The sequence below is a fragment of the Hemiscyllium ocellatum genome, chromosome 1, assembly GCF_020745735.1.
Source record: "Hemiscyllium ocellatum isolate sHemOce1 chromosome 1, sHemOce1.pat.X.cur, whole genome shotgun sequence".
NCBI classification, from domain to species: Eukaryota; Metazoa; Chordata; class Chondrichthyes; order Orectolobiformes; family Hemiscylliidae; genus Hemiscyllium; species Hemiscyllium ocellatum.
In genome coordinates, this window is record NC_083401.1 from 149,985,450 (window position 1) to 150,057,538 (window position 72,089).

At 45.2% G+C, this 72,089-nt stretch overlaps 1 protein-coding gene across 2 annotated transcripts; it reads right to left on the bottom strand.

The window, feature by feature from the left end:
- Window positions 1-3,688: 3,688 nt before the first annotated feature.
- Window positions 3,689-30,277, bottom strand: LOC132820571 (uncharacterized). Of its 2 annotated transcripts, XR_009645225.1 has the most exons (4): window positions 30,153-30,277; window positions 13,210-13,368; window positions 6,806-8,677; window positions 3,689-6,271 (listed from the first exon to the last, which is right to left on the bottom strand). XR_009645225.1 is itself a non-coding variant. In XM_060832782.1 (3 exons), the coding sequence occupies exons 1-3, from the start codon at window positions 30,213-30,215 to the stop codon at window positions 7,676-7,678; spliced, it is 1,224 nt and encodes a 407-aa protein (XP_060688765.1). In that variant the 5' UTR covers window positions 30,216-30,277; the 3' UTR covers window positions 3,689-7,675. The 2 variants fall into 2 exon arrangements, 1 of the variants encoding a protein (XP_060688765.1); XM_060832782.1 differs by having other exon boundaries at window positions 3,689-8,677.
- Between the last annotated feature and the right edge of the window lie 41,812 nt (window positions 30,278-72,089).

Genomic DNA, 72,089 nt, shown 5'->3' on the forward strand with positions numbered 1-72,089 from the left:
AGTGCAAGGTCACATGATATTGCATCATTTCCTCTGATGATACATACTGTATCTCATTAGCATATCTCACAGTCAGACTTCAGTCATATAGTATTACTGATTTGGAGATGCCGGTGTTGGACTGGGGTGTACAAAGTTAAAAATCAGGTTATAGTCCAACAGGTTTAGTTGGAAATACACTAGTTTTCAGAGCGACACTCCTTCTTCAGGTGATCGTGGAGGGCTCAATCATAACAGACAGAATTTATAGCAAAATTTACAGTGTGATGTAACTGAAATTATACATTGTCTGTTAAGCCTTTCATCTGTTAGAATACAGTGATAGTTTCACTTCTTTCATGTGTAATCACAAAACCTTTTTTTTAAAAGTTGCATACTCGGGTTAGCTGTTAACAATGGTGATAGCTAGACAATATATTGAAGATGTTAGCCACCTGTGTTCTCTGTCTATGCCATGATATTTATATTGATTCTAATCTAAAAAGTGAGATAACGGAGTTTTACATAAATTCATGCAGTTTTTGAGCTCAGAGTTCTACATGAATACATGCAGTTTTTGAGCAAAGTACAATGTAACCCTGCAAGTACAAATTAACCCCACAAAATATATGTGTGCATGTGGGTCTTTGTCTGTGTGTGTGTGTGTGTGTGTCTGTCTGTCTGTCTGGGTTGGGGATTGTGAGTGTGAGAAAGTATATATGCGTGTGTAGTGAGTGCAGAGTGTCTTAAGTCATGGTGTGAGTGGGGGAGTGTGTGTGTCTGTAAGGGTGTGTGTGGGTGTCTGTGTGTGCATCTGTGTGTATGTGTGTCCGTGTGTATGTGTGTATAGAAGTGCCTGTGTGTGTGTGAGAGTGTGTGTGTGTAGGAGTATCTGTGTGTGTGTATAGTGCAATGGTGGACACCTGTGGTGTGACATGAACCCAAGGTCCTGGTTGAGGCCCTCCCTATGGGTACCGAACTTAGCTATCAGCCTCTGCTCAGCCACTTTTCTCTGTTGCCTGTCCCGAAGTCCACCTTGGAGGATGGTCACCCAAAGGTTCTAGGCTGAATGTCCTGGACCACTGAAGTGTTCCCCAACTGAGAGGGAACCCTCCTGTCTGTTGATTGTTGTGCGGTGCCCATTCATCCGTTGTCGGATATCCACTATATCCACTACAGCTCTACCATAATATCTAGCCCTTGTATTCAATGCCTTGACTAATAAAGGCCATTAGCCTTCTTAACCACCCTATCCACCTGTCCTATTGTCTTTAAGGATTTATGCCCATGCAAACCAAGGTCCCAGTGATTCTCAGTACTACCTCAGATCCTATCATTCATCATGTACTCCCATACTCTACCGATCCCCCTCCCAAATCTCTGATTCTACTTTTAATTTAAATCTTTCCTGACACTTTGATGTGGATTTTGAATTAAAGCGACAACAGATGTGGAGACTCGTGTTCACCTGAATGTATTCTCAGCTGTTTTGGAGGAGATTAAAATTCAATCCTCTGTGTCTCAGCTTCTGTTGGGCCAAGAAGAATTGACTGAATCAGTAAACAGGGAGCTCTAGCAGCTCTGGTGTGTCAGAGGTGCAAGGTGAATGTCATATTTCTTTTTCAGCAATACTTTCCTTGCACACTCTCCATCTCCACTTCATCACCTGGTTTTTGGATAGCTTGATGAGGTAGTAATATGAGTATATCCAGATAACATTGTGAACGTTTTAAAGTTACAAGCTGTTTGGCAAGCTGTTATCCATTTTCTGAGATGAACTTCTTGGAATTCAATGTGCTCTGAATATCCTCTTCAGCAATCTTCAGACATCTGACCCTGTAGTTGCAACACATCTATACATCTGGAGCAGTAGTCAACTATTATTAAGAAACGATTTGGAGATGCCGGTGTAGGACTGGGATGTACAAAGTTAAAAATCACACAACACCAGGTTATAGTCTAACAGGTTTAATTGGAAGCACACTAGCTTTCAGAGCGACGCTCCACTATCACCTGATGAAGGAGCATCACTCCGAAAGCTAGTGTGCTTCCAATTAAACCTGTTAGACTATAACCTGGTGTTGTGTGATTTTTAACATTATTAAGAACATTGGACTCTGTTCAAAGAGGTCTACCCTGCAAGGTTTCTCTGGTCTTTATGGAAACAATGATGTTTTTCTCGTCTCCTGGTGAATAATACAAAGAGTACAGCTTGATTCAGCTCTTCCAATGATTTTGAGAGACCTGATCATCAAACCTTGTTCTGGCTCAACATTTTATACCCAGAAATCTTTGTTGGAATTGTTGCAGTATGTTGAGTCTCAGGATGCTTCAGAATGAGACATCTCTCATTATAAATGTAAATCATTCACTCTCTGTTAATAGTATTGTCTGAGAATCCGATTGTGTGGTAGGTGTATTGATCATCATTTCCTGCCCCTCCACCCCACCCCCTTTGACCTGAGCACACTTTTGCCAGGTTTCTATGGTTCATTGATTTCACTCAGCTATTGATGGTGGAGTTGTCTGTGTAAAGGAATCAACTTTTTCATGAATACTATGTCAACTTGCTCAGGACTTCTCAAAGGAATATGGGATAAAGGGTGCACTTGTCCCAGAAAATGTTTTATCTCTCTACCAAGTATGATGTCCTCTGTCTGAATTGCTACAGTTGTGGAGACATTTGCTCGCATCTTAGAATTTAAGACTGTTAAGAAAGGTTTCTGTTCTGACTCTATCATAAGAAAATAATCTGCAGACTTTTCATAAGCTCGTGTCGTAGCTAATGCATGTAGATATCTGCAATTTTGATTGTGCTTTCCACATGTTGTATACGTTTATTACATTTAATCTGCTCAATAATGGTATTTTTGCAGATTGAAGTTGTCACCAAGTGTTTTCATTATTTCCTAACTGCTGCTTATTTTTCAATCCCTTGCCTGGCTACAAAAAGGTAGACTACAGAAACTGATTTTGCTGGAGAAACTCAGCAGATCTGGCAGCATCTGCAGAGAGAAAGTAGAGTCAACATTTCAGGTCCAATGGCCATTCTCCAGAAGTTCTGGTAAAGGTCACTGGATCCAAAAAGTAGACTCTGCCACAAATGCTGCTAGCCGTGCTGAGTTTCTCCAGCGATATCAGTTTCTGATTCAGATTTCCAGTATCTGCAGTTCTTTGTTTTTGATTAATAAGGTGGACTAGATTGAAAAAGTACAAGTAAAACACTGCTACATCTGAAGGGGTGTTTGGGGCCTTAAACTAATTAACAGGGGACGTGATGGCCTAGTGGCATTATTACCGGAATGTTAATCCAGAGATGCAGGCAATGTTCTGGGAGCCTGTGTTTGAATCCTGCCATGGCAGATGGTGGAATTTAAATTCAATAAAAACAAGTTCTGGAACCAGCACTGGCTTTGAATTGATTGTCGGAGGGATAAAATTTGGGTCATTAATGACCTTTAGGGAAAAAAACTGCCATCCTTACCTGGTCTGGCCTACATGTGACTCCAGACCCACAGCAATGTGGTTGACTGTGAACTGCCTTCTGGGTAATAAATGCTGGCCCAGCCAGTGAAACCCACATCCCATCAATTAAGCTAAACAAAAAAGAAATGGCTGGAAATGCTGTGAACAACAAAAAAAATTAAGGAAAAGATTTTTTAATTGGATTTTTATACTAAGTTACAATTATTTACAGTAACCAAGCCATCTTTTACATTTATATGTTTCACAATGTCAGTCTGCAGTAAATGAAGGAACACAATGTGTACCGGGACGTTGCAGACAGAGGGATTAACATAGAGAAACAATTAAAAACATATATATGTCGAACTGGGAGCAGGATGTCTAAATACAAACAAAATGACATTAATGCAGAGTTATAAAAACAACAATATACACATCTTCAATAAATCAACATGAATGAATAATATTCAAATTTTTACACAGTAAAAATTAATGTTAATAACCCATCAAAGAAAGAAAGCACTTAGAATAATTCAGAGCATTGCACAACTTCAGGACATCCTAAACCACTTTACAGTCATTGTTGTAATGTAGGCAATGCATCTTGAACCTGTACTCTGCAGGGTTCTACAAACAACTAGGTATTCTATGTTTAGCCATGTTGCATGAGGGTTACATATATGTTAAGATACCATTCTCTTTTGCATTCACCTAACAGAGCAAGTTTGGCATCTCATCTTTAAGACGGCATGCCCAACACAATGCATGGAAGTTGCAGCCTAGAATATGTAGTCAGGTTCTGATCCAGCCTCTGATACAGAGGCAAGTATATGATCACTGAAGCAAAGCTGAAACCTGTCTCTGCTGCATTGTGGTAAAAATCGGCCAGGTTTCCATATAAAAGTAATGGCACTCACCATTGTCAATGTGCAGATGTCCTGGCAAAATTCAGCAGGGAAGCAAATGTAATGTTAACCTAAAAATGCAAACCTTGCTGTTTGTGTTGTGCTGCTGTTCCGTTTGCCTCCTAAAAATGAGACCTTCGCTACCTGATCCTCAATTAAATCTATGGAACATGGAAATTTCTTGTGTTTCTTACGTAGATGCAAATTAAATTCAACACAAAGCTACATTTTATACATTCCATTCTAAGTACCTTTCAACCATGTGGTAAGTGTAAGTTGATGCTATCAGCCTCTGGAAGTGAAAATTAACTTTTATTACTGTGGAAACTGATAAATTTGCGGATTGAGATTTCAAAAATGGAGCATTGGAAATGCTATTTCAAAACTTTTCTTCCATATGTCTTCGTCCTGCTCTGTTGTTGTTCTCTCTCTTTGTTTCTATTTCTGTACCTAATTTGGCATTGAACTTACCTATTGGCATTGAACTTATCTTCAGATTCCTGAAGAAGGGCTCATGCCCGAAACGTCGATTCTCCTGCTCCTTGGATACTGCCTGACTCGCTGCGCTTTTCCAGCAACACATTTTTCAGCTCTGATCTCCAGCATCTGCAGTCCTCACTTTCTCCATTGAACGTACCTACTCTAATTTACACTTCCTTCTCAGTTTGAAATAAAACCAAAAGAAAATGCTGACAATTTCATGGCTTCCTTCTCTGTCCATTGAAGTCAAACAGACTGCTCTAGTTAATTATGCAAGAGAACCGAGTGAAAAATCTCTGAGTGCGCTGAGAGCTCAGATTGCTGGTCAGTGTGCCAATGACTACAGATTACAACTTTGCCAGAATATCCTGACGTTCTTTGGAATAGAGAATTCTAGAGGTATGTATAAAAGTATCAAAAAGGTAATAGATCCATTGGCAATGAAAACTGCTCTATTGACAACAAAGGTGGGGTGGTCATCACTGGAGAGATGGATAGAGTACCATCTTGGATTGTACTCAAAGGAGAACACTGTGATGAGGAAATTCTTGACATTACAGAAAGTCTATCTGGACAAGCAATCCACAGTATAAGAACTTAACCAAATCATTAACTTGCTTGTCAAGCATCACGTCCCTAAACTCAGTCAGCACAGGAGACCAGCACTCCTGTAACATTTCCACAGAACATCTCTGTTTCTACAGGATGGAGGTGGTAATGCTTCTGACCCTGTCATATTGGAGATCCTGGTTGAACATAAGTATGATTTCAGAATTGAGAGATCTACAACTGACAATTGATCAGTTCTTCAACTGTTAATTTTACAATCCCTCAATTTGATTAGGTAATGAACCTATGAAATTGCTTGCTCTGTTCAGACTCTTGTTCTGGATGGACTGGGGAATTTTAAACACAATTGAATGCAGTATGACAGAGATATACTTAGTAAAATTGGTATTTGAGTCAGAAATAATGGTAACCAATTGGAGGAGGATAAAGGAAAATTGTAAGAGGTAATTGGTGGTGGAAAAAAACACATTCAATGGTGCATAAAAGCATCCTTGGATATAATTTTTTTTTTAAAATCCATATCTTTAGACAGCTAAAGTGGGTTTGTGGAGGAAAAAGTATCCTAGATTGCACCTGTTGGTATTTTTGCATTTCTTCTAGCAGTTGGTTAACTCTGTTGGTTGGCCAGATGGTTTTTTTACAGTAGAGTAAAGCTGGCAGCAAGGGTTCAGTTCCGACACCTACCTGAGGTTATTGTAAAGGTCCCAACTTCTCAACCTTACCCCTCAGGTTAAGTGACTTTACGGCCTTACCTTTTTTTTAAATACCCCTTCCTCCAAACTTTGCTAGCAGACGTCCTTCAGTTTTCATTTGAACCATTTTTTCATCAGTTTTGGAAATGATAATGTGCTCTTCATCAGATGACTTGGAGACTTTTAGGGATGAATGATGTACAAAGATATGAAGGTAAGTATTCAGGATACCTATGTCTATACTGTGCATAATCTACAGGAAATATATTTAGATACCAATTGTTTAATGAACTCGGCAAGAACGATTTAAACTTTGGTAGAAAGAGCAGTAGGGTGTGTTGAGATCAAGCAATTAACATTGACAGTTTTGTTGACTGGTCAAAGCCCTCTCCATTCCCACTACCTTTTGGTGTAGCCTGTTTTTATCAACATGTGGCAAGGATGCGTACAAGTCATTCCAGACCTTCTTTAAATATGAAAATCAGGGCCTGGTGATCCTTGACTTCGACCTTAACTGGTGACTGGTGGAGAAGGCATTGCAGCTTTCTCATCAGGTGAAACTCACAGGAGGAGGAGAAAGGTCCTTGGGACCTCCAAAAAAGTTTAAATGTCCCTGTCCTGGACCAACCATTCTCAGATCATAAGACTGTCCTATGTGACTTAGCTGGGTGCCAGAACTGTAACTTGATTTCCCTGTGGTAGATTCCTACTCACCCAAAATAATGTCCCTCTGAGCACCTTTGCAGCTACCACTTGCTGTCTGAGGTGAGTGGAAGGCTGAAAATACGAAGCCTGCAGGTCTGGTACTGGTGTTCCAACCCCTTCTCCAGGCAGTATGTCCCTCACCGCCATGATGTGTGAAAAGAGGTTCTCCCCACTGATTATTTTCTTAATTATCCTAAATCCCTTGTACACCTCCTGCCAGTGGGGGCAGTTTCTAGCTTTCTATTCTATCAGAATCCATCATCATTTTGAACTTTATGAATTTTCCAGATTTTCTGTTCTAGATAGAACGACTTCAACCTCTTTTGTCTCCTTGGAGAACTGAAACTCCCAATTTTTGTTCCTGTAATTTGTTTCTTTGTCATGGCTTTAGTATCCTTCCAAAAGGTGATGTTTAGAACCAGACATCACAATGTCACAAAATGCCTTGTAACATAATCTTTGGATCAATGATGTATAATCAATTTTTGTGCATGATTAATGCTATAGTAAAAATATGCTGAGTCTTTCTTTTGTTCTAAAGGAAATTCTTTGCTGCTTGAGTGTTCTAGACTCTTGTCTTTTCATAAATACTTCCATTGATTTAACAATTTGTCTCTCAGTCTTGTGCCATTCAATCTTGTACACCGAAGCAAGATGGTATTTGCTGCAGATGCATGGTTTATCGAGCTCTTAAAAGTTGGTAAATTAGCATACTTTCACTTAATGAACACTGGTTGGCTGAACTTATTGCCAACAATAAATTAGATGAACAACTTAAATTCAACACGTGGTATCATTTGTGTCTTAAGAAAGTGCACAGGCTAATTTCTTCTTTCTCATTTTATGTTTTTTTTGTGGACTCCTAATTTTACAGTTTTATTAAATAAATAAACTCGTGTCTCTGGGCGATTCCTTGTCAGCTGCTTGTCTTTGTTTGTTTTCCAGATTACTTTTGGTTTCAAGATGAGGTTCATTTCCCTCAGGGATCAAATCTAGCAACTGGGAATCCACATACGACAGGACACCAGAGTCCTTGGATGGACACTTCTCCAGATTCTTAAAATCAGTTTCATAATTCACATTGCTTGGGAAGGTCACTGGTCTGGGCACAGCGTACTTGTTATCCTGAAGCATTTCAAATGGTAGTTCAAAGGCTGTGGGACCTATTTCACTTAAGGAACGCTTTAGAGTATTGTGTTGAAAAGTTGATGCGTGCCAGACGACACCATGGCACATTGAGGAGCATAGGCAAGGCCGAGGCACATCATAAATTGCATAAATGCTGGAATCAGGAGAAGATCCCTCTGGGGGGTTTGTCGCCAAGTGTCCTGTTTCAGGCTTCGGCTTTTTTGTAGTTTTTTGAATGGTTTGAGCGACGGCACAGCCATTGTTTGAAGTCGGGCTGAACGTTCTCAATCCCGTTGATTGCTGAAACACATTGCTCTGGGAATTATTCAACTCTCTCTGAGTTACACTTTCATGGTTCCCCTTTGGTTTTTCCACTTGTGTCACAGTATTTCGTGAACCGTTCCTGATAGCGTTGCTGTAAGAAGGTGGGGAGGCATATTTTGGGATATTGTCTGCTAACCGACTGTCACCTCTGACCCCATTTACACTGGAATCTTTCGATGAATCCAGTGCTTTGTCAGGAGACTTAGCTGAAGTGATTCCATCAGGGAGCTTGAGGTAGGAAGACCTGGTCGACCTCCCTTCTGTATCATGTTCTTTGCCAATTTCCACTTGGCCAATGCAATTGTTCCCTTTCACATTCCCATTCATATTGATCAAGTCCTGATCTTTTCTCATTTGTGTAATGTGAGCCAGGTTTGCGCCAATCTGTGCGTATGTCTCGTCATCTTTTTCTGACAACATTTTTCTGATCTGAAACAAAAAGTGTAATTGCTTGCACTCTATAATGGGAGGAATTGGCTTATTTAGACATTAAAAAATAGAAAAGGGCTTAAATTGTGACAACAGCACATGTTTTTGGACAGTATTTTGTTTTAAAAACTCTAAGTCCCCAAGCTCCTTGACCTTGACAATTCTCCTGCTCATTTCTCCCCCTTTTATTTATCTCGCCATCAAAGCCCTTCTGATTTTTAGCAGTAGGAACCTATCTCTGGTAACATATATCCCCTTTTGGAAACTAAGCAGTGTGTGCTGATTATAGGAAATATCATAACGGAGCTCAAACCTCTCTTCTTCCACTGTAACCAAGTGTAGTATTTCTACCACAGAAATCAGCAGTCAGCAGAATCTAGGGATTGAACCAAGGGTCATCCTAATCTCAGTGCAACACCTTTAGCAGAATTTACCCAGAAATTTCTGGAATATTTTCACTTGCTTTGAACTGGCTGAATAGTAGATATAGACAGAAGTAGTGAGGAACAGAAATGTTAGATTCAGTCTACTATTAAATTCACTGCACATTTGGAGGCAAATAATATGTGTCTTTTTTTGTAAGGTCTATATGCCTTGTTGATACATTATTTGAAGAATCCATCACTGAGTCTCATTTTGCTTGATCTGTTCAGGTAATATATGCAGGTAATTTTCCACTTAAATCTAGTGGAAGGGATAACTTGGCACGTTTTATGGAAACTCTTCAGTTTTCACCCCAATTAAGTCAATGGAATGAAAAATCAAGTGGAGTTTGTACTGAGCAGACAATCGAATGTATCATGACCACCATCCCAATAATAAAAACAAAACTGACCCGCACAGTTCCTGGCTCAATGGAGGAACTCAAAGTTGAGAAAGCTGTACCAATATGTAACAGACATGTTCAAACAGATGGGACATCCTCTGTGGGCAAACAACATGGCTCTGCCACTCCACAGGCTGTAGGGTCCTACAGCACTGAACTCTGACAGCTCTACATTGACATGGCTCAACAAGTGGATGCTGTTTTGCTGCCTAGTCAGTGGCAATTTTAATTGTCCTTCAAATGGTTGTGCCTCCTCCCACATCTCATGTCCAAACCTTCATTCTTGCACCCTTATGCAAAAGAACTAAATTTGCAATTTTGATTTTAAAGAGAAAAGAAGCCCCTGGTTTCAGGACACTTACATGGCCTATATCCTACAAGATGCTTCCAAGTGCATTCTGGGTGAGACTGGCATGTCTCATCTCAATTGTGCTGTTCACCACAAACAACCTGGGTCCTAGCCTACTGCCAGGATTGCGACGTCCAATCATTTATGTGTAGGGGGCACTGGTGCCACACACAACCTGTGAAATGACTGGATCGTCCATTTAAGTGGGTTTTGTCTGTTTCTTGGGTGCTTTACCGATGTTTTAGTGGGAGTGGATCCCATGAAATTTTAGGGCCACATAATTAGAACTCTGATTAAACCTTGTTTTGGAAATGTTGGATTAAATTAACAAATATTTTGCGTCTGTTTTGACTATAGAGGAGACAAAAACACAGAGTGTGGAAGGGAGAGAGGAACTTGTGAAATTACAAACACCAGACAAGAGATGCGAAGAGAGCTGCAGGGTGACAAGTCCTCAGGTCCATGTGGACTTCATCTTGGGGTTTGAGAAGAGATGGCTGATGAGGCAGTCAAATCATTTGTATTAAGCTTCCAAAATTAACTACATCCTGGGAACAGTCTATCCAACTAAAAAGTAGCAAATATTCAATGACCTCCACCTCTGTCCATTTCCTGAGGCAGAGACTTTCAAAGTCACACAAACCTCCAGGAGAAGATAAAACTCTTCTCATCATTTGTCTTAAAAGGTCAACTCTTAAATTTAAAACACTGCCCCCTCATTCTCAACTCACCACAAAATGGAACATGCTTTCTATGTCCATTTTGTCAAAATCAATAATGATCTTATCCACTCAATCCAACCACTCTTTTGTCTTCTAAGTGTCAGTGGAAGGACACTTAGCTTATGCAACATTTCTTCATTTAGACAGCCCCTTCAATCCAGATATCAATCTAGTAAACCTCCTCCAACCCATTTCCAATGCATTTACATCCATCCTAAAATAAAGAGATCAAGCTTGCTCATAGTGTTTCAGATTTAGTCTCACCAATGCCCTGTATAATTGAAGCATAGCATCCTTACTTCTATGCTCAATTACTATTATTGCAAGGAATAGCATTCCATTAGCCTACTTAATTACAGCTATTCCTACATACTGTCTTTTTGTGATCTATGTGCTAGAACAGTTAAGTCTTTCCATGCTTCAGAATTTGGCAGTCATTTCCCATTAAGTGAAATTCTATATTTTTTAAAATTCTTCTTGTCAAAGTGAAGAGTTCCACATTTTCCCATATAATAGTCTTGCCAGATTTTTGCCAACTTACTCACTCTACCTTTATCTGTCTGCAATCTGCTCTCTTTTCCATAGCATGCTTTCCGACATGTTTTGTGCCATCTGCAAAATTAGCTCATTTCCATCCTTCACTCCTTTCATCTAAGTCAATGATGTTAATTGTAAAAAGCTGAGGCCACAGTACAATCCCATTCATCAAATGCTGCCAACCAGAAAAAAAGAGTAATTTATACAAACTGTTTTCTATCAGCCAGCCAATCTTCTATCTGTGCTCATACGTTATCCTTACACCATGAGCTCAGACTTTGCACGATGACCTTTATGGCACCTTATTCAATACCTAATGGAAGTCTGAGTACAGTACATCTGTGTCCATTACTTGATCCATGTGTTACTCTTTAAAGAATACCAATACATTGGCTAAACATGATTTCTCTTTCACAAAACAATGCTGACTCTTCCTGATTAACTTTTCTAAGTTCCCAGCCCTAACCTCTCCAAAAATCAATTCTAATATCTTCCCCATGACAGACATCAAGCTAACTGGCCCAAGGTTTCCTGCTTTCTGCCTCTGGAATAGAATAAATACAAGGGTTGGAGGAGGTTTATTAGATTGATATCTGGATTGAATGGGCTGTCTAAATGAAGAAATGTTGCATAAGCTAAGTGTCCTTCCACTGATGCTTAGAAGACAAAAGAGTGGTTGGATTGAATGGATAAGGTAATGATTGATTTTGACAAAATGGACATAGAAAGCATGTTCCCTTTTGTGGTGAGTTGAGAATGAGGGGGCAGTGTTTTAAATTTAAGAGTTGACCTTTCAAGACAAATGATGAGAAGAATTTTATCTTCTCCTGGAGGTTTGTGTGACTTTGAAAGTCTCTGCATCAGAAAATGGACAGAGGTGGAGGTCATTGAATAATTTAAGGTGGAGAAGGACAGATCCTTGTTCGGCAATGGAATAGGTGGGAATGTGGAATCCCAAACAAACTGATCAGCTCCTAATTGCTAAGTCCATAAGTTTTAGTTTGGGACATTTTGCAATGGAGGAGTTTAACAGCTCCTGGAGCACTCAATCTGGCTGTTTGAAAATTTTAAGGTAGTCTGAGAAAAGATTTTGTAAAAATTTACAAACTTACTGATGCTGCCACCTTTACCAGCTGAATCTGTTGGTACCTTTAGTGTTTGTCCCAGTGTCAGGTCTTCCCTTCTGCCCCTGTGCCACTCACCATAGCTGCTGGCAAACATTCCCAAACTTTCTCCCATACCCAAAATGGTGATGGACAATGACAAAATGCAGGTGAGTGGGTTGTTAATAAACTCAATGGCTTGTTAATTGTTTCAAATCGTGAGCAGGCCTCCAACATCCACGCCCACTCAGATTTTGTAGAGCAGCACGGACACCCCATTTTATATTTCCTGTGGCAATTTACAGATGTGAAATTAGCCCATTTTCAGATTAACAATGCCTTGTTAAATTGTATAACTCACAAACATGCATATTGAAGACCTTTTATACTCATTGTAGCATAAGCAAGGGATAAAATTTGGAAGTTTTTTTTACACAAAATCGCAGAAAACTGGAAGTTTTTCCTCCAAATGTTGTGAACCCTGGTTCAATTGACACTTTCAAACTACAGATCAACTGATCTTTTGTTAGGGAAGCATATGGAGGGACATGGAACTGAGGTGTGTCAATGAATTTGTAATGCAGTTCAGCCTTGAATCATAGAATGTCTATAGGGTAGAAGTAAGCCATTCAGCCCATCCCAATCCTCCAAAGAGCATCCTGCATTACCCATGGCTAATCTATACATTTCAGGGCAATTTCGCCTAGCCAATCCACCCAACATGCACACCTTTGGACTGTGGGAAGAAACCCACGCAGATACAGAGAGAATGTGCAAACTCCACACAGACAGTTGCTTGAGGTTGGAATTGAACCCAGGTCTGTGGCACTGTGAGATAGCCATGCTGACCATTGAGCCACTGTGCTGTCCTTGCTCTGACTGAATGGCAGAACAGGCCCATGAGGTTGAATGATTCTGCCATGTCTTGCAACTGTAGAACAGTTGAGAAAATTTGATTTTACTTTGTGCATGTTTTTAAAGTAAATGTAAAATACCTGAAGGAGTTTAAGGTAGATGAGGGATACTCCAAAGATTGTCGCAGCACACGCTAACAAAACTATAACCAGCAAGACAAGAACAGCTACTAAATACTTCTGAAGGGAATTTGATTCTTGCTGTCCATCACCAACAGTTGACTGCCCAGTAACTGGTACCTATAATAAGAAAAATAGACAAAACAAGAAAATGATAAACAGACTTCAATTTAAAAGCAAAGAAGGTTGTTTATAAGTTTAATTTCCAAAGTGCTTTTACCACTTTTACTTTTGTAGCTATATTAAAAATTAGCATTGGCAAATCCAAAACAAAGTAACTCAGGGGAGGAGAACTTTTGGGACAGAGAACAACTTTCTGGAATTTATTGTGAACTGAACTTAAGCCAAGACAGGAACGCCCTAAAAGCTCTCTGGAGGTATTTCTCTATGTCAGACTACTACTCCAGCTAGTGGACATTCAGCTCTGTATGCCTGTAGTGGGGGATGGTTAATGCAGTTGCCAGTCACTCCTGTGCCACCCTGACCAAGAAGCAATCAAATGCTTCAGTCTATAAATATATATGAGAAAGGGGCAAGATTAGACTAGATGACTTCTCAAAGCTGGGAGAAAGTGAGGACTGCAGATCAGAGTCGAGAGTGGGGTGTTGGGGAAGCACAGTAGGTCAGGCAGCATCCGAGGAGCAGGAGAATCAACATTTTAGGCAAGAGCCCTTCATCAGGAGTGAGGCACTCCTCAAAGCTGTGCCGCTGCTCAGTAGAATCATGGCTGATCTGCCTTAACTCGACTTTCTCAACAGTTCCCTTTGATTATTTGGTTCGCTGAGTGACCCAAGATCTACCGATATCAACCTTGAATCTAATCAATGATAAAGCATCTGCAATACCTGAGAGTACAAAATTCCAAACATTCACCAACCTCTGAGTGAAGGAAAATCTCTTCATCTCAGTCTTAAATGACCATCCTTCCATAATGAGTCGGAACCACCATGTTCTGGGTTCCCCAGCAAGGGGGAAAGGAACATTCAGTATCTATCCTGCTAGAGTCTCACATGTTTCAATGAGATCAACTCTTACTTTTCTAAACTCACAATTTACTCAGTGTCTCATCACAGAACAGCTCTCTCAGCCGAGGGATTAATGAATCTTCACTTTACTGCTGCTAAAGTAGATATATCTGTCGTAAATATGGAGACCAAAAGTGTGCACAGTGCACCAAGCATGGTCTCACCTGGTATCATGTCAAATATGGGCAAGGAAATCTCTTGTTGATTACCATGTACTGCCCCTCCTTGGCTGAAGAATCAGTACTCCTCCATATTGAGAACCACTTGGAGGAAGCACTGAGAGTGGCAAAGATACAAAATATCTTTGGGGATGGGGGAATTTCAATGTCCATCAATAACAGTGGTTCACTACTGACCAAGCTGATCAAGTCTGAAAGTACATAATTGCTAAACTTCATCCTTCCCAATCTATCTACTGCAGATGCATTTTCCATGGCAGTGCTGATATGAGTGACCATTGCACAGTTCTTGTGGAGACAAAGTCCCGTATTCACTTTAAGGATACTGTCCATCATATTGTGTGACCGTATCATAATGGGATAGACTTTGAACAGGCATACAATGGAGCATCTGTGAGGTACCATGGGCTATCACCATTAGCAGAAACATACTCCAGTACAATCCACAACCTCATGGCCTGATATGTCCTCCATTCTATAATCACAATTAAGCCAGAAGATCAACACTGGTTCAATGAAGAGTGCAAGAGGACATGCCTGGGATAACACCAGGTATACCTAAAAATAAGATGTTAACCTAATGAAGCTACCAAATGGGACTACTTATGTGACAAACTCAAGAGCAGCAGGTGATAGACAGAGCTAAGAAATTCTATAGCCAATGGATCAGACCTCAGCTCTGCAGTCCTGCTAAATCACGTGTTTAGAACCTGTGCTCCCATGGCTAACTTGTTTCAATACAGCTATAACGCTAGTATTTACCAGATAATGGTGAAAATTGCCTAAGTATGTTCTGTACACAAAAAACGGGACAAATCCAACCCAGCCAATCACCTCCCTATCAGTCTACCTTCAATCATCAGTAAAGTGATGGAAGGTGTCATCAAGCGGCACCTTCTCAGTAATAACCTGCTCAGTGACGGCCAGTTTGGGTTCTGCCAGGGCCATTCAGCTCCTGACTTCATTACAACCTTGGTTCAAACATGGTTAAATGAACTGAATTTCAGAGGTGAGAAAAGAGCGATAGTCCTTGATATCAAGACTGCATTCAACCGAGTGTGGTATCAAGGAGCCTAAGCAAAACCAAATCAATGGTTAATTGGGGGAAATTTTGTTGCTTGGTTGGAGTCATACCTGGCCCAAAGGAAGGTGGATGTGGTGTTGGAGGTCAGTCATCTTAGCTTCAGGACGTCTCTGCAGGATTTCCTCATGGTAGTGTACCAATGGTACATTTCTTCATGGTAGGCCCAACCATCTTCAGCTGCTTCAAGAAATGACCTTTCCTCTACCCTACGGTCAAAACTAGGATATTTGCTGATAATTGAGCAATGTTTAGCACCAATTGTGACCTTTCAGATACTGAAGCAGTCAATGTCCAATTGTAAGAAGACCTGGACACTTCCCAGGCTTAGGCTGATAAGTGACAAGTAACAATTGACACATTTGTCAGGCAATGACAATGTCCAATAAGAGAGAATCTAGCCATCATTTTTGCCATTCAATGACATTAACATCATTGAATGCCTCTTTATCAACATCTTGGGAGTTGAAAACATTAATCTTTATTCAACAGCAGAAGGAAAAGGGAAAACCAAACCAATGAAAGCTGCATATATTTCTGACTACTTATAGGGACTGCTTGCCTGTTGCTCAACAGTAAACTTACAGTCAATTAATAATCACTGTAGCCAACTCCATTGACTGGGACGGGCTGTTATGTAAGCCCTGTCTAGCTTGTAATACCCGATGCTGTATAGCTCTATCACGCTGAAGGTGATGTTCATCCTTTTCAATGTCCTTATATCTTCCTTCTGCTTTCAGAGCTCTTCAGCCTTCATCACATCCCTCTCTGCCTGATTCCGTTGTGCAGACCACAGCATGCTAGGATTAGTGAGGCACATTGTGGCTGCATTGAACTACAAAGACCATCCAGACTGATATTGGCATCAGAATCTAATCTTCAGGAGAATTGTTGTCTGGTGTCCAAAGGTCTCAGTTGAAGACTGGACTGCATTGTACCTGTGCTCGGCTTCATTCATGGGGTTTCATGATGGAGTCATTAGCAATGGCTGCATTGTCGCTCAGTAACCATCTTTGTAAGGTACCTAGTTGGTGAAACAATACAGGAGGATTAGAGTTCTCACGGCAGCTTACACGGTACCAAGTGCAGATCTCTCAGGTGCGGTACCAATAGTCATAGATGATTTGTATGATGATTGAATGGAATCCTTTTCCATTGAAGTGTTATGGTAATGCCCTCTCAGTGTAATGTGCAGTGCCCTGCACCCAGAGGAAGACGGTGATGTGGACAAAGCCGATTGCCCCATCTGCAGCACTGTCCTTATCATGGGGGAGAAAAGGTAAAGTGTTGTGACCTGACACAGATTATATCAGTAACAGCCTTGATATATTTATGAATTGAAGGTTGTGTGATCCCCACATGGGTCCCCATTGGATCTATGAAAGTATCCAGTTATATAGCAGTTGAGTGCCTTGACAGCTGCAGGGTAGAATAACCACCTTCCCCTTCAGGTCACAGGTCCCACTCTGGCAGTTGGCACAATGCTGTGAAATTGGACTGGGACATCTTTAGTCTGTGGCAGCACTCTACCTTGTTAATCTGGAAGAAATGGCATCAAGGACAGTAGATTCTGGCTCTCCTGTCCCTCCTCACATCCTGAGGGAACCTTCATTGATTAATTCTTTACATAGAGGCATTTTACCATTTACAGGCGATTGCTGGTGGCCCTTGGCTTGGGGTCACAAGAGTTCCTCCTCCATTTCTCTGCACCTTTGAAGCACTGTACCCTACAGCGATGATAGCTCCTGCTGTGACTGAATCCTATGCTAACAATACCAATGAACCTATGTGGGGAGTATCAGAAACAGAACAGATTTTCACTCATGACAGCAGTCGCCATTTGCATCACTGATAAATGATTGGTGAGTATAGTCCTTTATTCGGTGGAACATTGAGCACTCCAACAAGGAGAGCCATGGAATGCCTTTATCAGGACCTTTGGCAGACCAGCCTCATTCCAACCAATACAGCTTATGTCACATCACACAATGACAGAAGGAGATTTTAATCATTGTATGACTACTGATACCTCATTCCCCAACCCACACCCCACCCTCACAGACAGAATTGCATAACGTATGTTGGTGAATAGTTAAGGTTCATGGTGTGAGGAAATCAGCTTCATACCCTTGTGCAGTCTATGTGGCCTTGGATTGGCTTTGGGAATTATGACCTGCGGATGCCATATTTAAGGTCGCTGTGATTACTTCTGCTTTGCAAGATGTCAATCTTCAATCTGCAATGACCAATGACATGGTCAAGATTGATTGTGATCAGGATTTGTATCCTGCACAGTTTGACTTTGCATATATTTCACATGCAGGCACCCGCACTGCAGATATCTTTATCCTGTGCCGTGTAAGGGCCTCATTAATACAATTGGCCCTTGACTGGCCTCACATTGCTCACAGGTACAGCCCATGTGCTCAGGCAGAAAAAGAAACACTCATCCCCCTCAACACCTGGAGTGGCTGCAGTTATTTTCTACTTCCAGAGTACAATTACAATTCACACTACGATGGAAGATAACACAAGTCTTGCTTGGTTGAGTTGGTCACAGGCTCAGCCTGGTAACCATGTGAATCCCCCATAGTCCTTCCTTCCTTGCACTCCCTGTTGAGCCCATCAATGTTGAGATTCCAGTTGTTCTTATACACCTTTTAAAATTATGACTTACTCTCCAACATTACCCCTGGCCCTGCAACTGATTCTCATCATGCCGCACTGTACCCCAGGGTGGTATGACCATCGATTTCAACCTCTCCTATAGTACCCCATACCCTCTAGAGAACTGTTGTCTCATCCCCAGTTTATATGTTGAGTTTTCCCTGCTCAGAATTATTGTCCCCACTGCAACCCAGAAAGCTGCCTCCAGTCTCTAGAATTGAGTTCCTCAGTGACCCCTGATAACTCCTCTTGACTTTTGAATCAGCTGACCCCCAGGACTGACCATGGACCACTCCTTGACTGACTTGGATGGGCAGTCCTGACAGATGAGTGACCTTGAGTGATCTTTGAGCGGCTTCTTAATCGATTTATCTTGAATTCCTGGACTGATTGAACTGGACTTGCAGGACTGACCATAGTCTACTCCCTGGTCTGTAGTAATGCAGAGCCCCTGACCCTAACAACTTCAAGGGTCTGATTGACCTTGTCCAAGCCCCTGGACTGTTATTGGACATTGCCCCTGACTGAATGTGCTGGTACCTCCTGACTGAAGACTGTTTCTTTTGACTTGACTAAAGACTATTCTGTCTAGTCTTTGAGACTTGCCATTTGGTTGAAGTACATTCAGTGAATTTGGCAAGTAAACTGCTGGCACATGCTGCAGTTGTGATATCGACATTATAAGGTACTGTACAGTGATAGCTCCACCCTATTGAGGTGCTCTCACTGCTGACAATCATGAGAAGTTCCCTCACTTTGTGTAGAGAATAAATGGCAAGGCTAGACAGAAGTCATTGAGTCAGAGAGTTATACAGCATGGAAACACACCCTTCAGTCCAACCAGTCCATGCCGAACATAAACCTAAACTAAACTATTACCACCTCTCTGGTCTTGCCCCATATCCCTCGAAACCTTTGCTATTCATGTTCTATCTAAGTGTCTTTTAAATGTTGTAACTGTGCCCACACCCACCACTTCCCCAGGAAGTTCATTCTACATGTGAACCACCCTCTATATAAATTCTCTCTCCTCTCATCTTAAAAATATGCCCCCTTGTCTTGAATATCCCCCCCATGAAAAAGACACCTATCATTAACTTTATCTGTATCCCCTCATAATTTATAAACCTCTATAAGGTCATCTCTCAATCACCTAGCTCCAGTGAAAAATGTCCCAGCCTATTCAACCTTTCTTTATCACTTAAACCTTCCATAACAGGCAATATCCTGGTAAGTCTTGTGAGTCTTGAAGTTCTGAATGAGAAGGCAGATTGCAAACAGGAAAGGCAGAGATGATGTCCATATCCAAATAGGCTCAAAGGTACTGAGAGAGCAAGCGAAGAGCTCTGAGATACACCCTGGTTTAATCTTTAAGATGGTTGCCTGCCGCTGTGTGTAAAATGGCTGCAGTATTAAAATAAAAGGTGCCTGTAGTGGAGAACTGTACTGGGAGTGGGTCAAAGTTATATTATGAGGATGTGGAGAGGCTGGAACATGTCCGATATTCTGTGAATTGAGTGCACAGGCAATCTCTGTCCATAGAATCTGCTCCAAGATGCTGGGGTCTGCGTTGTAAAATTGAAGTTCCGAGGAGCAAGCCACCAGCTGCTTTGACCCTCATGTCAGGAATTGTGGTTACTCTTTTAATTACTAATTAAATCTGCCTCATTTCACACTGTCCCAGTGATCTACTTAAAAGCATGTTCTCTGCTCATTACATCATAGTTCATGGTCTTGCGCATTCATTTTTAGTTGGTCATAAGAATTTCCCATTTTCAATTTCAATGAGCAATGAACAATATGATGAGGAAAAAGAATAAATGAGTGGATTTCTCATTGCCATTCAAAAGAGAACAATTACATATAATCATCATCGTAGAATCCCTACAGTGAGGAAACAGGCCCTTTAGCCCAACAACTCCCCACCGACCCTCCGAAGAGTAACCCCCTCAGACCCACTCCACCTACCCTGTATTTATCCCTGACCAATGCACCTTACCTACATATTCCTGAACACTATGGACAATTTAACATGGCCAATCCACCCTAACCTGCACATCTTTGGACTGTAGGAGGAATCTGGAGCACCCAAAGGAAACCTACGCAGACACAGGGAGAATGTGCAAACTCCACACAGACAATTGCCTGAGGCTGGAATCAAACCTGGGTCCCTGGCTCTGTGAGGCAGCAGTGCTAACCACTGAGCTGTCATGGTTGAGATCCCAGCTGGTGTTATTACTGGACAAGTCAGATTCCAGATTGAAATCTAGCTTGACTGATTTTTTTTTGGACTTTAACAAGGAGGTCTTTCACTGAAACATAAACATGCAGTTCTGAATAATTTGTTTTGACAAGAAAACAAAAGTCCATTATGCACTAGAATGATGATAAAAAAGAATAAACCAAGCTATTTACATTTAACACAAATTTAAATATTTCAAAGCTAATGAAAAACTTCTTTACAGTACTCACACCAGAGAGAACTCCCTTCTCTAACACATCTATAAGGCTAAAACTGAGGCTTTAATCTCAATCCTGTGAATCTAATAGCCTATTCTACTTTTCTTCATAAAACTGACCTTAAATCAAACACTTCTGGTCTGGAACTCTCAAACTAAACTCCTTACACAATTGCAATCTGTTTGTTAGCAGTTCTAAACTTGCTCCTTTCTTCAGGAGAAATAGTTTTTTACAAGCAGCTTCAATTAAGATTTCTGAAAACCTGAGCTGAAAATCTTCTTTCCTCTGATATTTCCTCTGAGCCAAACACCCCAAAATTGCAGATCCTTCTAACGGAAGGTTAGTTTGTATGTTTGTTTAAAACTGTCCAGATATAAATAAGTTTCCAATTAGTCTCCAAAAACTAACTTTCTCGCAGATTAAAAAAGAAATGGCTTCAGAAAGCTTTACTAGTTACAATATTAGATCTTCAATAGCTTTATCCTGAGATCTATTGATAATATCTTCGAGTAAAAAGTGAGGTCTGCAGATGCTGGAGATCAGAGCTGAGAATGTGTTGCTGGTTGAAGCACAGCAGGTTAGGCAGCATCCAAGGAACAGGAAATTCAACGTTTCGGGCCAGAGCCCTTCATCAGGAATTTGATTCCTGATGAAGGGCTCTGGCCCGAAACGTCGAATTTCCTGTTCCTTGGATGCTGCCTAACCTGCTGTGCTTCAACCAGCAACACATTTTCAGATCTATTGATAATACATTGTCTCAGCAAGCTGCTACCAAAGCATTTTATAAACTTATGTTTAAGATACATTTACCAATTTGAATTGCCCAGTTTATATTAATATTCCTGTCTCCCAGCATTATTGCATTGCCTTTGTTACAAGTGCCAATCATTTCCTACATAACACTCTGCCCAATAGCATAACAATATTTGGGGGCTGGATTATAAACTACTCACACAGTGTTTTCTGACTCTTGCTATTTCTCATCCAAAGGGTGTTCAAATACATTAAGGGCAAAAGGGTAACTAGGGAGAGAACAGGGCCTCTCAAAGACCAGCAAGGTGGCCTTTGTGAGGAGCCGCAGGAGATGGGGCAGATACGAAACAAGTATTTTGCATCGGTAACAAGATTTTGCATCGGTATTTACTGTGGGGAAGGACATGGAAGATATAGAATGTAGGAAATAGATGGTGACATCTTGAAAAATATCCATATTGCAGAGGAGGAAGTGTTGGATGTCTTGAAACGCATAATAGTGGATAAATCCCCAGGACCTGATCAGGTGTACCCTAGAACTCTGTGGGAAGCTAGAGAGGTGATTGTTGGGCCTCTTACTGAGATATTTGTAACATCAATAGTCACAGGTGAGGTGCCGGAAGACTGGAAGTTGGCTAATGTGGTGCCATTGCTTAAGAAAGATGGTAAGGACAAGCCAAGGAACTATAGACCAGTGAGCCTGACATCGGTGGTGGGCAAGTTGTAGGAGGGAATCCTGAGGGACAGGATGTACATGTATTTAGAAAGGCAAGGACTAATTAGGGGATTGTCAACATGGCTTTGTGGGTGGGAAATCATGTCTCACAAACTTGATTGAGTTTTTTGAAGAAATAACAAAGAAGATTGATGAGGGCAGAGCAGTAGATGTGATCTATATGGACTTCAGTAAGGCATTTCGACAAGGCTCCCCATGGGAGACTGATTAGCAAGGTTAGATCTCATGGAATACAGGGAGAACTCATCATTTGGATACAGAACTGGCTCAAAGGTAGGAGACAGAGAGTGGTGGTGGAGGGTTGTTTTTCAGACTGGAGGCCTGTGACCAGTGGAGTGCCACAAGGATCGGTGCTGGGTCCTCCACTTTTCATCATTTATACAAATGATTTGGATGTGAGCATAAGAGGTATAGTTAGTAAGTTTGCAGATGACACCAAAATTGGAGGTGTAGTGGACAGCGAAGAGGGTTACCTCAGATTACAACAGGATCTTGACCAGATGGGCCAGTGGGCTAAGAAGTGGCAGATGGAGTTTAATTCAGATAAATGTGAGGTGCTGCATTTTGGAAAAGCAAATCTTAGCAGGACTTATACATTTAATGGTAAGGTCCTAGAGAGTGTTGCTGAACAAAGAGACTTTGGAGTGCAGGTTCATAGCTCCTTGAAAGTGGAGTCACCGGTAGATAGGATAGTGAAGAAGGAGTTTGGTATGCTTTCCTTTAATGGTCAGAGTATTGCGTACAGGAGTTGGGAGGTCATGTTGTGGCTGTACAGGACATTGGTTAGGCCATTGTTGGAATATTGCGTGCAATTTCGGTCTTCTTCTTATCGGAAAGATGTTGTGAAACCTGAAAGGGTTCAGAAAAGATTTACAAGGATATTGCCAGGGTTGGAGGATTTGAGCTATAAGAAGAAGTTGAATAGACTGGGACTGTTTTCCCTGAAATGTCGGAGGTGGAGGGGTGGCCTTATAGAGATTTATAAGATCATGGGGGGCATGGATAGGATAAATAGACAAAGTCTTTTCCCTGGGCTGGAGGAGTCCAGAACTAAAGGGCATGGGTTTAGGGTGAGAAGGGAAAGATATAAAAGGGTTTAGATCAGAGTGGTGCTGGAAAAGCACAGCAGTTCAGGCAGCATCCGAGGAGCAGTAAGATCGATGTTTCAGGCAAAAGCCGTCCATCAGGAATACAGGAATACAGCTGTATGAAGGGCTTTTGCCCGAAACGTCGATTTTCCTGCTCCTCGGATGCTGCCTGAGCTGCTGTGCTTTTCCAGCACCACTCTAATCTAAACTCTGGTTTCCAGCATCTGCAGTCATTGTTATTACCTAAAGATATAAAAGAGACCTAAGGGGCAACTTTTTCACTCAGAGGGTGGTACGTGTATGGAATGAGCTGCCAGAGGATGTGGTGGAGGCTGGTACAGTTGCAACATTTAAGCGGCATTTGGATGGGTATATGAATAGGAAGGTTTGGAGGGATATGGGCCAGGTGCTGGCAGGTGGGACTAGATTGGGTTGGGATATCTGGTCGGCATGATGAGTTGGACCGAAAGGTCTGTTACTGTGCTGTACATCTCTATGACTCTATCTGCATGCAAACTGGTTCTACTCCTGATTCTTCTGAGCAAACTCCATTCGTACTAAGGTCCTTACATCATCCTCATTTCCATGCTGCTTTTTTGAAATATAGTGCACTTTGGAATATTGATACCACAATTCTGGTTCCCTGGAAAGTGAGGGCTGAAGTTTCACTGCTATGTGATGACAGGTAAGCAGGCAAGATTTGTGGTACCATCCTGCACCCAGGCGATTTTTCCAGAGGTGACTTGGTGGTCAAACGGATCTGCTTTCGCAATAGTAGCTCAGCTCATTTTTCATGTAAATGCTAATAAATTTGCAGAGAGACTGCTTTGTAACAGTGATGCCAACCTCCCAGTTCGAATCTGCAGTTTCTTCCAAACTGGATGACTTCTATCATGACTAATTGACCAATTTGGGGGGAGAAAAAAAGTTTTTGCTTGACTATTTCCCACAGGTTTATGATTCCAATTTGACCCCGATATCGAGGTCTTGATCAAAACTGAAAGTCTTGCTCCACGACTCTGAAATGGTGATTAAATCCGGATACTTTGTGTTGATATTTTATTGATTTTGTTATGAATGCCTTGTGTATTGAGATAAGCAGTCTCTAATTTTAACTTTGGTTTTGCCACAAGTTTTGCTTGGATCTTAACATAAGACACACTGCCAACTCCTGCTCCCCTACTCTGTTCTCTTTATCCATATGATGACACAAATCTCTTGCATCTTTAAATTTCAATTTTCTTTTCGCCAGGCTCCACACTTCCTGAAGCCCTTTTAGTTTCAAGTGTGCTATTGGCTTCTATTTATACAATTCACCAGAATGTTGATCCCAATCCAGCTGTTGTGGCGCCCATCCCCTCCCTCCCAAGTAGCAGTGTCAGTGTCATGTGTTTTGCTATATTCCTTGAGCAATGTGTTTAATTTTGTCGTCGATTTGACTCCATGACAATTTGAGTTTGGCTCAGGTAATAATCCAGAAATTATTACTGTTGACCTTCAGCTTTTTAAGTTAGAGCTCAATTTCTCAAACTTCTTCCATAGAACCTCATTCTTAGTCCTGCCTTTGTTATTGCTGGGTGGCATGGTGGCTCAGTGGTTAGCACTGCAGCTCCACAGCACTAGCGTCCCAGGTTTGATCCCAACCTCGGGTGACTGTCTGTGTGGAGTTTGCACATTCTCCCCGTGTCTGCGTGGGTTTGCTCTGGTTTCCTCCCACAGTCCAAAGATGTGCAGGTTAGGTGAATTGGCCATGCTAAATTGCCCATAGTGTTAGGTGCATTAGTCAGAGGGAAATGGGTCTGGGTGGGTTGCTCTTTGGAGGGTCAGTGTGGACTGGTTGGGCTGAAGGGCTTGTTTCCACACTGTAGGGAATCTAATCTAATCTAATCTAAATGGACCTCAAAACTGGATTCTCATCCTTCCAGTCAAACTAATGATATCTATGGTGCAGTTAGAATCGGCTGTGCTATGGGTCAGTTTGTAAGTGCACTCTCTCATGTGTCTATTAACCATGTCATGATCTTAGATGATGGTGCTATTGGACAAATCAGATTCCAGAATGAAATTTGGCTTGATAGATAATTTGTAAAAGAAATGTGGTGGCCATTCACAGAAACCTCAGACAAGCTTGCAGAAGCGCAGACCAAAACTTGTTCTGAACTTTTTATTTCTCGATTTTCTAATTTATTCCTACAACCTGCAATGCTGGACTATTTATTTCTTTATTTTCTGATTTTTTTTCGCTAAGAAGTTGCACTGAAGATTCTGTACCTTTGTCCCTAAGATGGCATCACAAGTGACGACTTGTAAACTTTTCACTGTCCTCATCTGAGTACTTGTGACAGTAACGTTAATGCAATTCACAACGTCTTATGACATACAGCAAAACAAAGTATCATCTTTTCCCTAATGTAGAACTACAGAATTTCAGTAAGTCTTTGGAACTCCTTGCCACAGAGAACTATGGGGCAGAGTTCTTGTGTAAACTTAAGAGTGAGATAGCTAGTTTCTTGATCAGTAGAGGAATCAAAGATTACAGGAAACTTGCAGATTAATGAACGTGAGGCACGTCAGCTCAGGCATGATCCTCTTGAATGACAGAGCAGGTTTGACAAGCCAAATAGCTTACTGCTGCTCCTATTTCTAATGGTGTTAAATCCAGAGAATTTACCCTTCTATATCAAATCTTTAATTTTGACTTAACAGCTTCTCCCCAGTTGTATTGTGAATTGTGAAGTCCTCGTAGATTCATACTCAAGAAACTAAAACCTTAGACTTTCTCAGCTTTTTAATAATCTACAGGTTTCTAACCAAGTACTTTTGGCCTCGAAGTTTCACAAGGTAAACATTTATACCAGGTCAACTGTGCTTTCCCTGTACGGTTTTATGCTGATTACTGTATAAATAAAATTACATACCTTCCTAACTGGTCAGCTCAGGTCTCTTCCTAAATTGCCTGAGAAACAATCAGTCTTTAGATTTCTAAACTAAAAGCCATCCTTGATTACTCTTAATACAAAACATGCCTTTCAATGTTTACTCCCTTATTGTAAATCCCACAGTATCAACAACGTTACATTAACATTCCAAGAGTTTGCAGTCACCTGCTTTCTGACATATACTAGATTGGGTCTTGGTTCCAGGAGGACACTGCAGCCTCTTACTTAACCTTTCACAAAAGTAACTACATTGGTATGCCACTAGTTTGAAATCCAATGGGCTCAGTGGTTAGCACTGCTGCCTCACAGCACCAGAGACCCGGGTTCAATTCCCGCCTCAGGCAACTGTCTGTATGGAGTTGACACATTCTCTCCGTGTCTGCTTGGGTTTCCTCCGGGTGCTCCGGTTTCCTCCCACAGTCCAAAAATGTGCAGGTTAAGTGAATTGGCCATGCTAAATTGCCCATAGTGTTAGGTGTAGGTGAATGGATCTGGGTGGATTGCTCTTTGGAGGGTCGGTGTGGACTTGTTGGGTCAAAGGGCCTGTTTCCACATTGTAAGTAATCTAATCTAATCATAAAATTGCAGACATTTCAGCACGGTTGGTCAAACTGGGTCTGCTGTGAGAGGTTTGTACAAATAACCTCAGTGTTCTTTGATTGCAATGGTCAGTAACCATCTGGAGTGAGGTAGGTTGGAGGCGATGTGGAATAGGGAAGGCCTCTTAAATGGTGTAGATTGAGGGATTAAATGGAGGATGGGGTTTCTGCTCTTGATTGTTATCTGATAATACTTGCTGGACATTCACTTGTATAGGTACCAGATGAAAGCTGGATCGTGATACTTGAACTGCCTACTAAAACTCACAGTTAAGGCTCACACATGAGGAAAGGCCACTTGGATAAAGTTTCAGTAGAACTGCTTCAATATGAGTCGGAAAGTTGGGGAGAAAATAATAGTGGAAAAAAGAAATAAAAGTCTGACAAGTAGAATTGAAAATCAACCTACTAAAAGTTTATATAAGTATTTAGCTGCCAGGAAACAGATGGCGTTTCCCACAGGCAACATCTGTAGGGACTCCAAGTTTGTCTTGACGTGGCATTGAATCAGAATTGTCACAGGCTCAGTGAACAGTGAAGAGTTTTGCTGATGTTGTCATGGTTACTTGAATTCAGTTTACTTTATTTCCAATGAAAAATGACTATCATGGAATTTGTTGTTTAAAACCCCGTGTGTCCCATAAAGTCAAAATATCTTCCTTTGAATTTTGAAGTGCACTTAGCCAAATGCTGAATTATAGAGCACTTCCCGATTTGTAGCATTCATTAGGCAAATATATTAACTTCAACCATATTACATGTTAGTTCTATTGTAAGATTTACATGTATGTTGGAAGAGTAGAACACAATTAATATTTTAACTGAGTAAAAAAGGGAAAAGTAGAAGACATTTTTAAGTGGAATTTTTCTCGCCCTTAATTGTAGTCAAATGAACCCTTAGTTGTGAGTGTAGTTATGTGAGTATCTCTGTTTGCTTCTATGTGTGTGGTTGGGGGAATGGTGGTTGAGATGAGGGGATGTGGTGAGGGAGAATTCCAGCTTTAATCTTTAATACTCATGCGATGTCTTTTGTGCAAAACACTTTGGAAGCTGACAACATATGTAATCCAGGCAAACATCTTGAATTATTTATGTGTCACACAGCATCAGTACCATAATTTCACACAAATATTGCCTCGACCAAGAATACTGAGAAAGTGAACCTCTGTCAGTAAAATTTCATTTGTGATGAATTATAGCTACAACTAAATTTGTTCCTTTCATACTAACACCAACAATTGGTCAGTCTTGCTATTGCTGTTTGTGGGGAACTGCTCTAAGTAAGATGGCTGTCACCATTATCCAATTACCATCGGTAAATTCAAAATAATTCCTTGGCCTAGATTTTGCAGACAGCGATGAAAAGTGAGCAACAGCCTTCAACAGACTTGCTTTTACTTCCTTTGGACTTGTGTACTCAAACTTCAAGAACCATACAAGAACTCAGCACCCTCTTCAAATAATCTAGGATGTATGTGAACAAAGGCAAGCGACTATGCAGTGTGTTTACTAATCAGATCAAAAATTGTCAGTGAGCAACACAAACAGTGAGCCAGGAAGTGTTAATAGAACTTTACATACCATGAAAACTTTGGTACAGAAAACAAAACAAAGAGATGGACAAAGATTTGATTAAGGGGGAGAGGGAGAAAGATACAGTGAGAAAAGGATTTTAGTGAATTGGAATTTTTTTTAACTTTTAAAGGTCGTCAATAAACAATTAAAAGGACTGAGACACTACACTTGTTAAATTTAATTTTCAAAGCCAGATAGATCATTAAGTAAGAATTAAGACTACCTTGCCATCATAAGAGTAGTAATACTGAAAAGAACAAGAATTAATCTTTCTGACATGTTTAATTCATATTGATGAGCAAAAAAGAGCAACTTTGCACTGTTTAAATCTTGTGTCAGACGGTAGGCTAGCAAGAGTTCTGCAACTTTCGCATTTGGATTGTAATATCTTCATTGATTTAATAACTCATGTGGGGTCACTAATTGGGCACTGTCCAATTCACACAAACAGCAGTGAACGCTGGTTAGTTTGTTATTTTTATTGCAAAATCCAACCAATTGGAATACATACGACGTGCATTGAAATGTGCTAAGAGATGTAATGGCATGCAATATAAATTATTTCTTCCTCCCTTCCGAGAACATAGAATGAGACCATCTATTGTGTGGGAAGTTCTTTATAATAACCATAATCATGTTCTTCCATTACATTTTGGAGCCAACAAGAATTTCAGGCTCCTATTGTTCGGAAGGGGGAAGCCGTTACAGTCAAACCTATAACTAACCAAAGGCATAAAATAACAAGGAACTATTTCACCACTATAGAAGGCTATTTAACAATATATTAGGGAAGTACCTATTTAGTATCAATGAAGGCAATCTAGAAAAAATAAAACTACCGCATACCGTATTTTAACAAAGGAGTCACCTGATTGTATGCTAATTTAATTCATTGAAATTTAGTGAAATTGGAAAGAATCATGAAAGTAAAAACAAGATTCTACATTAGCACGTTCTAAGACACCATGGAAATAACATTTTCATTTTCATCATTTACTGTCCATACTTCTGGCTGCAGAGCGATTCTCCCTGCACTATGTCCTGACCATTTACTGTGTACTGTGAAGAGTTTTTGACAGCACCCCAGTTTGAGATTTTCTGTTCTCATTCAGCAGGCAACCTTATCACCTCCTTTAGTGATTGTTAATTTGGAATCACTTAACCCTGAATTGTCAACCACTTGTTGCTGTGGATGCAAACTTGTTTCTCACACAAAATTCACACCCAGAGCATTTTCCATTCATTTTGTTATGGCAAATGAAGATCAATGCATGTATGAGTAGCTTATGGTGCAGTTCAGTGTGTATTTAGGAATGTGTTGACATGTTAAAGGAGACCTTCCACAGATCATAGATTTTACCTCAACACTCTATAATCTCCTGAGGGAAAGTTCAAAGTATGCTTCAAGGTCCCAAAGCAAGCAAATAAAACCTTAGGATATCAATGCACCCTTTTTTTTATTCTAACCTGAAATTGTGTGTTAAATCATTGTAGAATGAGGGAGTTTTGAATGGGTTTTTGGTTTTTGAGAGGCTGGAATATCTATGAATTGCAACCAGTAGAACTGGAATGAAACCAGAATTAACCACAACCAATAATGTCAGAGTAGGTAAAATGTTGATATAGTAGTTTACAGAGAAATAGATTTCTATTAGTTTGTTTTGTGCTCAGTGTTGATTTCAGAAGCAAGAGAACAGTCCCGAAAAGTTGATCCACCCAATTCCAGAATGCAGACCTCTGTACAACCGCTGAAGACTGCCTTTTGCATTCGCTAATAAAGAGAATGTAAAAAAAAGACTTACCAGCAATATCCCTAACCAAGTATAGTTCATCACCCAGAATGAGTAGAATACTGTTCTGAACATTGTTCTCCGTTTCCTGGGGCTATCAGCAATGACTGAGACAATAAACCTAATGTATCTATAGAGGCTGCGGTACTTGTGGGAAGCTTATATTTTTTGCTTAGTGTGAGAAAAGGAACTTTGGAATGAAGCTCTGTGGGTGGAATGACACATGGTTGGCAGGAGCTTGTAGGAAAATCCAGAGGGCGGGACGCTATTCAAGTAGACTTTAATGAAATGCAGAAAGACAATTGAATGCAAGAAACGGGCTACTATAGGGAATCACCGACAGGTAAATTAATCTGAAGACCTAATTAAGTACGTACATCTTAAACTATAGAAAAGTATGGTCCAATTAAAAAAAATGCTAATTTCTGTGGTACAGTGTACTTCTACAACATGAGTAAACTCCCAATTTCAGCTGCACTCTCAAGAGAAGCAGTTGACTGGACGCCAGGAATTTCACCATAGCCAAGCTTTTCCCTGTTAAGTGCCTCAAGGAAAGTTTAAAAGAGATCTGGGAATTTGTAGTCAAGCCCATTGCCCCTACAGGGAGCCGGTGTCTGGTATAAAGGATCTGAAAAAGCAGGTTAAAAGATGTGAAGCTTTAATTGCATTAATATATTTAAATATTTTATCATTTGAAATAATTGGATAGTTGGAACATGTGATACATAAATGGAGAAACATGTTGAACATTTAAAGGTTCTATGGTCTCAGGAGTCCTCCCCCGAACTAAAGTGGTTGGGAATGCTGTGGGATTTTCAAGGAAATTTGATAAGTCAGGGTCCAGGATGCCACTATGGACAGCATTCACCTTGTCTTTTATCACCCATAACCCCTTCCCAGACACCTATCCCTCACCTACCTTGAGGAACACTTTATTCGTGACATCATTGCCCTGTTTTCACGAACGATGGACACTAAGGCTTCTTTTGTTAGACACTCAGCCTCTCGCCTACTCACCCCTCATCCCCAGGAACCCAGCCTCTTGCCTACTCGCCCCTCATCCCCCTACTCTCTCGCCTACTCATCCCCACCTCCAGACACCCCATCCCCACTCCACCCCCAGACACCCAGTCTCTCACCTCCCCCCAGATACCCAGCGTCTATCCCCCGATATCCAGCCTGACATCTAGATACCAGTCTCTCAGTCCCAGGCACTCAATCTCTCCGTCTCAGACACGTAGCCTCTACACCCAGACACCCAGCCTCTCACCTCCCCCAAACACTACACCTCTCACCTCCCCCAGACACTACACCTCTCATCTCCCAGACACAGTGCCTCTCATCACCTGGACACCTTTGCCTTCCCCCCCAGACATCCTAACTCTTACCCTCAGACACTCAGCCTTCCCTGCCCAACACCCAGCCATTTTCCCCCTCCGCCCAGACACCCATCCTCTCCCTCCAGGCACCCAGTCTCTCACCTCCCCCAGACACCCAGCCTCTACTCCCAGATACCGCCTCACCTCCAGATCGCCAAACTCTCACTCCCAGGCACCCAGTCTCTCAGTCCCAGACACCCAACCTCTCCATCCCAGACACCTAGCCTCTATCTAGTATGGGCGGCACGGTGGCACAGTGGTTAGCACTGCTGCCTCACAGCGCCTGAAGACCCGGGTTCAATTCCCGACTCAGGCGACTGATTGTGTGGAGTTTGCACGTTCTCCCCGTGTCTGCGTGGGTTTCCTCCGGGTGCTCCGGTTTCCTCCCACAGTCCAAAGATGTGCGGGTCAGGTGAATTGGCCATGCTAAATTGCCCATAGTGTTAGGTAAGGGGTAATGTAGGGGTATGGGTGGGTTTCGCTTCGGCGGGTCGGTGTGGACTTGTTGGGCCGAAGGGCCTGTTTCCACACTGTAAGTCTAATCTAATCTAAAAATCTAATCTATCCCCAGACACCCAGCCTCTCACTTCCCCCAGACACCTGGCCTCTCACCTCCCACACTCAGTACCTCACATCACCTCGACACTTCCTTCCCAGACACCCTCTTCTCACCCTCAGACACCCAGTCTTCCCTGTCCAACATCCAGCCTTTCTCTCCCTCCCCCCAGCCACCCAACCTCTCCCCCCAGACACCCACCCTCTCCCCCCAGACACCCACCCTCTCCCCCAGACACCCAACCTCTCCCCCCAGACACCCACCCTCTCCCCCAGACACTCAACCTCTCCCCCAGACACCCACCCTCTCCCCCCAGACACTCAACCTTTCCCCTAGACACCCAATCTCTCCTCCCAGACACCCAGCTTCTCATCTCCCCTGGACACCCCACCTCTAACCACAGACAGGCACCCAGTCTCTCACCTCCTAGACACCCAGCCTTCCCCACCAGGCACCCAGCCTCTCCCTCCCAGAGACCCAGCCTCTTTTCCCTCAGACACCCAGCATTCCCCCCCCCCGCCCAGATACGCAGCCTCTCCCTCCCAGACACCCAACCTTTCCTTCCACCAAAAGCCCAGTCCCTCTCTTCCTACAGGTAAAAACAATGACTGCAGATGCTGGAAACCAGATTCTGGATTATTGGTGCTGGAAGAGCACAGCAGTTCAGGCAGCATCCGAGGAGCAGCAAAATCGACGTTTCAGGCAAAAGCCCTTAATCAGGAATACAGGCAGAGAGCCTGAAGCGTGGAGAGATAAGCTAGAGGAGGGTGGGGATAGGGAGAAAGTAGCATAGAGTACAATTGGTGAATGGGGGAGGGGATGAAGGTGATTGGTCGGGGGCGGGGGTGAGGGTGGAGTGGGTAGGTGGAAAAGAAGGTAGACAGGTAGGACAAGTCATGGGGACAGTGCTGAGCTGGAAGTTTGGAACTAGGGTGAGGTGGGGGAAGGGGAAATTACGAAACTGTTAAAGTCCACTTTGTTGTCCTGGGGTTGAAGTGTTCCGAGGCGGAAGATGAGGTGTTCTTCCTCCAGGCGTCGGGTGATGAGGGAGCGGCGGTGAAGGAGGCCCAGGACCTCCAGACTGTGCCTCCCGACCCTATGCACTCTCTCCCTTTGGGACTGCTTCCACTGAATCTCAATCAATGTGTATCCGAAAATACTCCACCAGAAGAAGGATCAATGGTTACTCACTGCAGCATGTCCAGCTCCTTGCCTGTTGCATGCCTCTTATGGACAATGAAGAAGCTGAAGAAACAGTTTGTTGCTCGCAGACATTGTATTTGGGAAAAAGAGCTCATGTCTGGTGAGCTGGCCTTTTAGTAAGCATGAGCTGATAATGTGTTGCTGGAAAAGCGCAGCAGGTCAGGCAGCATCCAAACAGCAGGAGAATCGACGTTTCGGGCATGAGCCCTTCTTCATTCCTGAAGAAGGGTTCATGCCCGAAACGTCGATTCTCCTGCTCTTTGGATGCTGCCTGACCTGCTGCGCTTTCCCAGCAACACATTTTCAGCTCTGATCTCCAGCATCTGCAATCCTCACTTTCTCCTTTTAGTAAGCATGAATGAGATGTAAATTCACTGTCAGGAAGCTTGACAGGTCTTTAACGCTCAGAGAACTTTATGAGCATAAGGTTTAGGAGCAAAATTAGTCCATTTGGCTCATCAAGTCTGTTCCCCCTATGTCCTGCCTTCACTCCATCGTCCTTGATCCCCTAACTAATCAAGAACGTATCTATCTCTGTGTTACATACACTCAATGACTTGCTCTCCACAGCCCTCTGCGACAATATGTTGCCCAGATTCACCACCCTCTGCTTGAAGAAATTCCTCCTCATCTCAGTTCTAAAGGGTTATCCCTTCACTCTGAGGCTGTGCCTTCAGATCTTAATTTCTCCTACTTGTGTGGAAGCATCTTTTCCACATCCACCCTCATCAGGCCTCTCAGAATTCTGTAAGTTTCAATAAGACACCACTTCAACCTTCTAAACCCCATCGAGTACAGACCCAGAGTTTTCAACTTCTTGCATCAGTTTTAACGGTGGAGAAGGGCATGGAAGATATAGAATGTGGTGAAATAGATGGTGACATCTTGAAAAATGTCCATATTACAGAGGAGGAGGAGCTGGATGACTTAAAATGCATGAAGGTGGATTGATCCCAGGACCTAATCAGGTGTACCCTAGAACTCTGTAGGAAGCTAGGGAAGTGATTGCTGGTCCCCTTGCTGAGATAGTTGTGTCATCAATAGTCACAGGTAAGGTGCTGGAAGGCTGGAGGTTGGCCCACGTGGTACCACAATTTAAGAAAGGTGTTAAGGAAAAGCCAGGGAACTATAGACTGGTGAGCCTGACATTGGTGGTGGACAAGTTGTTGGAAGGAATCCTGAAGGACAGGATTTACGTGTATTTGGAAAGGCAGGGACGGATTAGGGATAGTCAACATGGCTTTGTGCATGGGAAGTCATCTGTCATGAACTTGATTGTGTTTTTTGAAGAAGTAACAAAGAGGATTGATGAGGACAGAGCAATAAATGTGAGGGACAGGATTTACATATTTCTGAAAAGGCAGGGACTGATTAGAGAGAATCAACATGGTTTTGTGCAGAGATCGTGTCTTACTAACTTGATTGAGTAACAAAGAGGATTGATGAGGGCAGATCAGTGGACAATATGGACTTCTGTAAGGCGTTCGACATGGTTCCCCATGAGAGACTGATTAGTAAGGTTAGATCACATGGAATACAGGGAGAACTAGCCATTTGGATACAGAATTGGCTTGAAGATAGAAGATAGAGGGTAATGATGGAGTGTTGCCTTTCAGACTGGAGGCCTGTGTACCAGCAGTGTGCCAAAAGGATTGGTGCTAAATCCACTGCTATTTGTCATTTACACAAATGATTTGGATGTGAACGTAGGAGGTAGAATTAGTAGGTTTGCAGATAACACCAAAATTGGAGGTGTAGTGGACAGTGAAGAAGGCTACCTCAGAGTACAATGGGATCTTGATCTGATGGGCCAATGGGCCAAGGAGTGGTAGATGAAGTTTAATGTAGATATATGTCAGGTGCTGCATTTTGGAAAGGCAAATCAGAGCAGGAGTTATACACTTAATGGTAAAGATCTGGGGAGTGTTGCTGAACAAAGAGACCTTGGAGTACAAGTTCATTTTTCTTTGGAAGTGGAATTGCAGGTAGATAGGATAGTGAAGAAGGTGGTTGGTATGTTTTCTTTTATTGGTCAGAACATCATGTATAGGAGTTGAGAGGTTATGTTGCAGCCGTGCAGGATATTGGTTAGGCCACTTTTAGAATACTTTGTGCAAATCTGGTCTCCCTCCTATTGGAAGGATATTGTGAAACTTGAAAGGGTTCAGAAAAGATTTCCAAAGATATTGCTAGAGTTGGAGGGTTTGAGCTATGGGGAGAGGCTGAATAAGCTAGGACTGTTTTCCCTGGAGCATTGGAGGATGAGAGGTGCCTTTATAGAGGTTTATAAAATCATGAGGGGCATAGGTAGGCTAAATAGACAAGGTGTTTTCTCTGGGGTGAGGGAGTGCAGAACTAGAGGGCACAGGTTTAGGGTGAGAGGGGAAAAATTTAAAAAGGACCTAAAGGGTAACCTTTTCACTGAGAGTGTGGTGCATGTATGGAAGGAGTTACCAGAGGAAATGGTGAAGGCTGGTACAATTACAGTATTTGGATGAGTATATGAATACACATGGTTTTGAGGGATATTGGCCAAGTGCTGGCAAATGGGAATAGATTAGTTTAGGATTTCTGGTCAGCATGGACGAGTTGGATGGAAGAGTCCATTTCTGTGCTGTACATCTCTATGCTCTTCGTATGACAAGCCCTTCATGGGGTCATTCTTGTGAACCTCCTCTGGACTCCCTCCAGGGCCAGCCCAGATACGGGGCCCAGAACTGCTCAACATATTCCTATTCCAGCACAATCCGGGGCTCTGTTGCAGCTCTGGTAGTTATAGAATCAGAAGTGAAGGAGGCAGCAGGAGAAGACCAAAGGGGGTAGACTCAGTGGCAGCAAGCACTCAGCTCCTTCCAAGACTCCAGGCTGTGGTTTGGCCTGGCTGCCTGCATGGAAATAAGAGTGGAATAAGACTTTAATATCTGGATATTTCTCATTCTTTTTGTTTCCTTTACTCTTGTTGATTTTTATTCTGGTTTTGCAATCAGGTATGCAGGGTGGCACGGTGGCTCAGGGGTTAGCACTACTGCCTCACAGCGCCAGGATCCCAGGTTCGATTCCAGCCTCGGGCGACTGACTGTGTGGAGTTTGCACATCCTCCCCATGTCTGCGTGAGTTTCCTCCGGGTCCTCAGGTTTCCTCCCACAGTCCAAAGATGTGCGGGTCAGGTGACTTGGCCATTCTAAATTGCTCATAGTGTTAGGTGCATTAATCAGAGGGAAATGGGTCTGGATGGGTTACTCTTTGGAGGGTCAGTGTGGGTTTGTTAGGCCGAAGAGCTAGTTTCCACACACTGTAGGGAATCGAATGTAACCAAGATGATGCAGGTCATATTGTTGGAGGCTAGATGGCACTGAAGAGTGGTGACTTGCGGTCAAGGGGATTCAAGCCTGCCCACCAGGCCCATGGCCCAATACAGAGCACTTAACAAGAAGGACTGTAAAGTTCGACGCTTCCTTTATTTCCTCATTTTTCTGTTGTTATATTCTATGTTTTCATTTATTTTTCTATGTTTTAAGATGATGCCAGAGAGCATATAACACTATATAACACTTTTCATTAAAATTTGTAACAAGATACACATGACAATAAATAATAAATCAAAAGAAAATCAGTTCTGAGGAAGGATCACTCATCCCAAAATGTTAACTCTGATTTTTCTCCATAGATGTTGCCAGACCTGATGAGCTTTTCCAATTTCTGTTTTTGTTTCTGATATACAATGTCCACAATTCTTTCAGTTTTTATTCGAGAACAGTCCAGTCTGATTGGAGCCTTATACAACCTCAGCAGGACATTCCTGTTCTTGTATCATGGTCCTCTTGAAATGAATGCTAACATGATATTTGCCTTCCTAACTGCCATCTGAACCTGCATGCTAACCCTAAGAGAATCCTGAACTAGGACTCCAAAGTCCCATTGTATTTCAGATCTCCAAAGCCTTTTCCCATTTTGAAAATAGTCCACACCTCTATCCTTCCTACCAAAATGCATAACTTAATGCTTTGCCACATTGTGTTCCATTTGTCACATCCTTGCCCGCTCCCTTAGCCTGTCCAAGTCCTTTTGCAGCCTCCCTGCTTTCTCTCACCTGGCCTTCCACCTACCTTTGTGTCAGTGACAAACTTAGCTACAATGACCTCTGTTGTAACATCCACATTGTTAATGTATAACATGAATAGCTGTGGTCCCAACTCAGACAGCTGTGCCCAGGTTTGCCATCCTGAAAAAAAACCCTTTTGTCTCCATTCTCAGCCTTCTGCCAGTCATCACATCCTCTATTCATGTCAATACCATACCCCTCACATCATGGGCTCTTGTCTTATTTAGCAGCGTCCTTTGCGGGACCTTCTGGAAATCCAAATAGATCACATCCACTGGTTCTCCTTTGTCCATCTTGCTCATTACCTCCTCAAACAATTCTCACAGAGTTGTCAGGCATGATCTCACCTTGACGAAGCTGTGCTGCCTCAGCCCTATTTTACCAAGCACTTCCAAGTGCTCCACCATCTCATTCTTAATAATGGACTCTAAAACCTATCAATGACCAAGGCCAGGCAAACTGGCTTAGAGTTTCCTGTCTTCTGCCTCCCTCCCTTCTTAAGCAGGGCTTTTACATTAACCATTTTTCAGTTCTTTGGGGCCCTCATTGACTCCAGTGATTCCTGAAAGATCATCACCAATGCCTCTCCAATCTCCTGAGCTAACTCCTTTAGAGCTCTGGCGTGCAGTCCATCTGGTTCTTTTCAACTTTCATTCCAATGTTCGGACTTTTGGCCCTCTTGGGAACAGCATAAGATTGTGCTTATATTCTACAAATGAGAGCCAAGCCTTTCAGGATTGGGTCAAGAAACACTTGTTAATGCAAAGTGTCGTCAAGTTTCGTAACACCCTTCCATGAACAGCAACCATTGCACGATTAGTTCCGAATTTTACAATGAAGTTGTTAGGTTTTTGTTGTGAGGTTTAGAGTTATTAAGGAATATGAAACAAAGACAGGTTTCTGGATTTAGATCACAGATCACCATGAGCCAAAATTAAATGGTTTACTGCCTCTTATATTTCAAAACGAGCCAAGCTGATGCTTCACCTTTACGGAGATCTAAAGACCAGAACAAATATTACCATCAGAGAGAACTGCAGCATTGTCAGCACAAATGAATATTTATCAGGGGATGTGAAGAAAACTGAAAATACTTGGAAAAAAGGTGAGACGTAGATTTGTGCTGTTTCTAGATTCTTACTTTCAACCGTCTCTGCCCACAGGATAAGGATATCATTGAATCAATTTAACAGTTCTCTGATTTGGTGAACAGAATGGTGAAGCAGATATGGGTCCACAAGGGTACTGAGTGTGGCACTGGAAAAGCACAGTAGGTCAGGCAGCTTCCAAGGAGCAGGACAATCGATGTTTCAGCCTTCATCAGGAATGAGGTTTGTGGGCCGGGGGTTTTGAGAGATAAATGGGAGGGGATGGGACTGGGGGGAAGGTAACTAAAAATGCAATACGTAGATGAAGTCGAAGGTGAAGGTGATAGGTCAGAGAGGAGGGTGGGATGGATAGATGGGAAAGGTGATGATGGACATGTCAAGAGGGTGGTGCTGAGTTGGAGGCTTGGGACTGGGAAAAGGTGGGGGTGGGGAAATGAGAAAACTGGTGAAATCCACATTAATCCTGTGTGGTTCCAGGGTTTTAAGGGGTTGGGTAGTTAGGGTTTGGCGATGGAGGAGGCCCAGGTCCTGCACGTCCTTGGTAGACAGGGAGGGGGATTTAAAGTGTTCAGTCACAGGATAGCGGGGTTGGTTGGTGCAGGTGTCCCAGAGATGTTCTCTGAAACGATCTGCAAGTTGGGTGTCACCCTAATGTAGAGGAGACCACATGGTGTGCAACGGATACAGTAGATGACATTTGTGGAAGGACAGGTAAAGTTCTGTCCGATGTGAAAAGATTCTTTGGGAGCTTGGATGGAGATGAGGGGGGAGGTGTGGGCACAGGTTTTTGCACTTCTTGTGTTGGCAGGGGATGGTGCCAGGAGTAGGGTGTGGATTGGTGGAGGCCGTGGATCTGACAAGGGAGTTACAGAGGGAATGGTCTCTCTGAAATGCTGATAGGGGTGGGGAGGGAATTATATCCCTAGTGATGGTTTCTGTTTGTAGGTGCCAGATGCGGCAGAGGTTGATGCAATGTATACAGAAGTTGGTGGGGTGGAAGGTGAGGACTGGGGTTTGGGGGGGGGGAGCGTGGGGGCAGTGTGGTTCTGTCCTTGAATAGGGACAGGTGGGTTTGAGGGTGGAGATGTGGGAAATGGAGGAGATGTGCTGGAGGGCATCATTGACGACGTGGGAGGGGAAATTGCAGTCTTTGAAGAAGGAGGCCATCTGGGATATTCTTAGTGGAATGGTTCATCCTAGGAGCAGATGCGGCAGAGATGGAAGAATTGGGAATAAGGGATGACATTTTTACAGGAGGAAGAGTGGGAGGAGTTGTAATTCAGGTAGCTGTGGGAGTCAATGGGTTTGTAATTGATGTCCGTGTTGAGTCAGTCTCTGGAAATGAAGATGGAGAGGTCCAGGAAGGGGAGGGAGGTGTTTGAGATGGTACAGGTGAATTTGATGTCAGGGGGAAAGGTGTTAGGTGAAGCAGAGGAAAAGGTGAGAGATGGTACCGGTGTAGCTGCGGATTTATGGAGTGTTCCAACCATCCGTCAACGAGGCAGGCGTAGCTGGGGCCCATCAGGGTGCCCATGGATACACCTTTGATTTGGAGGAAGTGGGAGGGTTGGAAGGAGAAGTTGTTAAGGGTGAGGACCAGTTCAGCCAGGAGGATGAGGGTGTCAGTAGAAGGGTATTTGTTGGGTCAACATGCGAGGATAAAATGTAGGGCTTGGAGACCTTCATTGTAGTGGATTACTGTGTACAGGGACTGGATGTCCATGGTGAAGATGAGGCATAGGGGGCCAGGGAAACGAAAATTTGGAGGAAGTGAAGGGCATGGGTGGTGTCCCAAACGTAAGTGAAGAGTTCCTGGACGAAAGAGGACAGGACAGTGTTAAGGAATGTGGAGATGAGTTTGGCGGGGCAGAAGCAGGCTGAGACAATGGGTCAGCTGGGGCAGTCAGGTTTGTGAGTCTTGGGTAGGAGGTAGAATTGGGTGGTGTGGGTTCTTGGACTATGTGGTTGAAGGCTGTAGGGTGGGAGATCCCCTGAAGTGATGAGCTTGTGGATGGTCTGGGAGATGAAGGTTTGGTAATGGGAGGTGAGTTCATGGTCAAGAGGGCAGTAGGAGGCTGTGTCTGTGATTTGGTGCCTGGCTTCAGCGGTGTAGAGGTCAGAGCACCAATTACCTCAGTGTTCCCCCTTGTCTGCTCTTTGATGGTGATTTTGGGGTTGGAGTGGAGGGCTATGCGGTGCAAGGATAGGAGGTTGGGAGGTTGGAGTCGGTGAGGGAGGTGGACAAGTTGAGGTGGTCTGTCACAACAGCAGTTAAAATGAAGAGGTCAAGGGCAGGTAACAGATCACAGCTCCCTGAACTACACCTCCTCTCATCCTACCTCCTGGAAAAACGTCACTCCTTATTCCCAATTCCTCTACCTTTGCCACCTCTGCTCCCAGGATGACCAATTCCTCCGTAGAACAGTCCAGATGGCCTCCTTCTACAAAGACTGCAATTTTCCCTCCCGTGTGGTTGACAATGCCTTCCAGAACATCACCTCCACTTCCTGTACCTTCACCCTTGAACCCCACCTCTCCAACTGCAACAAGGATAGAAAACCCCGGTCCTCACCTTTCACCCCATCAACTGCCATATACATTGCTTCATCCTCCACCACTTCCGCCACCTACAAAAAGACACCACCATTAGGGATATATTCCCCCCCCATCAGCGTTTCAGAGAGACCATTCACTCCACGATGCCCTTGTCAGATCTACGTCCCCCACCAACCCACCCTCACCTCCCAGCACCTTCACCTGCCACTGAAAGAAGTATATAACCTGTGCCCCCAACTCCCACCTCACCTCCGTCCAAGCTCCCAAAGAATCCTTCCACATCCAACAGAAATTTACCTGTACCTCCACTAAAGTCATCTACTGTACCTGTTGCACCCGATGTGGTCTCCTCTACATCAGGGAGACAGGACTCCAACTTGCGGATCGTTTCAGAGAACATCTCTAGGACACCCGCACTAACCAACCCTACCCCTCCGAGGCTGAACACTTCAAATCCCTGTCACACTCCTCCAAGGACATGCAGGTCCTGAGCCTCCTCCTTTGCCAAACCCTAACCACCCGACGCCTGGAAGCATAATCTTTACCTTCCGGCTTGGGACCCTGCAACCACACCGGATTAATGTGGATTTCACCAGTTTCCTCATTTGTTATCCCCCCACCTTTTCCCAGTCCCAAGCCTCCAATTTGGCACCGCCCTCTTGACCTGTCCAAGATCTTTCCCACCTATCCATCCCATCATCCTCTGACCTATCACCTTCTCCGTCACCTTCACTTACCTATCGCATTCCCAGCTGTCTTCCCCCCAGCCCCAGCCCCCTCCCATTTATCTCTTAGCCTCCCCTGGTCCACAAGCCTCATTCCTGATGAAGGGCTTATGCCTGAAATGTCCATTCTCCTGCTCCTCGGATGCTGCCTGACCTGCTGTGCTTTTCCAGCACCACACTCTGGATTCTGATCTCCAACATCTGCAGTCCTCACTTTCTCCGAAATATGAGTTTCATGGAATTTTTACTCTGTAATATTTGGTAGTCGGTGCATCGAAATGCACCTTATTAAAAGGGGGTTGTGCATGCATTTACCAACCTCCAGCAGTATGTAAAGTAGGCAGTATGTGATGCCAATCATTGTGAGATACTGAAATGATGTTGGCCCTGCCATTTTCAAATGCCATGCTGTATCTCCAGTCTTAACCTCATATAGTTGAACACAATGTACAAAAACATGAAGCATTCCGCACCAATGCTAATTAACTGAATTATGAGCTACGTACAGATTAGTTTCAGGTTTATTGTCTTCTGTCACAATTACAAACCTGCTTAGAGTTTTTCTCTACTCGGTTAATATTTTGTTAGTCAGCAAATGTCTGACAGGTGCTGATGTACTGTCTGTTCATTTACGTATTTTGCTGGAACAAATGATTTCCATAAAGAAATGGTCCGGTAGGGCTATCTTTTGGAATTGAATGTGATTGGGAAAATGAAAAAAGGTCACACAGAGCAGTGTTAGCTGCTAGAAGAGGGAGGAGGAAGGACATCAGTTTCGATTCCCTACAGTATGGACACAGGTCCTTCAGCCCAACAAGTCCACACAAACTCTCCGAAGACTAACCCATCCAGACCCATTCCCTTACCCTATTTTTACCCCTGACTAATGCACCTAACACTACGGGTAATTTAGCATGGCCAACTCACCTGACCCGCATGTGGGAGGAAACCAGAGAACCTGGAAAAAACCCATACAGATATGGGGAGAATGTGCAAACTCCACACAAATAGTTGCCCGGGACGGGAATTGAACCTGGATCCTTGGCACTGTGAAGTAGCAGTGCTAACCACTGAGCCATGGTGCCACCCTTAGTTCTCTGCAGGGCACTCCTATCTGAGCTGAATCAATTTGCTTACCTCAAATTTTGTGTTTATGATGACATTGTGTTACCTAGAAAAGCTATGACTAAAGCATGCCAACTTACTGCTGGACAATGAGCATATTGGCCATAACTCTCAAGGTCACTGTGGTTCTTACCTTTCATGCTCTTTCTAAATTGCTTGCTAAAGATATGAGCAAAATCCAGAACTCTGTCAAATACTGCATTGTAAGGGAGGTCTCTGATACATTACATTCGCAGAGAGTTGTTGGAGGGAATCCTGAAGGACAGGATGTACATGTATTTGGAAAGGCATGGACTGATTCGGGATAGTCAACATGGCTTTGTGCATGGGAAATCATGTCTCACAAACGCGATTAAGTTTTTTGAAGAAGTAACAAAGAGGATTGATGAGGACAGATCAGTAAATATGATCTATATGGACTTCAGTAAGGTATTCAACAAGGTTCCCATGGGAGACTGGTTAGCAAGGTTAGATCTCATGGAATACAGGAAGAACTAGCCATTTGGTTACAGAACTAACTCAAAGGTAGAAGACAGAGGTTGATGGTGGAGGGTTGTTTTTCAGACTGGAGGCCTGTGACCAGTGGAGTGCCACAATGATCGGTGCTGGGTCCACTATTTCTCATCATTTAGAGAAATGATTTGGATGTGAGCATAAGAGGTACAGTTAGTAAGTTTGCAGAAGACACCAAAATTGGAGGTGTAGTGGACAGTGAAGAAGGTTACCTCGGATTAAAACAGGATCTTGATCAGATGAGCCAATGGGCTGAGGAATGGCAGATGGAGTTTAATTTAGATAAATGCAAGGTGCAGCATTTTGGGAAAGCAAATCTTAGCAGGACTTATATACTTAATAGTAAAGTGCTAGGGCGTGTTTCTGAACAAAGAGACCTTGGAGTGCAGGTTCATAGCTCCTTGAAAGTAGAGTTGCAGGTAGATAGGATAGTGAAGAAGGTTTTTGGTATGCTTTCTTTTATTGATCAGAGTATTGAGTACAGGAGTTGGGAGGTCATATTGTGACTGTACAGGACATTGGTTAGACCACTGTTGGAATATTGCATGCAATTCTAGTCTCCTTCCTATCAGAAGGATGTTGTGAAACCTGAAAGGGTTCAGAAAAGATTTACAAGGATGCTGCCAGGGTTGGAGGATCTGGGCTATAGGGAGAGGCTGAACAGGCTGGGGCTGTTTTCCCTGGAGCATCGGAGGCTGAGGGATGACCTTATAGAGGTGTATACAATCATGAGGGGCATGGATAGGATAAATAGACAAAGTCTTTTCCCTGGGGGAAAAGGAGTCCAGAACTACAAGGTATAGTTTTGGGGTGAGAGGGGAAAGTTATAAAATAACTTAAGGGGTCATGCAGATGGTGATACGTGTATGGAACGAGCTGCCAGAGGAAGTGGTGGAGGCTGGTACAATTGCAACATTTAAGAGACACCTGGATGGGTATATGAATAGGAAGGGTTTGGTGGGATATGGGCCAGGTGCTGGCAGGTGGGGCTAGATTGGGTTGGGATATCTGGTCAGCATAGACAAGTTGGACCGAAAGGTCTGTTTCTGTGCTGTAGATCTCTATGACTCTAAGAGCTGGCTGGGTGGGTAGACTGTATAATGGGTATTGGCGAGATTGTGGATTGAGCAGTAGATGAAGGCAATGGTGAAGCTGCCAATATATTGTTTGAAAACGGATGCACTCACTTTGGCAACTTATATGAGATTGTTAACCTTTGCCTGTACTGTAGGTATGCTTTCAGATCAGGATGCATGACTTTGACATATGCTGTTACTTCATGCCACTGATAGGTGGGCCTCTGCTATTCTCTCCCTACTGTTCCTCCTATTCCACCAAGGCGTCCAATGCAGTGATGAGGAAATGTTTCATGCATCTGTTTTGCCATCGCTCCATGGATTAGAGAACAGCTTCAGCTGCTGAATGACTGTTATCACTTCCCACAACGTACCTCCCACTAGGAGGAGCAGACTGCCTCTGAGTAGTGAGTGCACCTTAAGTAGAAATGATGTAAAACACAAGGCAGCACCAATTTACCACACTGTTTCAGACATGACAATCAGCCATGAGTTAATTGTATACCCCAAATCCCTTACTTGTTTTTGGAGTCAGCCAATTTCCTTCAAGGCTGTTGACTGAATTCCTAATTAATTGAGCAATTAGGTTTTCATAAAGGGCTGTGGATTGGTGTACAACCCATCTTTCACTATTAAATTTACAGTCCAAGTACAGAAACACAATCTGCAGTTCATTTTAAATTTGCTGAACTTGGAACGATAGTATATTTAGCAATGAGCAGTGGCTTCACTAAGATTTACCACAACCTGCATAGGAGGTTACTGTCTGTCATCTACCCTGGTGTCCATTAGCTCGATGACTGCCCGGTTGAGAAAATTCTGCAGAATGCAACAGGAGCTTTTTGTTTGGTATCTCACTTTCAGCACCCAGACATGTTTTTGTGAATTGAACTTATCTGCACTGTCTTGCATGGCTCCAATGACATTCTCACATCTGAATGTATTTTACCAAGTCTATTTAAAGACACACTTATTAACTGTTGGCTTCACTATGGTTGCACGGAACGAGACATTTGAAGGCATTTTGTCCAATGACATATTGGTTGTATTAAACTCCTTGAATATGGGCCTTATTAAGGAGACTTTGAAGTTGTCATAAACTGCAATATTCTTTCTGCTGTAGTGATCATATTGAAATTAATTGCAACAGTTAGCCCCATTACTGTTAAATGTATACTGAAGGTAGGCTTTCAAGGCATTCTCTGCACATGTGACAGATGGGCAGCAGAGTCAATCAAACAAAATTTATTTTTGTATTGACTATAACTGAGCATTTGTCGACCTCATGGTAATTTGACTGGGATAACATTGAAGTAAGTTTGACAGTATGACGCTATGAAGTGGATGATAATGAAGCACGGCCACTTTTACATGTCTCCTGATTGACCTCAACTCTCTGACAATTAGCTTATAATGTTGCAGAAATAAGACTGTTACTGTTACCATGAACTGTGCGATTAATATGGCAACTCAATGTGTAAATTAACAGAGGAAATAGTATGTTTGTTTTTGATGGCTTAGCGCTGTACTAAAATAGTGGGAAGATTAATTTGAAATGTTTAGACTCTAACTTTGTCAACATTAATTTCTAACCTAATTTAGGAATCAGTTACTGTACTTTTATTCTACTGTACCTTCATTGCAATGGCAATGATTGGAGAACAATTGTATCGTTGTATTCATTTATATTCGGCACTATGGAAAGTGAGCATGCGCAAGTGACATGTTTATATTACTGGTAAAATCCTGATTGTGACTGAAACACACCAATTATCAGCAGAGAATGTTTTACCCCACCATGTCATCCTGTCCAGAGATGGGAAGTGATCCAAAAATAACAGCTGCCTGGCAATGGGCTATTCTTCAATAATAAACCAACAATTTACATTTCAACATTCTGTCTACTAGGGAATCATCATAAAAATAGGACTGCATTGTACAAAATTAATTACCTTAAAATATGTGATTAATGCTGGCCTTCTTAACTGCTGTCTTATTAAAGTGAATGTCAATTATCATCAGAAGGCAAAAAAAAGTCTCCTAGTTAACTTAATTTTAACAAGATTAACAACTGAATGGACTGAAGGTTTAAATAATCTTTTATCGTCAATGGGATTGGATTACTTCCATTGTTGTAAAGGCAGAGAAAGACCCAGTGAAAGGTTTCTCAGTGAATTTTGTTAAATTCTCAAAGACTAATTAGCTCCATTCTTTTGGGAGATTTAAGCATATACACTGAATCTTAAGCAAGAGAGAAAAAGCTCTTAACCATGTAAATTACAGCCTGTGTGATGATAAAATGCTTAATTTCACTGATTTAAACATGTTCAGTAAGTAGGCATATAAGGAAGAATGCACATGATAAACTACTTTAACAGTCTATTGAAGATTTCCTCTGTTAAGAGAGGTCACACTTAAGTTGCAAAATTTTCCACACGGATTTGAAAAGAGTAGTTTGGAAGGATAGTTGCCATATTCGTTCATTCATCCCAATCACTGGTCCCTTGACACTGCACTATACACCCTTTAATTTCATCTAACCCAACACCCAAACGTTCATGAATGTGTGAATTGAGTGTGAATTTCTCTCGCCTGACTGCCCATTGTAGTACTGTGAATTGAACAGCTTTTGCTGAAAGTGGGCAGCAGTTCTGCTGCACTGGAATACTGCCTAGTTTGCCATCTGTTTCTTTTCCCAAATAAAAATTTCTACTTAGAGCAAATTACTGCAGATGCTGGAATCTGTACTGAAAACAATAAATGCTGGAGATCACAGCAGGTCGGTCAGACATCATCCATGGAGAGACAGCAAGCTAACGTTTTGAGTCCAGATGACTCTTCATCTCCAACATTTACTATTTTTAGTAAAAATCTGTACTATTCGGGAGCAGCGACTGACTAATAATTAGGCGAAAGTGAGGACTGAAGATGCTGGACATTAGAGTCTAGATTAGAGTGGTGCTGGAAAAGCACAGCAGCTCAGGCAGCTTCCGAGGAGCAGGAAAATAAACGTTTTGGGCAAAAGACCGCCATCAAGCATTCCTGATGAAGGGCTTTTGCCTGAAAGATCAATTTTCCTGCTCCTCGGATGCTGCATGAGCTGCTGTGCTTTTCCAGCACCACTCTAATCTAGACTGACTAAGTACTGTCAGTTTGATGGATAAAAGATGACATGGTTCTATGGTCCAACAATGACACCTCATTTCTGAAAGATAAGTATTTCACTTGCACCCCATTAGTCCCCATAAAATGTGTAGTTATTCTCTACAGACAATGTGGTGTGGGATTTACAGACTCCATCAGCTATCTTCATAGAATTTATGAAAATTATATTTCTGAATAGATTTTGGCGATTTTGTTTGGTGCATTTATGAAGTGACTAACCCTTCTGTATTCATACCTTACACAGTAGAACTGCCATTTACTGTACCTCTCCCCTGCTGACAGAACACTGTGAGCAATTGATAGTAAGAACCCTTTCTATATCAATGCTTTCAGAATAACATAAACATATGATGACAAAAGTGCTACAGTGCAGAAGGAACCCAATTGCCCCACTGTGCCTGCACCAACTCACTAAATGAGTATCACTGCCTTGTGCCAGTCTCTGACTTTTTCCCGCTACTCTTCCAAGGTATTGTTATACAAATAATCATCCGATGTCTGCTTGAATATCTCAGTTGAATCTACATCCATCACATTTTCAGGCAGCACATTCCATACTCTAACTACTCACTGGGTGAAAATATCTTTCCACACTTCACTCTTGCTTCTTTTGCAAATCATTTTAAAATCTATGTTCTCTCGTTCTTCTTCATTTTATGAGGGGCAATTGTATTTCCCTATTTTACACCACCCAGCCCATGCAATCCCGCTCTCAGATCACTTCTTAGCCTCCTTCTCTCGAAGGAAAACAGTCCCGACTTCTTCAATCTATCCTTATGATGGAAGGTCCCCATCTCCGGAACCATTCTAATATTGCCTTGCTGTGTCAGGGACCAGGTTCAATACCACCCTCGGGGGAATATCTGTGTGGAGTTTGCACATTCTCCCTGTGTCTGCGTGGGTTTCCTCCGGGTGCTCCGGTTTCCTCCCACAGTCCAAAGTTATGCACGTTAGGTGGATTGGCCATGCTAAAGTGTAGTGTCCAGGGATGCGCAGATTCGAACGTTAGCCATGGAAAACGGGGGTTGTGGAGATAGGATTGGGGATTAGGCCTGGATGGAATGATCTTTGGAGGGTTAGTATAGGGTCGATAGGATGAACTGCCTCTTCTAAGAGTCTATGATTCTCCATTCTGTCCAATATGTTCACATTCTTCCTATAATGTGGTGCCCAGAACTGGTCAAAATATTCCAATTAATGTTTTAAAATTGTCTTATGCAATGCACGCATGAACGCATTCAGAAACAACTTCTTCATTGCCATTATTAAACTGATGAATGGATTCGCTAACTTCAAATAATGCTGGCTTTGTTAATGTTCATCTTGTTTTGTGCACCTCCTGTGCAGTGTAACCTATGTGCCTCACTCTATCTAAGCAGCATATGTTCTGTATGCCTTTGTTTAATATGAGCTGGCTCACTAACAAAGCTTTTCACTGTACTTAGGTACACGTGACTACAACAAATCAAATCAAAAGCAAATCAAGTTCAACATCACCTTCTTGCTCTTGCATTTTATCATTGCTCGTGTTTATTTCTGTAAGAGCTGTCTCAAATGTGATTTGCTGTTTCGTGTTGTGTGCAGTGTCCAATGACACCTGGATTTGCATGATTTACCAGCAATACATTGAAATTAAGCCAGTATTTCTGAGGCTGATGTGTTTTATGTGTCAGTTGCTTCAGATCTTCCTGTGAACGTACCATCTTTTAACTGGTTTGATGGCACAAAGCTTGTAGTTCCTCCTCGAGTCAGAGAGATCTACAGCACAGAAAAAGGCCATTGGGCCCATCACATGCATGCCAGTGAAAAACATCCATCTAACTGATCTATTTGCATCTTCTAGCACTTGGCTCATAGCATTGAATGCCTTGGCATTGTCCCTGCATCCTTTCTTTCACTTCCAGCTCTTTATGTTCAATCAAGTCATTTAAGAGGTTATTAGCTGATTATATGGTAGAGACAATATGCAAGGCGACAGGGACAGGGCAGGAAATTGGCTATAATTTAAAATGCTGAGAGAGCAAGTGCAGCCACAATGGCCTGAATGACTTCCTTTTGCACTTTAACACTTGCATGGTTCATTAATCTTTGTGAGGTAAGCAGTGCGATCCCCTAAAGACTTCATAGTCTCAGAGATTGTACATTCAAAGGTTGGATCGATTCTGTGCTAGCATTTCACCTTTTACCTTCTCAACTTTCATTTTTGTCTCCACACCAGAGGGCTGCAATGTCAACAGCAATATTTCATAAGAAGTTGATGTGTTCCATTTATCTTTCATATTTAGTCATAGAGTCATGCAAAAGGAAACAGACCCTTCCGTCCAATCAGCCTACGCCGAACATGTTCCCGAACTAAACTAGACCCACCTGCTCGCACTTGACAATTATACTGCCAAATATTTCTTATTCACTTAATTATCTAAATGGCTTTTAAATGATGTAACTGTGTCAGCATCCATCACTTCCTCTGGAAGTTCATTCCACACACAAACCTCTCTCCGTGTAAAAAAATTCCCCCTGGTGTCTTTTTAAAATCTTTCTCCTATGACCTTAAAAATGTGCCCTCTTGTCTTGAAATTCTTCATCCTAGGGAAAAGACACCTGCCATTCACCTTACCTATACCCCTCATGATTTTATAAACCTGTACTAGGTCACCCCTCAACCTTCTACATCCAGTGAAATAAGACCTACCCCATTCAGCCTCTCCTTATAACTCAAACCTCCATTCCCAGCAACGACCTGGTAAATCTCTTCTGAACCCTCTCCAGCTTAATACTACCCTTCCTACAACAGAAATGGACACAGCCCTTCAGAAGAGGCCTCACTAACATTCTGTACAACCGCAACCTAATGTCCCATCTGTCAGAGCAATGAAAATGAGCATTCTAAACGCCTTCTTAATCGCTCTATCAATATGTGATAACTTCAAAGAATGATGTACCTGAACCCTGAGGTCAGTAAGTTTTGAGCCCTGCAGCGTCTGTTGTTTCGCTGAATTGATTCCATGGATTGTGACAAGTCTGAGGTCATGGGATTTTGGGATATTCGCAATTGTTAGTCCAACAGTGTACCCAACATCGGACACCTGTGACATCTGGGCAAATTGATCACACACGCTCTCCAACGTTATTGATCAGGGGCATGAAATCAGTGACCCACTGGAAGCAGAAAGTTTTATACTGGCAATTTCCTCCATTACAATCTTAGCCAAAAATAAAGTCATCATGTTTCTGAATACTTCTGAGACAACTTGAAGTTTTGCAATACTTGGGATGGTGAAAAGACACTGACATTTTCCATAAGGTTGACAGAGTACAACATCTGTTGACCCTACTTTGTCTCATTGTGTATATCAATAGATTGTTGATGATCATGTACACAGCCCAGGCAGATATTGGATTGTCTTTACTGTAACTTGAAAATGTTCCTTGTGCGCAGTTTGTTTAGATCTCTGCACAGGTCTTATTAGTTGCATTAGCCTTTCTCTAGTTGACTGCTCTGCCAAAGGCTTTTCCTGCCTGATGCTTTCAAACTTGATTGAAAGTTTGACATTTCTTCAGTTTGCACAGAGCACCACATCCACCACATGTATTGTTGTGGGGTATGATGCCAGCTGATGTTACTAATCAGATGATTTTACATTTCGATTTTAGATTTTATTCTCACATGCACTCAAGTACAGAAATGCAGGAGTTCAGCAAAAAGTATATAATGTCACCGAACATGGCGCCATCTTGGGGTATCAAGGTACCACAGTCCAAAAAAGCTTACATCCAAAGTAGTAAGAGAAATGAGAGTTAGAAAGTTAGCATTAAATCAAAGAATAGTAGAAAAATAAAGGAATAGGTAGTAATTTACGTTAACGTCTTTCATAGTTTAAACTAAGAAAGTAAAGGAATAAATTAAAAGTTAAAAGTCTTTGCTGAGTATTCCGCTTATCTCGCTCTCCAGGAAAGCTCAGCTGTCTGCTTCTGTTACCGCTACTGCTGCTGAAACTGTCACTTCTCTGATCTCCCACCGTGGCTCGGGAACTTGCCTGGGCAGGACCCACTCACGTGCCAAGTGGTGACACCGCCATGAGTTGACACACCCCTGACAGATGGGGCTGACACCCCCCAGAGAGACCAGGCCGACACACCCTTGAGAGACTGGGCCAACTTACCCTCGAGAGACTGGGCCAACTTACCCTCGAGAGAGTGGGCCGACACACCCTTGAGAGACCAGGCTGACACACCCTCGAGAGACCGGGCTGACACACCCTCGAGAGACCGGGCCGACACGCCCTCGAGATCGGGCCGACACGCCCTCGAGAGACCGGGCCGACACGCCCTCGAGAGACCGGGCCGACACGCCCCCGAGAGACAGGGCTGACTTACCCTCGAGAGAGTGGGCCGACACACTCCCGAGAGACCAGGCCGACACACCCTTGAGAGACCGGGCCGACTTACCCTTGAGAGTGTGGGCTGACACAGCCCTGAGAGACCAGGCCGACACACCCTCGAAAGAGCGGGCTGACACACCCTTGAGAGACCGGGCTGACACACCCTCGAGAGACAGGGCCGACTTACCCTCGAGAGACAGGACCGACACACCCTCGAAAGAGCGGGCTGACACACCCTTGAGAGATCGGGCCGACACACCCTCGAGAGACTGGACCGACACACCCTCGAAAGAGCGGGCTGACACACCCTTGAGAGACCGGGCCGACACACCCTCGAGAGACAGGGCCGACTTACCCTCGAGAGACAGGGCTGACTTACCCTCGAGAGAGTGGGCCGAAACACCCCTGAGAGACCAGGCCGACAAACCCTCGAGAGACCGGGCCGACACACTCTCGAGATAGCGGGCCGGCACACCCTCGAGAGACCGAGCTGACACACCCTTGAGAGACCAGACCGACACACCCCTGAGAGACCGGGCCGACACACCCCTGAGAGACCAGGCCGACACACCCTCGAGAGACCGGGCCGACACACCCCTGAGAGACTGGGCCAACTTACCCTCGAGAGATCGGGCCGACACACCCCTGAGAGACCGGGCCGACACACCCTCGAGAAACTGGGCCGACACACCCTCGAGACCGGGCCGACACACCCTTGAGATTCCGGGCTGACACACCCCTGAGAGACCGGGCCGACAAACCCTCGAGAGACTGGGCCGACACACTCTCGAGAGACCGGACCAACACATCCTCGAGAGACCAGTCTGATACACCCTTGAGAGACCGGGCCGACACATCTCTGAGAAACCGGGCCGACACACCCCTGGGAGACCAGGCCGACACACCCTTGAAAGACTGGACTGACAACCCCCGAGAGACCGGGCTGACTTACTCTCGAGAGAGCGGGCCGACACACTCCCAAGAGACCGGGCCGATATATCCCTGAGAGATGGGGCTGAAACACCCTGAGAGACTGGGTGACACACCCCTGAGAGATGGGGCTGACACGTTCTCAAGAGGCCAGGCTGACACATCCCCAAGAGACCAGGCCGAATTACCCTCGAGAGACTGGGCTGGCACACCCTCGAGAGATCGGTCTGACACACCCCTAAGAGACTGGGCCGGCACACTCTCAAGAGAACGGGCCAACATACCCCCGAGAGACCGGACCGACACATCCTCGGGAGGACAGGCTGACACACCCCCAAGAGACCAGGCCGAATTACCCTCGAGAGACTGGGCCAGATACCATTGAGAGACCGGGCCTACACATCCTCAAGAGACTGGGCTGACACACACCCGAGAGACCGGGCCGACACACCCTCGAGCCCTTGAGAGACCGGGCTAACTTATCTTCGTGAGACTAGGCCGAAACACCGCTGAGAGACCGGGCCAACACATCCTTGAGAGACTGGGCCGACACCCCCCCAAGAGACCAGGCTGACACACGCCTGAGAGACTGGGCAGACACAACCCTGAGAGATGGGGCCGACTTACCCTCGAGAGACTGGGCCGACACACCCCTGAGGGACCGGGCCGTCTTACCCTCCAATGATTGGGCCGAGAAAAACCCGAGAGACCGGGCCGACACATTCTCAAGAAACCAGGCTGACACACCCCTGCGAGACTGGGCCGACACACCCTCAAGAGACTGGGCCGACACACCCCGGAGAGACTGGGCCGACTTACCCTTGAGAGACTGGGCTGACACACATCCGAGAGACCCGGCCGACACACCCCTGCAAAACAGAGCTGACACACCCCTGAGAGACTGTGACCACACACCCGTGCGAGACCAGTCCGACATGTCCCAAGAGACCCGGCCGACAAATCTTCGAGATAATGGGCCTACATCCCTCTGAGAGACCAGGCCAACATACCCTTGTGAAACCGGGCCTACATACCTCCGAGAGTCGGGGCCTACATATCCCTGACAGACCGGGCATACATAACCCGAAGGGACCAGGGCCACACACTCTGGGGACACCAGGCTGCATACCCTTGAGAGACTGGGCGAACACACACCCCTGAGAGCCCGGGCCAAATGTAGCCCCAAGAAATTGGGCCACACACACACCCCCGAGAGACCGGGCCGACACACTCCCGAGAGACTGTGATTACACAGCCTCAAGAGAATGGGCCACACACCCCCAGGAGACTGGGCCGACATACCCTTGTTATACTGGCCGACAGACCCTAAAGAGACTGGGGCTGCATACCTGAGCGAGACCGGGCCTACATACCCTCGAGATACTGGGGGAACGTAACTCCGAGAGACCGGACCAACGCACCCTCGAGAGAACAGGGCGACACACCCTCGAGAGACCGGGCCGACACACCCCTGAGAGACCAGGCCTACACACCCCCTGAGAGACCGGGCAAACACACCCTTGAGAGTCCAGGCCCACATACTCCTGAGAGATCAGGCCTACACACCCCCCGAGAGACTGGGCCGACACACCCCTGAGAGTCTCTGCCGACACACCCGAGTGACCGGGCCGACACACCCCTGGGAGAACGGGCTGACCCAACCCCAGAGACTAGGCTGACACCTCCCCCAGAGACCGGGCCTAAACACCTCTGAGAGACCGGTCCAACCCACCCCGGAGAGACTGGGCTGACACATCCTCAAGATACTGGAACAACACACCCCCGAGAGACCAGGCCAACACACCCTTGAGAGGCCGAGCCCACATACGCCCAAGTGATCAGTCCTACATACGCCCGAGAGATGGGGCCTACACCCCCTTGAGAGACCGGGCCAACACACCCTCGAGAGACTGGACCGACATACCCCTGAGATACTCGACTGGCATAGCCCCAAGAGACCGGGCCTACATAGCCACGAGAGACCAAGCAGACACACCTTTGAGACATCAGGGTGACATACCCCCGAAAGTCTGGGCCAACACACCCTCGAGAGACCGGACCGACACACCCCTGCAAAACAGGGCCGACACACCCCAGAGAGACCGAGTCGACATACCCCAAGAGACTGTGACCACACACCCGTGAGAGACCGGTCGGACATGTCCCGAGAGACCCGGCTGACAAATCTTCGAGATACTGGGCCTACATCCCCCTGAGAGACCAGGCCAAACACATCCTTGTGAATCCAGGCTTTCATATCCCCGAGAGACCGGGGCCACACACTCCGGGGACCCCTGAGAGACTGGGCGAACACACACCCCTGAAATCCCGGGACAAACATAGCCCCAAGAAACTGGGCCACACACACACACCCCCGAGAGACCGGGCTGACACAACCCAGAGAGGCTCGGCCACACACACCCCCAATACACCAGGCCAACAAACCACCAGGATACTGGGCTGACATGCCCCGAGAGACCGGGCAGACACACTCCCGAGAGACTGTGACTACACAGCCTCAAGAGAATGGGCCACACACCCCCAGGAGACTGGGCCGACATACACTTGTTATACTGGGCCGACAGACCCTAAAGACACTAGGACTGCATACCGAGCGAGACCAGGCCTACGTACCCTCTTGAGAGACCGGGCCGACACACCCCTGAGATACTGGAGCAACGCATCCCTGAGAGACCAAGCCAACACACCCTCGAGAGACCAGGGCGACACACCCGCAAGAGACCAGGCTGACACACCCTTGAGAGATCGGACTGACACACCCCTGGAGAACGGGCCGACACACCTCCGAGAGAACGGGTCAACACACCCCGAGAGACCGGGCCGACACACCCCTGAGAGACTGGGCCGACACATCCTCGAGAGACCGGACCAGCACACCTTCGAGAGATTGGGGCGACACAACTCTTGAGAGACCGGGCCGACACACCCCTGAGAGACCGGGCCGACACACTCCCGAGAGACCAGGCCAACACAACCTTGAGAGTCTGGGCCGACACACTCCTGAGAGACTGTGACTACACAGCCTCAAGAGAATGGGCCACACACCCCTAGGAGACTGGGCCGACATACACTTGTTATACTGGGCCGACAGACCCTAAAGAGACTAGGACTGCATACCGAGCGAGACCAGGCCTAAATACCCTCGAGATACTGGGGCAACGCATCCCTGAGAGACCAAGCCAACACACCCTCGAGAGACCAGGGCGACACACCCGCGAGAGATCGGGCCGACACACCCCCGAGAGACCAGGCTGACACACCCTTGAGTGATCGGACTGACACACCCCTGGAGAACGGGCCGACACACCTCCGAGAGAATGGGTCAACACACCTCCGAGAGACCGGGTCAACACACCCCGAGAGACCGGGCCGACACACTCCTGAGAGACTGGGCCGACACACCCTCGAGAGACCGGGACGACACACCCTTGAGAGACCAGGCTGACACACCCCTGAGAGACCGGGCCAACACAACCCTGAGAGACTGGGCCAATGCACCCTCCGAGAGACTGGGCCGACACATCCCCTGAGAGACTGGGCCAACACATCCCCGAGAGACCGGGCCGAAGCATCCCTGAGAGACCCAGCTGACACACACCTGCATAACAGGGCTGACACACCCCTGAGAGACCGAGTTGACAAACCCCAAGAGACTGTGACCACACACCCGTGAGAGATCGGGCGGACATGTCCCAAGAGACCTGGCAGACAAATCTTCGAGATACTGGGCCTACATCCCCCTGAGAGACCAGGCCAACATACCCTTGTGAGACCTGGCCTACATATCTCCGAGAGTCCGGGCCTTCATATCCCCGAGAGATCGGGCCTTCATATCCCCGAGAGATCGGGCCTTCATATCCCCGAGAGATCGGGCCTACATACACCGGAAAGACTGGGGCCACACACTCCGGGGACACCAGGCTACACACCCCTGAGAGCCCGGGCCAAACATAGCCCCAAGAAACTGATCCACACACACCCCCGAGAGTCCAGGATGACACAACCCAGAGAGGCTCGGCCACACACACCCCCAATACACCAGGCTGACAAACCACCAGGATATTCGGTTGACATGTCCCGAGAGACTGGGCCGACACATTCCCGAGAGACAGTGACTACACAGCCTCAAGAGAATGGGCCACACACCCCAGGAGAATGGGCCGACATACTCTCGTTATACCAGGCCGACAGACCCTAAAGAGACTGGGACTGCATACCCGAGTGAGGCCGGGCCTACATACCCTTGAGATACTGGGGGAACACATCCCCGATGGACTGGGCCAACACACCCTCGAGAGACCATGGTGACACACCCGCGAAATACCGGGCCGACACACCCCCGAGAGACCGGGCTGACATTCCTCGAGAGACCGGGCCGACACTCCCTCGAGAGACTGGGCCAACACACCCCCGAGAGACCGGGCCGGCACACCCCCCTCAGAGACCGGGTCAACACACCTCTGAGAGACCGGGCCGACACAACGCCCAGAGACCGGCTGACACACCCCCGAGAGACTGGGCCAATACAGCTCTGAGAGGCTGGGCCGACTAATCCCCGAGAGACCGGGCCGACACACCCCTGGGAGACTGGGCCGATACATCCTTGAGAGACCGGACTGGCACACCATCGAGAGACCGGGGCGACACAACCTTGAGAGACCGGGCCGACACACTCCCCCGAAAGACCGGGCTGACACACTGCCAAGAGACCGGGCCAACACACCCTTGAGAGTCCAGGCCCACATACCCCTCAAGAGATCAGGCCTACACACTTTCTGAGAGACTGGGCCAACACACCCTCCAGAGACTGTGCCGACATACCCTCGAGAGATCGGGGCAACACACCTCTGAGAGACCGGGGCAACACCCCCCCGAGACCGGGCTGACACAACCTTGAGAGACGGGCCGACACACTCCCCCGAGAGACCGGGCTGACACACTGCCAAGAGACCGGGCCAACACACCCTTGAGAGTCCAGGCCCACATACCCCTCAAGAGATCAGGCCTACACACTTTCTGAGAGACCGGGCCAACACACCCCCCAGAGACTGTGCCGACATACCCTCGAGAGATCGGGGCAACACACCTCTGAGAGACTGGGGCAACACCCCCCCGAGACCGGGCCGACACATCCTTGAGAGACCAGGCCGACATGCCCCGAGAGACTGAGCTGACACACCCCCCCGAGACTGGACTGTCACACCCCCCAGAGACCGGTCCGACACACCCCTGAGGGACCGGGCCAACACATCCCTGAGAGTCCGGGCCGACACACCCCCAAGAGACCGGGCTGACACACCCCTAAGAGACCGGGACGACACACCCTTGAGGTACTGGAACCACAACCCCCGAGAGACTAGGCCATCATACCCTAGAGAGGCCAGGCCCACATAACCCTGAGTGATCAGGCCTACATACGCCCAAGAGATGGGGCCTACATCCCCTCGAGAAACCGGGCCGACACACCCTCGAGAGACTGGACCAACATACCCCTGAGAGACTGGGCTGGCATAGCCACGAGAGACCAGGCCTACATAGCCCCGAGAGACCAAGCAGACACACCTTTGAGACATCAGGGTGACATACCCCTGAAAGTCTGGGCCAACACACTCTCGAGAGACCGGGCCGACACACCCCCGTGAGACTAGGCCAAAACATCCCCGTGAGATCCGGCTGACATACCCCTGCAAAACAGGGCTGACACATGCCTGAGAGACCGAGTCGACATACCTCAAGAGACTGTGACCACACACCCGTGAGAAACTGGTCGGACATGTCCCGAGAGACCCGGCTGACAAATCTTCGAGATATTGGGCCTATATCCCCTGAGAGGCTAGGCCAACTCACCCTCGTGAGCCCAGGCCGACACACCCCCAAGAGACTGGGCCGACACACCCTTGAGAGACCAGGCTGACACACCCTTGAGACCGGGCCAACACACCCCTGAGAGACCGGACCAACACACCCTTGAGAAACCGGACCGACACACCCCCCAGAGACTGGGCCAACACACCTTCGAGAGACCAGGGCCGACACATCCTCGAGAGACCAGGCCAACACACCTTCAAGAGACCAGGCCGGCACACCCTCGAGAGACCGGACTGACACACCCCTGAGAGGACGGGCCGACACACCCCTGAACAGACCGGGCCAACATACCCCGGAGAGACTGGGCCAACACAACCCAAGAGACCGGGCTGACAAACCCTTGAAAGTCTGGCCAACAAACCCTGAGAGACCAGGCCGACACAACCCCAAGAGATCGGGCAAACACACCCATGAAAGATTGGGCCGGCACACCCTTGAGAGACTGGGCCGACACACCCCTCAGAGACCAGGCCAACACACCCCTGAGAGACCGGGCTGACACACCCTCGAGATTACAGGCCAACACACCCATGAGAGACTGGGCTGACACACCCTTGAGATACTGGAACTACACCCCCTGAGAGACCAGGCCAACACACCCTTGAGAGACCAGGCCCACATACCCCTGAGAGACCAGGCCTACATAAGCCCGAGAGACGGGGCCTACACCCCCTCGAGAGACCGGGCCAATACACCCTCGAGAGACTGGACCGACATACCCCTGAGACACTGGCTGGCATAGCCCCGAGAGACCGGGTCTACATAGCCCCGAGAGACCAAGCTGGACACACCTTTGAGACATCAAGGTGACATACCCCCCGAAAGTCTGGGCCAACACACCCTTGAGAGACCGGGCCGACACATCCCCGAGAGACCGTGCCGAAACACCCTCGAGAGACCCGGTCGACACACCCCTGAGAGACCGAGTCGACATACCCCAAGAGACTGTGACCACACACCCGTGAGAGAATGGGCGGACATGTCCCGAGAAACCAGGCTGACAAATCTTCGAGATACTGGGCCTACATCCCCTGAGAGACCAGGCCTACATACCCCAAGAGACTGGACCTACATACCCCGGATAGACCGGGGCCACACACTCCGGTGACAACAGGCTACATACCCTCGAGAGACTGGGCAAACACACACCCCTGAGAGCCCGGGCCAAACATAGCCCCAAGAGACTGGGCCACACACACCCCCGAGATACCAGGCTGACACAACCCAGAGAGGCTTGGCCACAGACACTCCCTATAGATCAGGCCGACAAACCACCAGGATACTGGGCTGACATGCCCTGAGAAACCGGGCCGACACACCCCTGAGAAACCGGGCCGACACATCCTCGAGAGACCGGGTCAACTCAACCCTGAGAGACCGGGGCGACACACCCCTGAGAAACCGGGCCGACACATCCTCGAGAGACCGGGTCAACTCAACCCTGAGAGACCAGGGTGACACACCCCTGAGAGACCAGGGTGACACCCCCCTGAGAGACCGGGGCTGACACACCCCTGAGAGACCGGGGCTGACACACCCCTGAGAGATAGGGGCGACACACCCCTGAGAGATAGGGGCAACACACCCCTGCGAGACTGGGGCGACACACCCCTGAGAGACCGGGCTGACACACCCCTGAGAGACCAGGGCGACACACCCCTGAGAGACCGGGGTGACACACCCCTGAGAGACCGGGGCGACACACCCCTGAGAGACCGGGGCAACACGCCCCTGAGAGACCGGGCCGACACACCCCTGAGAGACTGAGCTGACACGCCCCTGAGAGACCAGGGCAACACCCCTCTGAGAGACCGGGGCTGACACACCCCTGAGAGACCGGGGCGACACACCCCTGAGAGATCGGAGCGACACACCCCTGAGAGACCAGGGCGACACACCCCTGAGAGACCGGGGTGACACCCCCCTGAGAGACTGGGGCGACACACCCCTGAGAGACCGGGGCGACACACCCCTGAGAGACCGGGGCGACACACCCCTGAGAGACTGAGCTGATACGCCCCTGAGAGACCGGGGCTGACACACCCCTGAGAGACCGGGGCGACATACCCTTGAGAGACCAGGGCGACACACCCCTGAGAGACCGGGGTGACACACCCCTGAGAGACTGAGCTGACACACCCCTGAGAGACCAGGGCAACACCCCCCTGAGAGACCGGGGCTGACACACCCCTGAGAGACCGGGGCGACACACCCCTGAGAGACCGGGGCGACACACCCCTGAGAGACCGGGGCCGACACACCCCTGAGAGACCGGGGTGACACACCCCTGAGAGACCGGGGTGACACACCCCTGAGAGACCGGGGCGACACACCCCTGAGAGACCGGGGTGACACACCCCTGAGAGACTGAGCTGACACACCCCTGAGAGACTGAGCTGACATATCGCTGAGAGACCAATCTGAGAGCCGCCACAATACAATCTGATTCAATAGAATATTTTTTTCCCTTTTCCCATCATTTAACATTGCAGCCTTTTACCGAAACATAGGTACATCAGGCTGCTTCTGTGGTTTGAAGAATGAAACAGAAGTTGATTCTACAACTGAAGGAAAAATGAAATGAATAAACAAAACTCTGAATTATAATGGCCAATGTTACTGTTTTGATCTGTGGACTAAAATAGGAGAAGGTACTAATTTAAATTGAGGAAACTTTAAAAAGATGTTTGCACTTGACCCAATCTCAATAGACGTCCACAGTAACGAAGATCACAGATTCCCAACTTTTTGAGAGAAGACATTTCTGTACATTTCTGACTTAATTGAGTTTAACAATCTTAACAGAGCCTTGTTCTGAGCTAATGTTCTCTGGTCCTAGACTCTCTCACAAGCAGGAGCAACATTTCAGCAGGTGCCCCGTGAAATCCCCGAAGAGTTTGTATACTTCAATAAAGTTGCCACTCATTCTAAACTCCAATGAGAACAAGCTGAACCTGTTCAATCTCTCCTCATAATGAAATCCCTCCATACCTGGAATCAACCTAATGAACCTTCTCTGGACTGCCTCCGATGCTGGTATGTCTTTTCTTAAATAAAGCAACCAATCAAGTTCACAGTATTCCTGGTGTAGTCTGATATGTGCCTTATGTAGTTTTAGCAAAATCTCCCCTTTTTTATAATCCATTCTCTTTGAGCTAAAGACCAACAGTCCATTTTCATTCTCTATAATCTACTGAGCTTGCAAATTAGCTTTTTGAGATTCATGTACAAAGCCCCCCAGATTCCTGTGTGAGCAGGTTTTTTCAATCTATCCCCATTTACATAATAATCAGCTCTCCCTGCCAAAATGAATAACCCCATACTTTCTCACTTTATCTTCTGTAAGATAAATTTTTACTCAATCTTTATTCCCCTGTAAACTCACTGAGTGCCTGCCTTTCCACCTAGTTTTGTGTCATCTGCAAACTTGGTGATTACTCATCCTCTTCCATCATCCAAGCTGTTTCCATTTAGATTAGATTAGATTACTTACAGTGTGGAAACAGGCCCTTCGGCCCACCAAGTCCACACCGACCCGCCGAAGCGTAACCCACCCATACCCCTATATTTACCCCCTACCTAACACTACGGACAATTTAGCATGGCCAATTTACCTGACCCGCACATCTTTGGAATGTGGGAGGAAACTGGTGCACCTGGAGGAAACCCACGCAGACACGGGGAGAACGTGCAAACTCCACACAGTCAGTCGCCTGAGGCGGGAAATGAACCCGGGTCTCTGATTTATTGAATGTAACCGTGCACCCCCCCCAGCACGGATCCCTATGGTCCTCCACTAGTTACAGGTTGGCATCCTCATCACTTGCCTTTCTCAAGTGAGTTAAAAAGGTCTTTTGAGCTGGATTTGTCTGCTTGTCAGCAAGTTGTTCTTTCACAAATCTCTGACATTGTAACAAACAAAGACATTGAGGATTGTCATGTACTTTAGCACAACTGAGGACAATGGGCCATGTCCTTCTGCTGTGGATTAATTTGCTTGCTGACTGTTCAATCACACTGAACTTCATCAACATAATACTTTCCACGGCTGTTCACCATGTCCTATTAGTGGTAATGGTCTAATAATCAATTACTTCTCAGCGATTGTTCAAAACAGTAAAACACATTATAAGTCATAAAGTAAACATTATACCAAATCATCTAGCGTGTGTGTTCGTGTGGCTGTGTGTGTGTGTCTGCGCATGTGTGCGTGCATGTGTGTGCGTGTGGCTGTGTGTGTGTGCATGTGTGTGTGCATGTGGCTATGTGTGCATGTGTGTGTGTGGCTGTGTGTGGGTGTGGCTATGTGTGTGTGTGTGTGTGTGTGTGCATGTGGTACTGTGTGCTTGTGTGTTTGTGAGTGCGTGTGTGTGTGTGGCTGTGTGTGTGCATGTGTGCGCGTGTGGCTGTGTGTGCATGTGTGATTTTCTAGACCTCATTCAGGATCCCCCTCAATATCTGCCTTTCTAATGAAAATAATCCTAATCTATTCAACCACTCTTCATAGCTAGCGCCCTCCATACCCAGACAACACCCTGGTGAACCTTCTCTGCAGCATCTCCCAAGCATCCACATCTTTTTGGTAATGTAGCGACCAGAACTATATGCAGTATTCCAAATGCAGCCGAACCAAAGCCCTATACAACTGTAACATGACTTGCCAGCTCTTGTACTCAATACCCCGTCTGATGAAGGAAAGCATATCATATGCCTTCTTGACCACTTTAATGACCTGCCTTGCCACCTTCAGGGTACAATGGGCATGAATATCCAGATCTCTCTTTACAGCAATTTTCTCCAGGGCTTTTCCATTTACTGTATAGTTCGCTCTTGAATTGGATCTTCCAAAATGCATCACCTCGTATCTGCCTGGATTGAACTCCATCTGCCATTTCTCTGCTCATTTCTCCAATCTATCTATATTGTGCTGTATTCTCTGACTGTCCGATTCACTATCTGCTACTCACCAATCTTGGAGTGATCTGCAAACTTGCTAATCAGGCAACTAATACCTTCCTCCAAATAATTTATATATATATATCATAAAAAACAGTGGTCCCAACATGGATCCCTGTGAATACCACTGGTCACAGGTCCTGATTTTGAGAAACACCCTTCCACTCCTACTCTCTGTCTCCTGTTGCCCAGCCAGTTCTCCATCCATCTAGCTAGAACACCCTGGACCCCATGTGACTTCAACTTCTTCATCAGCCTACTACAGGGAACCTTACCAAACACTTTACTGAAGTCCATGTATATGACATCTACAGACCTTCCCCCATCAATCAACTTTGTCACCTCCTCTATTAGGTTTGTAAGGCATGACCTTCCCCTCACAAAACCATGCTGCCCATTATTGATAAGCCCATTTTCTTCCGAATGGGAATAGATGCTACCCCTCAGTATCTTCTCCAGCAGTTTCCCTATCACTGATGTCAGGCTTACCGGTCTATAATTACCTGAATTATCCCTGTCACCTTTCTTAAACCAGGGGACAACATTAGCAATTCTCCAATCCTCTGGGACCTCAGCTGTGTTCAAGGATGCTGCAAAGGTATCTGTTAAAAATTCTGATTAGATTAGATTCTCTAGTGTGGAAACAGGCCTTTCAGCCCAACAAGTCCACACCAACCCTCCGAAGAAGAACCCACCCAGGCCCATCTTTTTCTGACTAATACACCTAACACTATGGGCAATTTAACATGGCCAATTCACATGGCCTGCACATCTTTAGATTGTGGGAGGTAACCGGAGCACCCAGAGGAAACGCATACAGACACAGGGAGAATGTGCAAACTCCACACAGACAGTTGCCCGAGGCTGGAATTGAATATGGTGCTGTGAGGCAGCAATGCTAACCACTGAGCCACCGTGCCATCCATGCATAGTGGCAGCCCCAGCTATTTCCTCTCTCGCTTCCCTCAGCAACCTGGGGTAGATCTCATCCAGACCTGGGGTCTTGTCTATCTTAATGCCTGGTATGGAGACATATAAGATAATCACCGGGTTAGATAGGATGGACAGTGAGAGAATTTTCTTCGGATGGTGATGGCTAGCACGAGGGGACATAGCTTTAAAGTGAGGCCTGATAGATATAGGACAGATGTCAGAGGTCTTTATTCAGAGAGCAGTAGGCACGTAGAACACACTGTTTGCAACAGTAGTAGACTTGCCAACCTTCAGGGTATTTAAATGGTAATTGGATAAACATATGGATGAAAATGGAATAGTATAGGATAGATGGGCTTTAGATTGGTTCCATGGTCGGTGCAACAACGAGGGCCGAAAGGCCTGTACTGTGCTATAATGTTCTATGTTCTCTGTTTTATGTTTTACATTCTACGTTAAGAGGGATGAGAGGAGAAAGAAGGTGAGAAGGAAGTGGAAAGGAATGGAAAGATAGAGAAAGGAAAAAGAAAAGGAGGGGATAGCCATCGAGGAGGGAAGAGAAGAAGAAGGAAAGTAGAAAGGAGGAAAGGAATGGAGAGGGTCCTGTGATCATGGAGTGAGAAGAAAAAATATAATTGACGAAAGCATTTTAGAGCAGTACTAAGATTGGCAGTCAGTGAGCAGGCGGCAGTTAGAGTGCGAATCCCTGAATCTGTTGCCTAAAACTGTGTAACAACTGCTGAAGGGCTAACACCAGAGGGGTTTACTTCCAGCTGATACGAACACTTCTATTTCTCACAAAAGATAGATTAAGGAAAAACTCACATTTGTATATGTCTAATATGCTTTACAGCTGAACACATAGTTTATAAATGTTGTCAATGCAGGAAACAAGCATAATGAATAAAATGTATTAACTTGAGGCTGGTAAGGTGCTAATTTTGAGGCAGTTTCCAATTATTAACTAACAAAAAGTAACATCTAAACACTGAGATCATACAGTTGTTAGGTTCTTCCCATGAAATTGTTTAGAGAAATTGGTTTTCCATTTGATCACTGAATTTAACACTTTGTTCAGAGGCTGTGTCATCACAGCTAAGAAATGTCCAGATGTAATAAGCATAAATGAAAATTAATATCTTTGAATAGCTGCATGGGAAAGTTGAAACTCAGGAACAAGTTCTCAGAGTGTAGATATATGTTTAGGCTTTGCAGGTATTTACAGTGTCAGAAGTGGAGCATCAATGTATGTAGACGTGAGGCAGCTAGTCTGACAGAAACTGACAAATGTCACCTCCCAATAAGTAATAGCTAAAGGATTGTAGCTCATTTCTGCTCTGAAGTATTTACCTTCTTATTATCCCTTGTACATCAAGTCACCTTTTCTGACATTAATTGAACACCTTTGACTTCTGATCACCTTGTTATTCAGGGCAGCTTGAATGGTGTTGAAATTTAAAATGCCTAGCGTCTGAACATGACAATATTTGAGCATCAGAACTGGAAAACTGCAAACTTAACCTACAGCATTTTTCTGCTCACTGCTGTGAGAAATATTTCACACAAATCTTCATTTGGAATAATGTTGCTGGTGCAGTGATGTAACATTATGAATTGATAAATGTTGATTTTTGAAAGGGTTAATTTTGGAGTAGTGCATTAAGCTCAACCCCAATCTAATGATATCATACAGCCTTGGGAATCAAAAGAAATGCCCTCGATTTCAAAGGAGCCAGATATGTCACAGTGGCAATGGGTCAGGTTTCTTGGAGAGAGGCAATTTCACATAAATTGCTAGTCTGATCTTTCTATCATTACGAAAAATGGGAGCTCCGCACTTCTGAGAGAAGATTCAGAAGTGTAGAGCTGTGCGTCCATTCTGACAGCTTCCTCATCATGTAGAATGGTCAGAGGAGGACAAACCATGCCTCCTTTTCATCATCAATCAGGTCATGTGTCCAGGTAGCCACTTTGACGGCTGCTGTCAAACGGCAAATATATAAGGTCAAGGTGCTGGGTGGGCTGGTTACCGGATAGGTAGGTGATATGATGCCAGGTAAAGAGGAAACCAGCAAAGGAGGAGGTATGAAACTGGATGGTAGGATGCTACATGGGTAGCAGGTAGCGTAGAAGGAAAGTAGAATGCCAGGTTTCCAGCTAAGTAGGGTGCCAACTGGGGAAGGGTAGGATGCCAGCTGGGTACCACGAAACAAGTTGCTCAGCAGACTGGTAAATGTTTAGGGCTAGTTGGAGTGGGCTAGAAGAATTGGGTCCAGCAAGTGGGGCAGGGGTGGGGGTCTGAAGGCAGGGTAGATGCCAAATCAGGAACATTTGGTTCCAGGTCCAGTGGCAGGGGGAAGGGAGTTGGCTTGAGCCGGGGATTGGGTGGAGGGTTAGGTTGAGTCCTGCAGCTGGGGTGGGGGTACTGGGTCTGTCGGTGGCTGCAGGGGGGTGGGGTAGTCATGCCAGGTCTGGCAGAGGTGGGGATTTGTTCCAGTATGGAGTGGGTGAGGGCTGTGGTCTTCAGGAGGGCTGTCAAATCCTGTCAAAGGGGGTCAGATCCTGGGGACAGGGTAAGGTAGGTGTTGGGGGTGAAGGAGGTTATCAGTTCAGGGTGTTGGAATATAAGGGGCCTGGGGTTTGTGAGGGATGTTAGTATGGAGTCAGTTTCTTAATTAGTCAGCAGTTAGATTATATATTTAATGATGTGGCACCTGATGAAGGAGAAAGGCTCCAAAAGTTTGTGTTTTCAAATAAACCTGTTAGACTACAACTGGTGTCATGTAATTTTTGACTATGTATTCAATAGTCTAACTTTTCCTGACTGACTATTTTTTATAATTTTACTGGAACCATCCAATTATTAAAGAGACTTATGGAGGACTCCAAGTGAGAAGGAGTTGTCCAGAGAAAGATTCGCTTCCTAGGCAATTCCTTCCAAGGGTATTAGAATAGGTATTTAGGAACGTGCACCCCCCCATCTATTTGGGAATAACAACTGTCTGGCCAACATAAAATTGGCTTGAATATCTCACTAACTGATGTAACTTAAACCTAACAGCTGGCATGCAATAAATTACGGCTTTTTGAGAAAACCTTCTTTTCTGGTTAGGACCCAGTAGTGGTTGTTTCTCTCCCACTGTCAACCAAGCAAGGCCTTGGACTCAGGCAAGGAAAGAGTTGATTCCAACATCCTTAATGACAAATCCCACAAGAAGACTGTCAGGAAAGATTAATTGTGTCGAGTAAGGAAGATAAAGCAACTGGAACAAAGCCATAAATATCATGCCATGGATTTTGAGTAGAATTTATAGACTTTAGATTGAGAATATGGAACAGTGGCTAAACTTTGAGACAGTGAACCATGAACATTAGGACAGCGAGAGAGGCCAAGAAGCCCATTGTCCCAGTGGGTAAATGCACTGTTTCACATGAAAAATGGCCTACTGCCTACATTGGAAAACTGTCAGAGCCTGTGACATTACACTATTGCACTTGGCCATGTTTATACAAAAGGAAGGAATACAGCTGGGAAAAAAAAACAGAATAGACTTTCAGTTTTAACAGATTGGGAAGTATGAAGTTAGATGTTCTGAAATGCGGCCTTAAGACTTACAGCAAGGTCTTCAGAATTCAGGAAATAACTTGATTTATACAGTGTGGTACACATCTTTAGCACGTTCCAAGAAGCATTATAAGAAATTAATTCATCCTGAGCTCTAGTGACTGTACATAATGCTTTAGCTAAGTTTTGCAGAGCAGATGAGGTGAACGATTAATGAATGAGCTTTTGATGGTGTTGGACAGGGCTCAGGCAGGACTTCTTACTCAATTTTGAACAGAGGCATGAGATCATTTATGTCAACTTGAACAGGAAAGGAGAAAGACATGGTGGCTCAGTGGTTAGCACTGCTGCCTCACAGCACCAGGGACCTAGTTTCAATACCCCCCTCGAGCAATTGTCTGTGTGGAGTTTGCACATTCTCCCCGTGTCTGTGCAGGTTTCCCCTGGTTTCCTCCCACAGTCCAAAAATGTGCAGGTTAGGTGAATTGGCCACGCTAAACTGCCCGTAGTGTTAGGTGAAGGGGTAAATGTAGGGGAATGGGTCTGGGTGGATTGCTCTTCAGAGGGTCGGTGTGGACTTGTTGGGCTGAAGGGCCTGTTTCCACATTGTAAGTAATCTAATAACTCATTTGAGATTGCAGCAATTCCTCATGAACGCAATGTCGTGTCAGCCTAAATTACATGCTAAGATGCTAGAAAGTGGCTTGAGCATTATTACTGGGGATTAATGAGGATGAGAATCTTGAAAAAGAATTATAGAAGACTGATAGTTTCATCAAGATTATGAGATGTTATGATGGAGTAATTAGTGCTATCATCTCTGTTGATCAATGGCTTGGTACAACCAATGCATTAATGTATTACATTACCATAGAATGATTACAGGGGAGGTTAAAAAAAACCTTCACAGGGAATGGTTAGGATGTGGAATCCTCTGACAGGAACCCTCAAAGGAAAGCCAATGGATGTTGAGAGGACTCACTCCTCCTCCAATGAGGAGGACGTGGATGAGGTGACAAAAGAGACAGGACAGCAACAAAAGCTGCCTTAGCAGAAGCCAAGGCTTTGGAAATACACACTAACCAGGCATTGGATCATCGGAAAAAAAAGTAGGTCATTCAATCCATTGAGCCTTTCCTGGCATTCAGTATGATCAGGTCTTTTACACCCATCCCCATAACTCTGCACACTGCTGTCAATAAGAAATCTATTGATCTCTTCTTTAAACATGCTGAAAGATTGCGCTTCCACAGGCCTCTGTGGGAGATAGCTCCAAGGTTTCACAACGCTCTGAGTAAAAGGATTCCTCCTCATCTGAGAACTGAATGGAATCCCCCTTATTTGAAATGGTGCCCCTTCATCTCGGCTCCCTAACTGGTGAAAAAAATCATACTTTCTTCTACCCTGTTGACAATTATAACTATTTTTTAAGTTGCAATGAGATCGCCTTTTGACCTTCAAAACTCTAGAAAACACATTTATCCAATTTCTCTTTATTTGATAGTCCCACCATCCCAGGAACAAGTCTGGAGAATCTTCATTACTTCTTTCTAAGGCAATAATGTTTTTCCTGAGATAAAGAGACAAAACTACACACAATACTGTGGGTGTGGTCTAACTACTGAAGCAAGACTTCACTACTCCTGTACTCTAATCCTCTTGCAGTAAATACTAACATTCCATAAACCTTCTGAATAGCTTATTGTACTTGCATTTTTTAGTTTAGATCAGAGTGGTGCTGGAAAAGCACAGCAGGTCAGGCAGCATCCAAGGAGCAGGAGAATCGACATTTCGGGCAAAAGCCCTTCATCAGGAATAGAGCATGTTGAACTTGCATGTTTGCTTTCAGTGACTTATTGAATTATATACCAGTTTGTTAACTGGTATTCCTTCTTTATTGAGGACTGATTTCTAAACTGCCTGATCCACAGTCAATGAGTTTCAAGTGTAACTCAGTTCTCATTAGGGGATTGTTGTTTCACTGGCTGGGTAGAGCCTGTATGTTACTTTTTTTCTCTTTTACTTTGAGAAAAGGACAAAGTTGATTTTGTGGCAAGGATTAGTGTTTGAAATCGAGTTTTCTTTGATTTTTGTAAGTGTCTTCACTGTTTTTTTGGTGTTTCGACTGGGCCTTTGTGAGAAAATACATTTTAAGAGATGAGCTGTTCCTGTGGGAAAGCCTGGCCCATGGACTAGGCCTCTGCAAAGACTATGTGTGTGCTGGGAGATGAACACTTGCTGCATCCTAGAGCTTGGGAGTAGACCCTGCCTTTGGGAGTGGACCAAACCCCAGTGAGTTAACTGTATCTTTACAATGTACTGTGTTCCTGTGAATGGGCCAGGACTCTATGGAGACTGTGTGTCTGCTGTGGGGTGTGCATTTGCTGCCTTCGGGAGTGAACACTGCCCTCGGTTGTGGACTCTGCTTTTTGCAATGGACACCATTTCTGACAATGCATTTTGTGTACTGAAGTGGACTCCGATCCTGGGAATGGACTCTACATTTTGAAGAGAACTGTTTATGGTAATGGACTCTGGACCAGAAAGGACTCTGTTTGCTGATAATTGACTCTTGTCATGTTACTTGATGGGTTTATCACCTGCACTGTTTTGTGTCCCTTGGTCTAGCAGGCCTTACTGTGAGTTGGGAGGTTCATAGACCGTCCTGAAAGCTGGAGGGTGGGTAGGCCGTGCTGAAAGCCGGCAGGCTGTTCCTGAGCTCTGTCATCCCGAGAAGGGGTAATCAGGACAGGCTGTCCGAGACATGGTTGGAAGGTGTGTCAGAGCAGACAAGAGCCAGAAAATGTGTAGGGACAGGCCAAGATCCAGGAGGTTTGTAGGCTGCCCTGTGCACTGTAGTCCCAGCAAAGGGGACGGGCTGTCCTTGAAGTGGCCAAAAGGTGTGTCAGGGTAGTCCACGGGTGAGATGGCGCATCGGGGTGGGTGAGAGCCCGGTGGTATGTAGGGGCAGACCGTGAGCCGGAAGGCGGGTAGGCCGTCCTCAGCGCTGTCACCCTGAGCAGGTACTGGGGTGGGCTGTCCTAGAGGTGGCTGGAAGGTGTGAAGGGCAGTTAGGGAAGACGGAAGGTGGGTATGCCATCCTGACCGTTGTCGTCCTGGAGGGGGAGGGAGGGTGTTGTGGAAACAGGACGGCTTTGCCCTCAAGGTGGTAGGAAGGTACTGGGGCAGACCGAGAACTGGAAAGGGGTATGAGGCAGACCAAAAGCCTGAAGGGGCGTGGGGGTGGGCTGCCTTAGGGCGGGAGGAAGGTGAGAGGGATGGGAGGCTTGCTGGGGTTGGGGTGTAGGTCTGTATTCTATGTGCTGTTTTATATGTAATTGGACTGTCTTATAAATACTTGTTATTGTTTTGTGATGCTGGGAAGTGGGATTTCAGGTTTGTTCTCATTTCCTGAAAAGGCGTTGAACGGTGGGGTTTAGGGCCTGGCTTTGTTGCTCCCCTCTCCTTGTAAAATTGCTGTTTCTCTGTACACAGCTGTTCATGATAACTGTTTTATAAACTGTGTATTATTCAATATATTAAAAAAACCCAGGGAATTACGACTGCCTGTGGTTATGTTTGGGCCCAGGTGTCCCTGGAGAAGGTCTACCAACACCCTTGAGCTGTTCAGGGAGTGGAATGCTTTATTTCCCCCTCCAACTCTATTTTGATTTAACCCCTGCCCTCCCCTTCACTGTTTGATCACACAGCATTGCCCTTTGTGAAGGACACTGCTTGTCACTGGCCACTTGGGTGTTTCCTTTCTTCCTGGTGGTGGGAATTGA

What these genes read in the sequence shown, in the direction of transcription:
- LOC132820571 (XM_060832782.1), bottom strand. Translation starts at nt 30,215, where the DNA reads ATGTTCAGAACAGTATTCTACTCATTCTGGGTGATGAACTATACTTGG. An exon ending in CTTGGTTAGGGATATTGCTG is followed by an intron (nt 13,369 to 30,152) that starts GTAAGTCTTTTT and finishes TTCTTATTATAG; the next exon opens with GTACCAGTTACTGGGCAGTC. An exon ending in TCTACCTTAAACTCCTTCAG is followed by an intron (nt 8,678 to 13,209) that starts GTATTTTACATT and finishes TTTTTGTTTCAG; the next exon opens with ATCAGAAAAATGTTGTCAGA.